Source organism: Bos javanicus, chromosome 6 (genome assembly GCF_032452875.1).
Source record: "Bos javanicus breed banteng chromosome 6, ARS-OSU_banteng_1.0, whole genome shotgun sequence".
NCBI lineage: Eukaryota > Metazoa > Chordata > Mammalia > Artiodactyla > Bovidae > Bos > Bos javanicus.
In genome coordinates, this window is record NC_083873.1 from 84,857,590 (window position 1) to 84,908,060 (window position 50,471).

The 50,471-nt window shown below is 37.9% G+C and overlaps 1 protein-coding gene and 1 pseudogene across 2 annotated transcripts in view; both read right to left on the reverse strand.

The window, feature by feature from the left end:
• Positions 1–350: 350 nt before the first annotated feature.
• LOC133249167 (UDP-glucuronosyltransferase 2B18-like) lies at positions 351–29,680 on the reverse strand (annotated as a pseudogene).
• A 14,789-nt stretch (positions 29,681–44,469) lies between these two features.
• LOC133249626 (UDP-glucuronosyltransferase 2B17-like) overlaps positions 44,470–50,471 on the reverse strand; it is a 19,991-nt gene continuing 13,989 nt past the window's right edge. The window contains exons 3-6 of one of the 2 annotated variants that reach the window (XM_061420349.1): positions 50,412–50,471; positions 48,652–48,739; positions 46,297–46,516; positions 44,470–46,195 (exon numbers count right to left, since the gene is read on the reverse strand). The exon at positions 50,412–50,471 is cut by the window's right edge and continues 72 nt beyond it. In XM_061420349.1, the coding sequence (XP_061276333.1) occupies positions 45,916–46,195; positions 46,297–46,516; positions 48,652–48,739; positions 50,412–50,471 (648 nt within the window). In that variant the 3' untranslated portion in view covers positions 44,470–45,915. The remainder of the gene's footprint in view (positions 46,196–46,296; positions 46,517–48,651; positions 48,740–50,411) is intronic. The other variant, XM_061420350.1, reaches the window with a different exon arrangement.

Sequence of the window (50,471 nt, forward strand, 5' to 3'; positions counted from 1 at the left end):
TTATAATGGTTTTAGATAAGAAGTGATGCTGAGGCACACTGATGCACAGTAATAACAAAGAAGTTTTAGAGGTCTTAAAAATGAAACAAAATTGTGAATTTTTAAACACAATTCCAATTATTGAACAGTTTCTGTAGCAAGTTAAATCTACACTATTCTGCACCAAAGTAAAGACAAAATACTTTGAATATCTGCAAAGTAATATGGATATTATAAATAGACTTCTCATTGTTCTTGTGTCTATTCACAACATGTAAAACACTATCATATTCAAAGATATTTCTTTTCAGTATAAGTTTTGAGTTAAAATAATAATGTTCAATATATACCCATATAGTTTCATGTTTATTTTATTTTTCACCAACTTTTCTCTTGGCATAACTTATTTCAACTCTTATACAGAAAATCCCTTGAAAACAAACTTTAATCTGAGATGCTGAATTGTGAAAAGTCATTTTGTCACAGGAGGAGAGGATCCTTATCATAACTTTCTTGTTGGATGAGTTCCATCCATGGAGTAAACTTGCTACAGTTCTCAGATACAGATACTCCCTTTTCTCCTTCTTTCCTGTTTTAGCAAACTTCCATAAACAAACCAGACAACACTTTGTGATGACAAATACAACAGTTGCCACACAGGCCAGCAGGAACCCAATCATGTCCAGAGAGTGGGAATAGTACCAGGTGAGGTCGTGGGTGACTGGCCTCAGGTACTTGGCTCCTTTGTGGCATGTGGCAAACTCAATCCAGAAGACTGTTCAGTTCAGGGGCCTTATAGGCTGATCATGGTGAATTCTTGATAGCCTCATAGCATTTTCTTTCTATCTAAAGAAGTACAAAGATACAAACTTTGAAAGGAAGCTACTTTGCTTAAGTATACCAATGACATTGATGGTTTTCAAAGAGTCATACAAATTATTCAAAGTAAATGTCATACAGTTACAGAAAAGTGAAAGTGAAAGTTGTTCAGTCCTGTCCAACTGTTTGTGACCTATGGACTGTACAGTCTATGGAATTCTCCAGACCAGAAAACTGAAGTGAGTAGCCTTTCCCTTCTCCAGGGAATCTTCCCAACCCAGGGATTAAATCCAGGTACTCTGGCATTGCAGGCAGATTCTTTACCAGCTGAGCCACAAGGGAAGCTGCAATTACAGAAGTAGTAGTCTATTTTTAGCTAGGTCCTCATTGAAAGTTTTCCTTTTAAGTTGAAATTTTATAATTGACAGTTATTTAAAAATTGAAAATGGAAGGTCAGGTGGGAAACTTCAATCTTTTCTACCATAGGAATTGATAAGAGCCATTCTAAACACTGTACGTTGGATAGTGGAAAGGCAAGTTCAGGATGATGTTCTTCTGGTAGTAAAATAGAACAGAGTAATAGTGTAATAAAAAATGAAATGACTCCTAACCAGTCCAGGTGCTTTGACTCTTCTCCATTCCACCATCTTTTTTCTACCAGTGGACAAAATTATTTTTTGGAGATACCTATTAAGTTATTACATCTCTCTACTCAAAATTTCCATCTTATCACATTTAGAATAAAACCCAAATCTGTTCTCTGGTCCATAGTATCCTACATGCCCAGACCTCTGGTAATCTCTTCCTTGATCACTTTTTTCAGGCACTCTGTTGTAGGCACATTGGCCTTCTAGCTGTTTCTTGATGTTGCAAATGTTTTCTTACCTTAGCACCTTTGAACTTGCAGTCCCTTTTGTTCTTCTGGAACATTCTTCTCCACAATACCCTGGAGCATGTTTCAGGTTTTTGATCGAAGATTTTGTCTCAGTATTATGTTCAGAGTGGCAGAGTATCTTTTCTTGATCACATTAAGATAGTAGTCAATGGCAATTCTTCCATTGTTTTTGTTTGTTTCTTCATTTGTTTATTTTGCTATTTACTCTGTAGACATTTTAAAATTTGTTATATTTTCTAAAATAAACCCTTAAGTATGAAGCAGGCATGAAAGCTGCACAATTTCAGTTAAACAGCTCAAAACTCAAATAAGCTAGAAAATCATCACCAAGTGAAACACAAATATAACTCCTACCCAGATCAGGCTGTAGAGTATTATAAACTCCTGATAGGCATTCCTTCCTGGTGGAAGCTTCCAGTCACTTCTCTCTTCCCCAGATTAAGTACTAGCCTGACCTCTAACACGGTACAATGATTTAACTTGTGTACATATTGGAATCACATGGTATGTAGTTATTTGTGTCTGACTCGTGTAGATGTTGGTTGATTCCACTGTTCTATAGTATTCCTTTGTTTGACAGTACCATAAATTATTTATTCATTCTTTGATCATTGGGCATTTGGATTGCTAACAGCTTTCAGTCATTACTAGTTATGTGGTTGTAATTATGCTGATATATGTATTTTGGTTTATATATTTATAAACATTTATTAGTTATATATCTAAGAGTGGAATTGCTGAGAGAAGGCTGAATGCATGTTTAGGTCTCTAATATTACCAAACAGTTTTCTGAAGTGGTTTATTAATTTGTGTTCTCATCAGCAGTATGGAAAGTTTCCTATTTCTCCACATACTTGTCAATGCTTGGTTGTGATAATTCTCAAATTTTAGCTTTTATTTTGAAGGAAAAATGAGGTTTAATTTATATTTTCTTGATTTCTAATGAAGGGGATAAAGCTGCATATATTTTGCCAGGAAGTGTAATCATTTGTATTGCTTTTTTAAAAATATATCTACTGTAAGATTAAAGTAATTTCTATTTTTAGTTTGTAAAATATTTCTTTTGATATCATGTATGGATGTTGACTTTTATCAATTATTTAATCATTGGACTGGTCATAATATTTTTCTTTTATGTTGACAATTTATTGAATTATATTCATTTTCATATATTTAAACAAACTTTCAATCCATAAGCCCATTTTGATCAAGATGTACTGTACTTTTTAATTGGCATTCTAGTTCTGTATTTGATTTGTGGAAGGATTTGTGTTAAAAAATATTTTTTCCTGTAATGTCATTGCCTTGTTTTGATAGTAAGGATTATGGCCTCATCAAATGACCTGAAAAGACCTAATATGTTTGACATTATCTAGAAAAGTTTGTAGAAGATCTATATATTTCTTTCTTAAGTATTTGGACATATTTGATGATGAAGGCATCTGAGCTGGAAATTTCCTTTGTGGGAAATTTTAACAGTTTTAACAGATTCAATAAAGTATGGAAATATTTAATTATTAAATATATATTCTACCAATTTTCATAAAAAATTGTGTTTCAGAGGACACTGGCAAGAGAAAAGTAACTTACTGATGGAGAGTATATTTGTAAAACATATATCTGAAAGAGACTTGTGTATACAACACATAAGAGTTCTAATAGCTCAATAATAAAAAAGACAACCAAGTTAAAAAGTGGATAAAGGACTGGAAGAGACACGTCTCTAAAATGATACAAATGGCCAATAAAAACATGAAAATATTTGCCGCATAGTAGCCGTAGTTCACTTCAGTTCAGTCCCTCAGGCATGTCCGACTCTTTGCCACCCCATGAATCGCAGCACGCCAGGCCTCCCTGTCCATCACAAACTCCCAGAGTTCACTCAAATTCATGTTCATCAAGTCGATGATGCCATCCAGCCATCTCATCCTCTGTCGTCCCCTTCTCCTCCAGCCCCCAATCCCTCCCAGCATCAGAGTCTTTTCCAATGAGTCAACTCTTCACACGAGGTGGCCAAAGTGTTGGAGTTTCAGCTTTAGCATCAGTCCTTCCAAAGAACGCCCAGGGCTAATCTCCTTCAGAATGGACTGGTTGGATCTCCTTGCAGTCCAAGGGACTCTCAAGGGTCTTCTCCAACACCACAGTTCAAAAGCATCAATTCTTTGGTGCTCAGCTTTCTTCACAGTCCAAATCTCACATCCATACATGACCACCGGAAAAACCATACCCTTGACCAGATGGACCTTTGTTGGCAAAGTAATGTCTCTGCTTTTGAATATGCTATCGAGGTTGGTCATAACTTTCCTTCCAAGGAGTAATCGTCTTTTAATTTCATGGCTGCAATCACAATCTGCAGTGATTTTGGAGCCCCAAAAATAAAGTCTGACACTGTTTCCACTGTTTTCCCATCTATTTCCCATGAAGTGATGGGATCAGATGCCATGATCTTCGTTGGCTGAATGTTGAGCTTTAAGACAACTTTTTCACACACCTCTTTCACTTTCATCAAGAGGCTTTTTAGTTCCTCTTCACTTTCTGCCATATTAGTGGTGTCATCTGCATATCTGAGGTTATTGATATTTCTTCCAGCAATCTTGATTCCAGCTGTGCTTCTTCCAGCCCAGCGTTTCTCATGATGTACTCTGCATAGAAGTTAAATAAGCAGGGTGACAATATACAGCCTTGACGTACTCCTTTTCCTATTTGGAACCAGTCTATTGTTCCATGTCCAGTTCTAACTGTTGCTTCCTGACCTGCATATGTTTCTCAAGAGGCAGATAGGTGGTCTGGTATTCCCATCTCTTTCAGACTTTTCCACAGTTTATTGTGATCCTCATAGTCAATAAAGCAGAAATAGATGTTTTTCTGGAACTCTCTTGCTTTTTCCATGATCCAGCGGATGTTGGCAATTTGATCTCTGGTTCCTCTGCCTTTTCTAAAACCAGCTTGAACATCAGGAAGTTCACGGTTCACGTATCACTGAAGCCTGGCTTGGAGAATTTTGAGCATTACTTTACTAGCATGCGAGATGAGTGCAATTGTGCAGTAGTTTGAGCATTCTATGGCATTGCCTTTCTTTGGGATTAGAATGAAAACTGACCTTTACTAGTCCTGTGGCCACTGCTGAGTTTTCCAAATTTGCTGGCATATTGAGTGCAGCACTTTCACAGCATCATCTTTCAGGATTTGAAATAGCTCAAGTGGAATTCCATCACCACTACTAGCTTTGTTCGTGGTGATGCTTCCTAAGGCCCACTTGACTTCACATTCCAGGATATCTGGCTCTAGGTGAGTGATCACACCATCGTGATTGTCTTGGTTGGGAAGCTCTGTTTTGTACAGTTCTTCTGTGTATTCTTTCCATCTGTTCTTAATATCTTCTGCTTCTGTTAGGTCCATACCATTTTGTCTTTTATCGAGCCCATCTTTGCATGAAATGTTCCCTTGGTATCTCTAATTTTCTTGAAGAGCTCTCTAGTCTTTCCCATTCTGTTGTTTTCCTCTATTTCTTTGCATTGATCGCTGAGGAATCTTATCAATAAGATAAGATCTCTTATTTCTTATCTCTTCTTGCTATTCTTTGGAACTCTGCATTCAGATGCTTATATCTTTCCTCTTCTCCTTTGCTTTTTGCTTCTCTTCTTCTCACAGCTATTTGTAAAGCCTCCCCAGACAACCATTTTACTTTTTTGCATTTCTTTTCCATGGGGATGGTCTTGATCCCTGTCTCCTGTACAGTGTCACGAACCTCAGACCATATGTTCTAAGGAAAATGTAAGTCAAGACTGCAGAGAGACCATATTCATTATCATGCCTAAAATAAAAATTATAATAGATAATAGCATGTGTTGACAATGATATGGAGGATTAGAACCCTCATACACTGTTGGTGAAAATGTAGAATGTGACCACTTTGGAAAACAGTTTGGTAGTTTCTTATAAATATAAAATTATCCTATGACCCAGTGTATGATATCTAGATAGCTACCAAAAAGCCATAAAAAGCTATGTTCACACAAACATGTATAACAGTGTTTGTAGCTTCTTTTCATTATAGACAAAAGTGAAAAAAAAAAAAAAAGAAATGTCCATCAATTGATGAATGTATTAATTAGACTGTGATATGGTATGGATATATTATAGAATATTATTCAATAATAAAAATACTGGTACATGCTGCAATATAGATCTAACTAATTTTTTTTGCTAAATAAAGAAGTCAGTTATAAAAAAATAAACACACACATATTGTATGATGCTATTGGAGTAAAATGTCCAGAATAAGCAAAACTATAGAGACAAGAAGATTAGAAATTCTTAGTATTTTTAGAGTTTCAGAAATTCTAAGCATTGAATTGAAATAATTCCTTTCTCAATTTTCAGTCTTCTATGGATGTGCTGTGTATGCTCAGTTGCTCAGTTGTGTCTTAACTCTTTGTGACCCTTTGGACCTTAGCCTATGAGTCTCTTCCACCTGTGGGATTTTTCAGACAAAAATACTAGAGTGGGTTGCTATTTCCTCCTCCAGGGGATCTTCCCAACCCAGAGATCAAACACATGTCTTCCGTATCTCCTGCATTGCAGGCAGATTCTTTACCACTGAGCCGTCAGGGAACCCTTGTATGGATTCTGTCATACAGTAAAAAATACATACTTGTTACAATATGCTATATAGCTTTCAGATTTTTTTTTTTTTGTCATGGAAATTATTACCCTGATTAGTTGCTCATTTGGAGAAGAAAATGATACCCCACTCCAGTATTCTTGCCTGGGAATCCCATGGACAGAGGAGCCTGGTGGGCTACAGTCTATGGGGTCGCAAAGAGTCAGATACCACTTAGAGTCTAAACAGCAGCAGTTGCTCATTAAATTGATAGGATTAAAATAAACTTTGAAACAACTGGTTGAATGTAAAAGTAAAATTCAGATTGGTTATATAATTTTAAGTATTTTAAAATTAGCCTCTTAATAAGGGAAAGGAACTCATATTCACTGTTGAAAAGAGAACTTCTCGATCTATACATACTACCAAGTTAAAGAAATGTTATCCGCACGAACGGTCATAAATTACAGTCCTCAATGCATTGAGCAAATCTGTACTTCACATTGTGTTCAAGTCTAGTAGATGTTCCCTTGGCCTCCATGTGAGCAATATTATCGGGTTGGTCAAAAAACGGGGAGTCCCACCATGGTAAATCACATTGTAAATGGCTCAGAGATGCCATTGCCACCACCATGAGCGATAAAAGCTTTGGTTTTTGGGTGACCTAAGAAAGAGATGAATGAGAACAATAAATTCTGAGTCCCATGGTTAGAAACAGAAATTGACAGTGTAAATCAATAAAGAAGGCAATGCTTTCTGCTGAGGATTGCTATGCTCATGGGATCATGCAAACATTTGTGAATTTCCAAAGGAAGTCTGTCTGAGGAAATGAGAGAAAGCTATACATTAGAGGGGATGTTAGTGCAGAGTTGCTTTGTCCAGTGGACAAGTGTGGACTGAATCTTGATTCAAAGAACACCATGTTCAAAATCTTGGCAGTGAAGAAACATTGTTTCTTCCTTGTAGGAATAGAGGGAATGATTCATTCTGATAATGTATGGAGAATCTCAGGGGGCATTTGGCAATCGAGGAAAAATGATGAATGTGCTGTTTACAAAGTCATCTTATATCTGCTACACTTTGACTTTTAGGCAATGTGAGTTACTGAAAGTTCAAGGAAAAGTATGAATGTTTCCTATATCATTTTAGATAAAAGCACTACAATAGTAGTAGAGCTGAGATAAAAGAGTGGGAAGACAAGATGACCAGTCAAGAAGCTATTCAAAATTTATAGGTGAAAGATAATTGTTATCTGGTGTTGATGTTTTACCTTGCTGTTCCACTATTGTCCCTGAGATTTTCTCTTAATTAGAACTTAGTATTTTTTTTTTTTTTTTGCCACCTTCTTACCCAGAAGATCATAATATGGGGTCCACTTAAAAAGTTGAGCACTGTTTCTTAACATATCTGGTTTCTTCCCACTGAATCTCCACACAACCTACTATGACCAATAAAAGGCTCAACTCCACTAATAAGGTCACAGGCTCAGAACATTTTAGAAATGAAAATCTAGTAAGAAGTCATCTTGCCCCACTTCTTTCAATGAATAGATGTGGACATTTCTGCTCAGGAATGTTGAATAATGTTAAATAATAGTTCAAAAAAAATCAAAGCAGCAAAAATCTTGGACCTTGTTGATCAACTATCATTTTGTTTACTACAATATGCTATGACCAGTTCTAAAGACTTGAGGGAAATTAGCTTGTAAATAATGTAATTTAATAGTTAAAAGCATTCAAGAATCAATCAGAACTATAGTGTACACAAAAAGCTGACTGAAATTTCTGCAACTTCATTTCATGTGACTATCTTATATAACAAACTTGTGGTTTGAATCTAGAAAATACTTTGCTTGCTCAGTAATTTCTGAGACAAATTGGTGAAGATTTGCTTATGGTTACTTTCTCCATGAAGCATTTTTAGAAATGGTTGACTTCTATTTTATTTTGAGAGCAATATTATACTTTCTTCTATGTCGTATAATGAGATAAAATTTCTTCAACTAGTAGAGAGAATATAAACTATTTTACACTGCATATTGGAAAATCACTTCCTATAATCTTGGAAGTGCAAAATTATTAAGACGTTATTTCATTTTTTTTCCTCCAAAGGTATCAATATTGGAATTATCCATGAACATATTTTGTACAAAGCTAGGGATTGCAGAATAATAAAAGAAATAATTCTTTTTAAAAAAGAGTGCCACATTAATTTTCACTGATCATTATAAACTGAAATAAGCAAATTACCAGTTTGTGCTGTCAAGAGACTAATTGTATTTTTTTACAATTAGTTCAGTTCAGTTCAGTTCAGTCGCTCAGTCGTGTCCAACTCTTTGCGACCCCATGAATCCAAGCACGCCAGGCCTCCCTGTCCATCACCAACTCCCGGAGTTCACTCAGACTCACGTCCATCGAGTCAGTGATGCCATCCAGACATCTGATCCTCTGTCGTCCCCTTCTCCTCCTGTCCCCAGTCCCTCCCAGCATCAGAGTCTTTTCCAATGAGTCAACTCTTCGCATGAGGTGACCAAAGTACTGGAGTTTCAGCTTTAGCATCATTCTTTCCAAAGAAATCCCAGAGCTGATCTCCTTCAGAATGGACTGGTTGGATCTCCTTGCAGTCCAAGGGATTCTCAAGAGTCTTCTCCAACACCACAGTTCAAAAGCATCAATTCTTCGGTGCTCAGCCTTCTTCACAGTCCAAGTCTCACATCCATACATGACCACAGGAAAAACCATACCCTTGACTAGACAGACTTTGTTGGCAAAGTAATGTCTCTGCTTTTTATTCTGCCATCTAAGTTGGTCATAGCTTTTCTTCCAAGGAACAGGCAACTTTTAATTTCATGGCTGAAGTCACCATCTGCAGTGATTTTGGAGCCCAAAACATAAAGTCTCTCACTGTTTCCGTTGTTTCCCCATCTATTTGCCATGAAGTGATAGGACTGGATGCCATGATCTTCGTTTTCTGAATGTTCAGCTTTAAGCCAACGTTTTACTCTCCTCTTTCATTTTCATCAAGAGGCTTTTTAGTTCCTCTTCACTTTCTGCCATAAGGATGGTGTCATCTGCATATCTGAGGTTATTGATATTTCTCCCAGCAATTTTGATTCCAGTTTGTGCTTCTTCCAGCCCAGTGTTTCTCATGATGTACTCTGCATAGAAGTTAAATAAGCAGGGTGACAATATACAGCCTTGGTTTACTCCTTTTCCTATTTGGAACCAGTCTGTTGTTCCATGTCCTGTTCTAACTGTTGCTTCCTGACCTGCATACAGATTTCTCAAGAGGCAGGTCAGGTGGTCTGGTATTCCCATCTCTTTCAGACTTTTCCACAGTTTATTGTGATCCTCATAGTCAATAAAGCAGAAATAGATGTTTTTCTGGAACTCTCTTGCTTTTTCCATGATCCAGCGGATGTTGGCAATTTGATCTCTGGTTCCTCTGCCTTTTCTAAAACCAGCTTGAACATCAGGAAGTTCACGGTTCACATATTGCTGAAGCCTGACTTGGAGAATTTTGAGCATTACTTTACTAGCATGTGAGATGAGTGCAATTGTGTGGTAGTTTGAACATTCTTTGGCATTGCCTTTCTTTGGGATTAGAATGAAAACTGACCTTTTCCAGTCCTGTGGCCACTGCTGAGTTTTCCAAATTTGCTGGCATATTGAATGCAGCACTTTCACATCATCATCTTTCAGGATTTGGAATAGCTCAACTGCAATTCCATCACCTCCAGTAGCTTTTTACAATAGAAAATACTAATTTAGAATGTATCAGCGGTGCTAAGCAATCAAAGAAATCACTGATGCTGAAATTCTCATTTCTCAATAGGATGAAATAACCCTAAATCCTAGATTAGTGGTTTGTTCAGTCACTCAGTCATGTCCGACTCTTTGCGACCCCATTGACTGAGAACGGCAGGCCTCCCTGTCCCTCATCAACTCCCAGAGCCTATTCAAACTCATGTCCATTGTGTAGGGGATACCATCCAGCCATCTCATCCTCTGTCTTCCCCTTCTCCTCCCGCCTTCAATTTTTTGCAGCATCAGGGTCTTTTCCAATGAAACAGTTCTTCGTGTCAAGTCGCCAAAGTATTGGAGTTTCAACTTCAGCATCAGTCCTTCCAATGAATATTCAGGACTATTTCGTTTGGTATTGACTGGTTGGATCTCCTTGCAGTCCAAGGGATTCTTAAGAGTCTTCTCCAACACCACAGTTCAAAAGACTAATTCTTCAGCATTCAGTTTTCTTTATAGTCCAACACTCACATCCATACATGACTACTGTAAAAAACCTAGCTTTGACTAGACAGACCTGTGTTGGTAAAGTAATATCTCTACTTTTTAATATGCCGTCTAGGTTGGTCATAGCTTTTCTTCCAAGGAACAGGCAACTTTTAATTTCATGGCTGAAGTCACCATCTGCAGTGATTTTGGAGCCCAAAACATAAAGTCTCTCACTGTTTCCATTGTTTCCCCATCTATTTGCCATGAAGTGATAGGACTGGATGCCATGATCTTCGTTTTCTGAATGTTCAGCTTTAAGCCAACGTTTTACTCTCCTCTTTCATTTTCATCAAGAGGCTTTTTAGTTCCTCTTCACTTTCTGCCATAAGGATGGTGTCATCTGCATATCTGAGGTTATTGATATTTCTCCCGGCAATTTTGATTCCAGCTTGTGCTTCTTCCAGCCCAGAGTTTCTCATGATGTACTCTGCATATAAGTTAAATAAGCTGGGTAACAATATACAGCCTTGACATACTCCTTTCCTGATTTGGAACCATTCTGTCATTCCATGTCAAGTTCTGTTTCTTCTTGACCTGCATACAGATTTCTCAGGAGGCAGGTCAGGTGGTCTGGTATTTCCATTTATTTAAGAATTTTCCACAGTTTGTTGTGATCCCCACAGTCAAAGGCTGTGACATAGTCAATAAAACAAAAGTAGATGTTTTCTGGAACTCTCTTGCTTTTTTGATGATCCAGAAGATGTTGACATTTGATCTCTGGTTCCTCTGCCTTTTCTAAATCCAGCTTGAACATCTGGAACTTCACAGTTCACATACTATTGAAGCTTGGCTGGAGAAACTTGAGCATTACTTTTCTAGCATGTGAGATGAGTGCAATTATTTGGTAATTTGAACATTTTGGGGGATTGCCATTCTTTGGGATAGGAATAAAAACTGACTTTTTCCAGTCCTGTGGCCACTGCTGAGTTTTCCAAATTTGCTGGCATATTGAGTGCAGCACTTTCACAGCATCATCTTTTAGGATTTGAAATAGGTCAACTAGAATTTCATCACCTCCACTATCTTTGTTCATAGTGATGCTTCCTAAGATCCACTTGACTTCCATTCCAGGATGTCTGGCTCTAGGTGAGTGATCACACCATTGTGATTATCTGGGTCATGAAGATTTTTTTGTATAGTTAGTGGGGGTAAGGCTCTTTTTTGTTTGTTTGTTTAAGGTAGGTATTAAATTACTTGTTGAGGCTGTCATCCTGATGCCAGTTTCTCACAGATGAAAATAGAAAGGGTTATTTGGGGTAGTTTAGGGCAAGTAGTACTGATGGATTTATACTGCCATAAATAACTACAGGACTTTAGTAGGAAACGTCTTTCTAATTTTTTCTCTGCTAACACTGATTCTTCCATGCTTCCCAGTTTTTAACCTCTCCTCCTCCCCCCCACCTCTGAGAAAGTAGTTGTTAATCCAGTCAGTCAGAACAGTATGTTGATTAGGTCAAACTGCTAATGGGCAGTACTGCTGTTGCTACTGCTGCTAAGTTGCTTCAGTTGTGTCCGACTCTTTGCGACCCCATAGACGGCATCCCACCAGGCTCCCCCGTCCCTGGGATTCTCCAGGCAAGAACACTGGAGTGGGTTGCCATTTCCTTCTCCAATGCGTGAAAGTGATAAGTGAAAGTGAAGTCTCTCAGTCGTATCCGACTCTTCGCGACCCCATGGACTGCAGCCTACCAGCCTCCTCCATCCATAAGATTTTCCAGGCAAGAGTACTGGAGTGGGATGCCATCACCTTCTCCAATGGTCAGGGCTAAGAGACTTTGAACTGGAGCCCATGCTCCTTCCTGTCATCTTTTTCTGTTTTAACAGAAAAAAACCCTGGATCCCAGGCTTCTCTCTTGATCTTTTCCTCAACGACTGGTTTTAAGACACATGCTATTTTCATCTTGGGAAAAGAGAGAGCAGGAGTAGGAGGAAGGGTTTGAATTTTTGTGCTTCAACTCAGTCTTTTTCAAAATTCTATTTTAAATATCGAATATCGAGTGCAGCTACGAATTGAACTGCAACAGGATAATTCTCAGCTACTCAGAACTCCCACTGTACACCCAGGAAGTCCTCTGGGAAACATTGTGATTTGTGGGGCAAGATTTGGATGTTTTTGTGTTCTTACTAATTAACTTAATAGCACTAGAATACCAAACATAATCTCTAAGATAGAAATGTCTCTCAGAACAAAGTAAAACTTGAATCGGAACATTAAGCACATATGTCCCCCTTGTTCCATTTTAAAATTCAACTTCCAAAGAAAAATGAGATATACCAATTCATTTTGGTCTAACCATGTTATGATATTCTCTGTTTCTGTCCCCTTTGCAAAAAAAACATTCTAATGGACCCACTCCAGACTTTAGATTCATTCAAGTAGTTGTTCAGTACAAAGGCAATTTAACAGACCTTCTGTGGAATCTGGGCAAGGGTCGATGCAATCATGTTAGCCCTTCCTTCTGGAAGGTTTTCAACCATTGACCCCAGACTCAGTAATACAAAGCCATCTTCTCCAGAGCTTTGGACAAACTCTTTGATTTCCTGAAAGGAAAAATAGTTTGTTGTATTCTGAAGGGGAATCAGCAGAGACAGGGTTTTTGTTTCATTCATTCTTTCTTTAGTTTGTTTGAAGAACATGAATACATACATTTCTAAAGAGAGAGAATTGTTAGAATAGCATCATCTTCTAATATGCTATACTATTAAAACCATTTAGAAAGAGATGTGATATGCAATTTATTTCTTTTAACCAACATATTATCAATTGACTACTAACAAGAATGGTGATTTATTTATCACTTACTAACACAGGATGTCACTAAAATGAAAGTCTCCAGGGAAAAACATTTCACATTGTGAAAACACATTGATTTTCTTCAGTGAGTTTTGAAAACAATGTAATTTTTATTCCATGTCTCAAACAATAACAGGACCAGGAATTTTTTTTCTCATTCTCTGTAAAATATTGCTAAGACCTGAAACAATGGCTTAGTAACTTGTCCCAGGATGACAGGATTATACAAGCACACAATTAAAATAGTATGCTTATTAAAACATATGGCTTGCTCACCAGGACAAGATTCAGGACCTTACTATGTCCACAAATCCAAAGTTATGACTTCAACTTTGCTAAATTTCAAACTGTCCCTTACATTACTAAGTTCTCCTTAATATCACCAACCAGAACTCAACACCTTAGAATTAACTTTCTCTGATTTCCTTTTACTGAAAATTGATGAAACTCAGTCCAAGTGCTGTCTTGTTTCCTATAATAAGTTAAACAATCCTATCCTAGCGAAATCAAGTTATTATTATTTTTTTCCTTTTTCTTTCTTGGTTTGTTTTGGAGAAGTTGACAAAAGATAGGCATTTAAAAGGACCTGAACTCCTAACAGAATTCCTCAAATAAAATGAAAAACAGTCTGTAGCTCAGCTTCATGAATTTGTATGTCATTCTTTGTCCAATGTATTTGTTACTAAATTGATCTACTTTTCTTCTTGGCAGTTTTCAGGACAGGACTTCTGATATATAGGCTTTCCTGATTATAAGGCTAAGTATGATAATATAAGGGTGATGGGTTTTCCCTGGTGGCTCAGATGGTAAAGAATCTACCTTCAAGGCAGGAGACAGACCCAGGTTCAATTCCTGGATAGGGAAGATCCCCTAGAAAAGGGAATGGCAACCTACTCCCATATTCTTACCTGAAGAATTCCATGGACAGAGGGACCTGGTTGGCTCTAGTCCATGGGATGGCAAAGAGTTGTACACAACTGAGCAACTAATACTTTTGCTTTTCACTTTTTCATGATAATATAAACAGAGTAAGAGGTTGCATATAATTGCTTGTCAAAAGAAAAAAACGCTCTAGTTAAATCATCTCTATATAAATAAATAAGAACTCTCAATTTATTAACCATAATTTATTATTTATTTATTGGTGTTTCAAATTCCCAATATCCACAGTTCCCTAAATTTAAGCCTCAGCTAAGACTCTGATCTATTAAACTTCTCATGATATTATAGTAATTGTCTGAAAGAGAGAAAGACTGCTAAAATTATTTTTTTCTTGTCTTAAAATGTTATTTCTGTTTTCTTCCTAGCTCATGCTCTGATAACATTGGGCAGGCTACATTAATTTCATCTCTGTTAAGGAAATAGCTTTTCAAAATTTCCATAGCTTATTTCACCCTATTTTTATTCAAAACCTAATGAAATTGCAATATCATATATTATCACTATTTTTATATGGGATGTTTAAATGTTGAGTATAAATTTGATTTTATTTCTGATCTTGGCCTAGACATTTTAAGGATATTGATGCTATGATATACAGTGAATGTGACAGATTTTGCCTGTAAGCTATTTATTTTTGGTGGGTTTTACACCATGAGAGGGTGACTACTTGGGTAAAACATCTGATCCAGCTATCTAGAACTAATTATGGTTCATGACATAAAGTTACAGAAAACTTTCATCTACATTTTTAAATGTGGATCCTATTGTGAAAATTTTGAACTGTGGTGTTGGAGAAGACTCTTGAGAGTCCCTTGGGTAGCAAGGAGATTAAACCAGTCAGTCCTAAAGGAAATCAGTCCTGAATATTCATTTGAAGGATGGATACTGAAACTGAAGCTCCAATATTTTGGCCAACTGATGCAAAGAACTGACTCATTAGAAAAGACGTGATGCTGTGAAAGATTGAAGACAGGAGAAGGGGATGACAGAGGATAAGATGGTTGGATGTCATAACGATCTCAATGGACATGAGTATGAGCAAGCTCTGGGAGATGGTGAAGTACAGGGAAGGCAGGCATGCAGCAGTCCATGGGGTGGCAAAGAGTCAGACATGACTGAGCTACTGAAAAACTTCAGTGGATCTCCTGACTCAGGAATTAAGCCCACATCTCCTGTAGCTCCTACACTGGCTTGTGTTTTCTTTATCGCTGGACCATAAAGAAGCCTGAACATCAAAGATTTTATGCTTTCTTAAAATGCAAGATGCAGAAAACTAAGATCATGGTATCTGGTCCCATCACTTCATGGCAAATAGATGGGAAAACAATGGAAACAGTGAGAGAATTTATTTTCTTGGTCTCCAAAATCACTGACGATGGTGACTTCAGCTATGATAGTAAAGATGCTTTCTTCTTGGCAGAAACTATGACCAAGTTAGACAACATGTTAAAAAGCAGAGACATTGTCAACAACGGTCCATCTAGCTGAAGCTATGGATTTTCCAGTAGTCATGTATGGATGAGAAAGAAAGCTGAGCACAGAGGAATTGATGCTTTTGAACTGTGGTGTTGGAGAAGCCTCTTGAGAGTCCCTTGGACTGCAAGGAGATCCAACCAGTCCATCCTAAAGGAAATCAGTCCTTAATATTCATTGGAAAGACTGATGCCGAAGCTGAAACTCCAATACTTTGGCTACCTGATGCAAAGAACTGACTCATTAGAAAAGACCCTGATGCTGGGCAAGATTGAAGGCAGGAGGAGAAGGGGATGACGAGGATGAGATGGTTGGATTGTATCACGATTTCAATGGATATGAGTTTGAGCAATTTCAGGGAGTTGATGATGGACAGGGAGGACTGGCATGCTGTAGTCCATGGGATCACAAAGAGTTGGACATGACTGAGCTGAACTGGACTGAACTGGATTGTGGCACTGGAGTAGATTCTTTAGAGTTCCTTGGATAGTAAGGCGATCCAACCAATCAATTCTAATGGAAATCAATCCTTAATATTCATTGGATGGACTGATGCTGAAGCTGAAACTCCAATACTTTAGCCACTTGATACAAAGAGCTGACTTGTTAAAAAAAGATCCTGATTCTGAGAAAGACTGAAGGCAAGAGATGTAACGACAGAGGAGGAGATGGTTTGATGGCATCACTACCTCAGCGGACATGAGTTTGAGCAAGCTCCAGGAGATGGTGAAGGACAAGTGCCGGGGTCCAGCCCCGGCTGATCCAGGGTATCTGAAGGAGAGATGGCGTCGGTGACCTATTTATTTAAATATTCATCAAAGATATAAAGAGTAATAGAATGAGGATATCTCAGTGAGGAAATTCAGTGGAGAAAGTGGCTGAAATAAAAATAGCTCAGTAGGAAAATTCAGTGAAGAAAAGAGGCTGAATAAAATTCCAAAGCAGGGAATTTACATCACCTACGAAGGCCGCAGGCGTCCTCCAGTTCTCCCGAAGGAGAGGAGACACTAAGGCCTCCCCGGTCAGATCTTAGAAGCCCAGGCAAAATTAGTAGGCTTGACGAGCTTCCCTGCCTCAGAGGAAAAATTCAGCCAGAAGGTGAAAGAAAGAACGACATGGGGAGACCAAGCTTCGGTGAACAAGGCCTGCACTTTATTTTCCAAAGTAGTTTTTATACCTTAAGTTATGCATAGAGGATAATGGGGGAAGGGGTAGAGTCATGAAGTAAGCCAGGCTTTCTTCCTGCAAACTTATCATATGCAAAAGTTTAGGTGATTTGCATCATCTTCTGGCCCGGAGGTCTGTTAACATTTTAAGAAACTTATTTTTCTCTAAAGGTATTATTCTAAAGTCAGGCACCACCCTCCAAAAGCATTAGATAAAATTGCATTCCTATAGGGCAAAGGTGTGGTGGGCTGTAACAAGAAAAAGAATTAATTCAAGGGTCCAAGGTTACAAACATTGAGGCTACTACTTACTTTTCTATACACCCATTATATCAATCAATACACTGCCAAGGACACAGTAGGTAAGGGATATGGAGACTTAGCAGCAAACATTGGCCCAACAAGTGAAAAACCCTTCACCAATACAATTTCCAATCAATCTTTTAACTACTCAAAGGAATCTGTGTTAAGACGGTTTAGGACCTCTGCCTCTCACAGTTGGGAGGCTCTGAACAATCACATGTGGCCGGAAAAACCTATTCAGGCAGGCTAGAGGATTTCCAAAGGAGTTTGTATGTTGAAACACTGTCACACCCAGGAATTATTAACTGGAGCTGTAAGCTAACTCTTTTTTCGGAGAGAGGTAGTGGGGCACAGCCCCCCGTAAAGTCAGAGGTGTAGGTGAGAGCACAAAGCAGAAAGTAGGCAGACTCTGGTTTGGGGGGTAGATGCTCAAGAATTTCCAGGGGGACTCCTGAGGCTCAATCCTGCCTTTGCGTATGCCAAGCCTCCTTCCTCATGACCTTTGCTATGGGCGGAGCTCGCTCCCAGCAGACAAGGAATCCTGGCATGCTGCAGTTGATGGGGTCGAAAAGAGTTGGACATGACTGTGCAACTGAACAGCAACAACATTGTGTAGGTTAATACTAAACCAGAAACTTCTTCCTTGGTATTTACCTTACTATATTTGTTTCCAAACCTGGTGTGAGATCAGGCAGCTTAAAAAGTGAAAGTTGAAAGTTAGTCTCTCAGTCATGTCTGATTCTTTTTGACCCCATGTACTGTAGATTGCCCAGCTCCTCTGTCCATGGAGTTCTCCAGGCAAGAATACTGGGATGAATTTCCATTTCCTTCTCCAGGGGATCTTCCCTACCCTGGCATAAAACCCAGGTCTCCTGCATTGTAGGCAGATTCTTTACCAACTGTGGTATTAAAGAAATCAGGAAGTTTACATGATTGAAATAGAACTATACCTATGAAATTAGGCATTGTGTCATGAGTGCTAAGTAACTTCACTAGATTCCAACTCTTTGCACACCCATGGACTATAGTCTGCCCAGTTTCTCTGTCCATGGGATTCTCCAGGCAAGAATACTGGAATTGTTTACCATGCCCTCCTCCAGGGGATCTTCCCAATCCAGGGATCCAATCTGCGACTCTTACATCTCCTGCATTGGCAGGCCAGTACTTTACCACTAGCACCAATTCCTTAGAAAGATTTATTTTCATGAATTGTATTATCAGAATGCAATGATTTCTGGTCTGTTTTGAGTTGTGAAGTTCTTTCACCTCAGATAAGATCAGGAAAAAATACTGAAGTGCATTCACAAAGGTTTTGGAAAAAATACCATGAGTTTAACAGTACACACACACACACACACACACATCAGAAGGAATCCCTCCAGTGTAGATACTGGTGAGACTGCTTAAAACTTCAAATACTATTTTAATATTTTCTTCTGTTTTTGATTTCTGAGGTAAATTTCTTTGGCCAAAAGTTCACTAAAAAAATTAAGTCATGGTAGCCAATAGTTATGAATCACTATGTTTCTGGCACTGTGTAAGAGCTTCATGTACATGTGATCTGCTGCTAAGTCGCTTCAGTCATGTCCAACTCTGTGCGGCCCCATAGACGGCAGCCTATCAGGCTCCCCTGTCCCTGGGACATGTGATCTAAGTCATTCTAATTGTGTCTGATTCTTTGCGACACTACGGACTGTAATCTGCCAGATTCCTCTGCTCATAGGATTCTCCAGGCAAAAATACTAGAGTGAGTTGCCATGCCCTTCTGCAGCAGATCTTCACAACCCAGGGATTAAACCTGAGGTTCTTTACCACTAGCGCCACCTGGGAAGCCCAAGGGCTTTATGTATCTGGTAGATTATTTTTATTCTCAGTAGTTATGGCCTATAAAGTAGACCAAACGTTTCTTCCTTTATTCTCATGCATCCATATTTTATAGGAAAAGTACTATGGCAGAATCTTGTTTTTATATATTTATTACCTAGCATAGTACCATAGTACCATATATTAAAGCACCCGATTCCATCAATTCAGTCACTCAGTTCCATAGTCTTTGAATACTCTCATATATTTCCAATTTTAATATGGCATTATCATACTTTGATTCTTTTAGATATTCCATTGCAATTTACTTTAATAAAATATGAGAGATCACTCCCACATCACCTCAATCTTATGTATCTTTTAATTTGTACTTTATTATAAGTAATTGTTTAACATTCATATTTTTCTGGTTGACCAGTCTATAAGATCCCCAAGGACTACCATTGTGTCTCTCTCTTCTACCCCTCCTTCTTCTGTAAGAGTATAGAATTTGGCATTTGGCAGACAAAGAATACACATTTGTTGAAAAAATATCATTTCTCATGTGTTGGAAGACTTTTTCATAGTGGCTATATCCATATAATCTTGCACTTCTCTCATACTTTTTATGACTGTTATATATCCCAGAATATTCAGTAATAGTGAAACATGAAACACACAGTAAATGAAAGAATGGTGTGAAGACATTTTATATAGTGCCCATGTCATTTCCTGGAGAAGGCAATGGCACCCCATTCCAGTACTCTTGCCTGGAAAATCCCATGGGAGGAGGAGCCTGATGGGCTGCCGTCTATGGGGTCGCACAGAGTCGGACACAACTGAAGCGACTTAGCAGCAGCAGCAGCAGCATGTCATTTCCATAAGACAGTATTTGGGCTGGGAATGGAAAAAACTCTCTTCAGGATCAAAATTTTACCTTATGCAGGGGTTTGGCAGGTTTTCAGTGGAGTCTTCCAACAAAATCAAAATTTGGTAAGACTGATTGGGGAAATTCAAAATCCCAATAGCTTATTATCAACCAAAATCAGTTTTACCCATCAATTCATACAATGTAGTGCATCTTCCTGAAAAAGAAAATAGGTAAAGGAATATATGGTAACTTGTGAATATATATCCATTTTTTCTTAGAAGAGAGACCAATAAAGTTTCAGTTCTGTATTGGCCAAGATGAACAAATAATGCCAGCATTTTACAATTTGAACAAACATATGTAGAGAAAAAAGAGAGGGAAAAACACATGTAAGTGAGAAACTTACATAGCTCATAATATCTTCTTCCCTTGGCACCTTTGAATCTTTCTAGGTTCATGTAACTATTAAAGATTAACTCTTGTATCACATGTTACAAGTTCACTCAGTTCAGTTCAGTTCAGTTCAGTCACTCAGTCGTGTCTGACTCTTTGCGACCCCATGAATCACAGCACGCCAGGCCTCCCTGTTCATCACCAACTCCCGGAATTCACTCAGACTCATGTCCATCGAGTCAGTGATGCCATCCAGACATCTCATCCTCTGTCGTCCCCTTCTCCTCCTGTTCACTAATAGATTTTAATTCTAAGTCAATTTCCCTCTGTAATTATTTACATATGTGACGAATATTGCAATCTAAATGATCTTGTTTATCACTGTATAGCATTAGATTTGTATCACTTTCATGATATTTTTGCATTTTTACCTAATGTTCTGACCTTTTAAACATTTTTAAACTAACTGAGGATCCCATCTTCCAGGGAGAACCCAGCATTGTGTGATTGCTATGAACCCATTGGCAGGGGAAGCTTCTGGTGCTAATAGGTTAGAGGGAGGATTCTAAAATGGTGCTTGCCAGGGTTGGTGTCAGAATTATGGAATGAGATTCCAAAAATGGCTACCACCAGAGCCATATCCCCAGGTGTAGTCCCAGCTGCACAATGCCTCCCCAGGAGATGCTCCAAGATCAGCAAGTGGTTCTTGCCCAGGTGTCTTTCAAACTACTGATTTCACTGGCACTCAAACTAAGTGAGATTTTGTGTACACCCTTTGAGAACAGTCTTTGTTTACAGTCTCCTGTTTTCTTGAATGTAAGCCCCTCTGGTTTTCAAAGCCAGATATTCTGGGGTATATCTTATGAAAATAGGGAGCTTGATGTGGGGGCTAAAACCCCTGTCTCCTGGAGGAGGACCTCTATGGTTCTGATATTCCTTCTGTTTGTAGGTGGCCAACTTCAGGTTATGGGTCCCAGTTAGACTGTATCTCTGCTCCTCCTACTTATCTTGTTGTGGTGCCTTCTTTATATCTGTAGTTGTGGAAAGTCTTTTCTGATAGTCTTCAGGTTGTTCTCAAAGATAATTGCTTTGTGAGTAGTTGTATTTTAGTGTGTCCATGGGAGGAGATAAGTCTAGGGTCTTTCTACTTCACCAACTTGATCTCAGTCACATAGATACTGTTTTCTAAAGATTGTTAATGACTTTCCACATTAAATATGGACCAACAGCATGAAGAATTTGCACTTCTCACACTTGTTTCAATCTGGTCTTCAGGTCACCTAGTCAGCCACCAGAGGATCCTGATTACTCATGAGAACTTTTCAGAGGATAGATAAAGGTAAGAAGAGACCCTCCAGTGGTTTAAGAAGCCTCCTTAATGATGCAGATCTCACCAGGAATCAATAGCCTCCCCTCCTATAGCTACAGTCTCAACCTTTTCTGTATGTTTTGAAGAAGAAACTTATTGTGGCACTAAATTCTTGAACCATCTGTGATCAAGAAAGTGTATGATGATCGAGATGCACTAAATGAAATGATGGCTTTCACATCCATCTTTATGTTATTTATTTTTCCTGTCCTAAAAATTTTGAAACATTCTGACTGTATAGATTACTACAATCTAATGGCAATGGAAGGCTGCTTGATAACTGCCTAAAAAGGAAAAAAGGATGGGCAGCTAAGGAACTATCTTATGATTCAGTCTGTCAAGTGTGTTCCTCTGTCTAAGTTTGTGTCTTTCGTCTCCAGAAAAAGTATAAATATTGGAAAAACTAAAAATAAATATTAAAAAGCACATCAGAATGAGTGATAAGGGAGATTCACCTGCTAAAGACTGATAAAAATATTCCTTTTTAGTATTTATAACTTGGTTAAAGGATCTCCTTTGTTAATTTCTATTCTTAGAATAAATCAGCAATGCTGTGAAGGCTCCTTGTTCAAAGAATGACATAAAAATTCTGGAAAGCCAGGCTAGAAAACCTGCCTTGGTTGCAAAAGTCTATTTGCACCAGTCACTTGCACTTCTGTCCCCGTACTTACCTAAAATTTCTCTAAGCTTTTTTATGGCTTTGGATTATTTGCTTAGTATATATTCACACATACATTCCATTCACAGCCCAGCATCCTATTGTGACTTTTTGCTATTTTTTGCCATGTCTTCCTTCACTTTGATGTGCATGTGCTTATTATGTTACCTCACTTACAAGCTGCTTTTCTATGACCTATGATTCCTGATTAACTTTTATCTTAGAAACTTTAATCTCTGAATTATTTATTTTAGAAACATTGGTCTTTGGATTATTTGCTTAGTCTTTTATTTTAGATAGGCCTAATCATCCTCCCACTTCATTCACCAACCAGCTTTCTACACTGACTGTTTGGCATGTGATGCCCTTTATCACTTCACATTAACTCGCATGACCCTGCTATGGAACCTCGTCTAAGAGTTTATATTCTATGACCTGTGATTCTTGATTAATTTTTAGCAGATTTGTTCCTAGACTTTGGCCTTGGTTCTGTTCTTCAAGCCTCTACCTCCTATCAGTTCAGTTCAGTTCAGTTCAGTAGCTCAGTCGTGTCCGACTCTTTGAGACCCCATGAATCGCAGCAGGCCAGGCCTCCCTGTCCATCACCAACTCCCGGAGTTCGCTCAGACTCACGTCCATCGAGTCAGTGATGCCATCCAGCCATCTCATCCTCTGCCATCCCCTTCTCCTCCTGCCCCCAATCCCTACCAGCACCAGAGTCTTTGCTAATGAGTCAACTCTTCACATGAGGTGGCCAAAGTACTAGAGTTTCAACTTGAGCATCATTCCTTCCAAAGAAATCCCAGGGCTGATCTCCTTCAGAATGGACTGGTTGGATCTCCTTGCAGTCCAAGGGACTCTCAAGAGTCTTCTCCAACACCACAGTTCAAAAGCATCAATTCTTCGGCACTCAGCTTTCTTCACAGTCCAACTCTCACATCCATACATGACCACTGGAAAAACCATAGCCTTGACTAGACGGACCTTTGTTGGCAAAGTAATGTCTCTGCTTTTGAATATGCTATCTAGGTTGGTCATAACTTTTCTTCCAAGGAATAAGCGTCTTTTAATTTCATGGCTGCAGTCACCATCTGCAGTGATTTTGGAGCCCAGAAAAATAAAGTCTGACACTGTTTCCACTGTTTCCTCATCTATTTCCCATGAAATGATGGGACTGGATGCCATGATCTTCGTTTTATGAAAGTTGAGCTTTAAGCCAACTTTTTCACTCTCCTCTTTCACCTTCTTCAAGAGGCTTTTTAGTTCCTCTTCACTTTCTGCCATAAGGGTGGTGTCATCTGCATATCTGAGGTTCTTGATATTTCTCCCAGCAATCTTGATTCCAGCTTGTGCTTCTTCCAGCCCAGCGTTTCTCATGATGTACTCTTCATATAAGTTAAATAAACAGAGTGACAATATACAGCCTTGACATACTGTTTTTCCTATTTGGAACCAGTCTGTTGTTCCATGTCCCATTCTAACTATTGCTTCCTGACCTGCATACAGGTTTCTCAAGAGGCAAGTCAGGTGGTCTGGTATTCCCATCTCTTTCAGACTTTTCCACAGTTTATTGTGATCCACACAGTCAAAGGCTTTGGCATAGTCAATAAAGCAGAAATAGGTGTTTTTCTGGAACTCTCTTGCTTTTGCCATGATCCAGCAGATGTTGGCAATTTGGTCTCTGGTTCTTCTGCCTTTTCTAAAACCAGCTTGAACATCTGGAAGTTCACAGTTCAGGTATTGCTGAAGCCTGGCTTGGAGAATTTGAGCATTACTTTACTAGTGTGTGAGATGAGTGCAATTGTGTGGTAGTTTGAGCATTCTTTGGCATTGCCTTTCTTTGGGATTGGAATGAAAACTGACCTTTTCCAGTCTTGTGGCCACTGCTGAGTTTTCCAAATTTGCTGGCATATTGAGTGCAGCACTTTCACAGCATCATCTTTCAGGATTTGGAATAGCTCAACTGGAATTCCATCACCTCCACTAGCTTTGTTCATAGTGATACTTTCTAAGGCCCACATGACTTCACATTCCAGGATATCTGGCTCTAGGTGAGTGATCACACCATCGTGATTATCTGGGTCATGAAGATCTTTTTTGTACAGTTCTTCTGTGTATTCTTGCCACCTGTTCTTAATATCTTCTGCTTCTGTTAGGTCCATACCATTTCTGTCCTTTATCGAGCCCATCTTTGCATGAAATGTACCCTTCGTATCTCTAATTTTCTTCAGGAGATCTCTAGACTTTCCCACTTTATTGTTTTCCTCTATTTCTTTGCATTGATCGCTAAGGAAGGCTTTCTTATCTCTTCTTGCTATTCTTTTGAACTCTGCATTCAGGTGCTTATATCTTTCCTTTTCTCCTTTGCTTTTCACTTCTCTTCCTTTCACAGCTATTTGTAAGGCCTCCCCATTCAATATATATGTAATCTTAATCTTAAATATTGCATATACAATATATATGTAATCTTAAATTATGCTTGTAAATCTTCTTAGCCATTGAGAGCAATAAAGAATTTCTGCCAAGGACGGTTTCCAAAATTTTTACAGTAAAAATCCAAACACAAATATATATATATATATATATATATATATATATATATATATATATATATTTGAGTAAAAGGTAGTGAGGGAACATCTCTCTTGGCAAAGAGAAGTTTGGTTAGTTTAGTGATATGGAGAACGTCTTTTATGAAGACCACCACAATGAAGAGAAACTAATCTTCTCTATTTTGTAGCACACTTGATGCTTACCATAATATTTCTCCAAATCATAGATGGAGTTTTGAAATTAGAGTCTCCTATTTTTCTTTCATATAATGCAATATGCAAAGTGATTACTCTGGGGCCAGACTGCTATGTTTTAATCCCATCTCTGTCACTTCCTCCCCATGAAAACTTGAATAGGTTACCTTACTTAAGTTTCTATATGTATAAAATGAGAATAATATTGCATATGAATAAGATCTCTATGCCTCTATCCTATGAATTAATAAATATGATGGTCTTAGATTTCCTGGAAGAGAGTAAATTCTCAAAAAATATTTACTAATTTCCTTCTGCTCCCCAAATTAGTAAACAACAGCAATGAAGAGGAAGCTCAATACATATTTGTTGTTGAATGGATACACTCACAGAATCAAGATTAGAAGTCAGATATGAAAAATCTATTGGACTGTCACCCTTTGCTTAATTTTTCAAACTGCAGGTGCTATAGAATCAGAAAGCAAACATCGATAATCAAATATTAACCCCCGATGTTTTTTTATATTCTAATATTAATCCCTGATGTTTTAGGTTTCCATAGTCAATTCAGTCACTCAATCCTAACTGACTCTTTGCAATCCCATGGACTGCAGCATGCCAGGTTTCTTCCCTGTCCATCACCAACTCCCAGAGATTCCGCTACCTCATCTCCAAGATTTGGTGATTCCATCCAGTCATCTATCTCATCCTCTCATCCCCTTCTCCTCCTACCTTCAATCTTTTCTAGCATTAGGGTTTTTTTCCAATGAGTCAGTTCTTCATATTAGATGGTCAAAGTACTGGAGCTTCAATTTCAGCATCAGTTCTTCCAATAAATATTCAGGACTGATTTTCTTTAGGATTGACTAGTTCGATCTCTTTGCAGTTCAAGGGACTCTCAAGAGTCTCTCCAGCACCACAGTTCAAGAGCATCAATTCTTTGGTGCTCAACCTTCATTGTGCTCCAACTCTCACATCCGTACACGACTAATGGAAAAACCATAGTTTTGACTACACTGACCTTTGTCAGCACAGTAATGTCTCTGCTTTTTAATATGTCTAGGCTTATTTTAATATGCTGTCTAGGTTTGTAATAGCTTGTCTTCCAAGGAGCATGTGTTTTTTAATTTCATGGAGCAGTCACCATTTTCAATGATTTTGGAGCCCATGAAAATAAAGTCTGAAAAAGGAAATGGCAAACCAGTATTTTTGCCTTGAGAACCTCAGAAACAGCATGAAAAGGCAAAAACATATGACACTGAAAAGTGAACTCCCTAGGTTGGTAGGTGCCCAATATGCTAATGGATAAAGTGGAGTGGAAAAATAACTCCAGAAAGAATGAAGAGCCTGAGCCAAAGTGAAAACAAAACCCAGTTGTGGATGTGACTGCTGATGGAAGTAAAGTCTGATGCTGTAAAGAATATTGCCTAGGAACCTGGAATGTTAGGTCCATGAGTCAAGGTAAATTGGAAGTGGTCAAACAGGTGGTAGCAAGAGTGATCATTGAAATTTTAAGAATCAGTGTACTAAAGTGGACCAGAATGAGTGAATTTAATTCATCAGGTGAACATTATATCTATTGTGGGCAAGAATCCCTTAGAAGAAATGGAAAAGCCCTCATAGTCAACGAAAGAGTCCGAAATGCAGTACTTGGATGCAATCTCAAAAACGACAGAATGATCTCTTTGTTTCCAAAGCAAACCATTCAATATCACAGTAATCCAAGAATAGCCCCAACCACTAATGCCAAAGAAGCTGAGTTTGAATGGTTCTATGAAGACCCACTAGACCTTCTAGAAGTAACACCAAAAAAGATGTCCGTTTCATTATAGGGAGCTGGAATGCAAAAGTAGGAAGTCAAGAGATACCTGGAGTAACAGGCAAGTTTGACCTTGGAGTACAAAATGAAGCAGGGCAAAGACTAACAGAGTTTTGCCAGAGAACACACTGGTCATAGCAAATACCCTCTTCCAACAACACAAGAGAAGATTCTACATATGGACATCATCAGATGGTCAATACTGAAACAGATTGATTATATTTTTTTTGCAGCCAAAGTTGGAGGCACTCTATACAGTCAGCAAAGACAGGATTGGTAGATGACTGTGGCTCACATTATTAACTCCTTATTGCCAAATTCAGCCTTAAATTGAAGAAAATAGGGGAAAACACTAGACCATTCAGGTGTGACCTAAATCAAATCCCTTACAATTATACAGTGGTAGTGACAAATAGATTCAAGGGATTAGATCTGATAGACAAAGTGCTTGAAGAACCATGGACAGAGGTTCATAACATTGTACAGGAGGCTGAGATCAAAACCATATCCCAAAAAGAAATGCAAAAAGGCAAAATGGTTGTCTGAGGAGGCCTTACAAATAGCTGAGAAAAGAATAGAAGCTAAAGGCAAATGAAAAAAGGCAAGATATATCCATCTGAATGCTGAGTTCCAAAGAAGAGCAAGGAGGGATAAGAAAGCCTTATTAAGTGATCTATCCCAAGGAATAGAGGAAAGCATTAAATGGGAAAGACTAGAAGTTTACTTAATAAATGACATTTAATCCGTTGAGAGAGAAGGAATAATACTAGATAACTCTCGGAGAAACTCATCCACAACTACACAATTTTTCTTCTTAATAGAGAGACTAGATGATGGAGATGTTAGAGAGATTAAAATAATAGAAGATTTGAATCTAGAGTGAGATGTCAGGAACTTTGATTCTGAAAGCTAAAAGGAACATCTGTTCAGTTCAGTTCAGTCGCTCAGTTGTGTCCGACTCTTTTTGACATAGAAATGTGGTGGATTCATGTTGATGTATGGCAAAACCAGTACAATATTGTAAAGTAATTAACCTCCAATTAAAATAAATTTATATTAAAAATAAATGTTTAATTTTAAAGACAAATAAACACAAAGTTTATACAAAATATCAGATTGCTTTGTGTGTGTGTATATACATATATATATATATATATATATATATATATATATATATATATATTTTACTGATCCAGGTTTAAAAAGATATTTCCTCATGGCTAACCTTCATTTGATTTTAAAGATATTTAATGAAGTTTCTTACTATAGCATATTTAAAATGGCTATTACTCTTTGTAACTCTTCCTATTAAGAGGTGGAGGCAATTTCTTCACCCTTTGAATTTGGGTTTGCCTCCTGACCTGTTTTACTAATAGAAGGTAGCAGAAGTCATTTTGTGTGACTTTCAAGTCTAGACCTAAAACTTTCATACAACCTATTCTAGAATTCTGCTACCATCTAAAAAGGTCCAGGGTTTTCTGTTGGAGAGGTCACCTGGAGGAAACAATCAAAGTATCCTGCTAATTTGCCAAACCCCAGCCATGTGAGTAACACTTTCTTGGACTGTTCCACCTCTGCCAAGCCTGGTAACTAACAGTAGCATAAAGATTAAGCCCAGGCAAAACCCATTGAAGAGACATTTTCCTAAGCCCAGCCCAAATTTCTGATTCATAGGGTCATGAGCAAACTGCATGGTTTCTCTTTTAAACTGTGAGTTTTAGGATAGTTGCTTTTACAGCAATAGATAAAAGACATTATAATTTATGAAAAGTGCAATGCATACATAGCTTTCAAAATAAATAAGCCTCAAGAATATTAACATATGGGACTATTACTGTCAAATAGAGGAACATTTCCAATGTCACAGAGTTCTAGACTACTTTGCACATTCTCCTGAATAGTTGATACCTTTTGACTAAGAAGTTGTTATATTTCCATTTTGACACTAAACATAAGAAAATACAAATTATACCACCCTAACCCACACAAAGAAGATAAGATTTCTTTTCATCTACTGGAGGGAAAATGTAATAAACCAGGCTTACTTAATACTTCACTGTAAAATTTATCCCACTTCTTCTTGTTAAAAGTCTCAAGTGAAGAGTCAAAATATAGATCATAAACTATATTTGCCACTCTCTCCATAAATGTCATTTTGTCACTTATTTAAACTATGATAATAGGTATGTAGGAAGGAGGTCATATAAGCCCTCCACAGAGTTTTTCATACGTATTGCCAGTGGTAAATCGAAGACTGTGGACCAAAGGTAGGGTAGGTAGTTTAGCCAGCAGCACGGCACAAGGAGAAATTGCATCTCTAAGAATAACATCACATCTGGACTCTCTCAGTTTTTTCATAAGTTTTTTTGTTTAAAACTGCATCTGCACAGAGCTTTTGAACAGTATCAGAATATTTGTGATATGTTTTTTGCATCTTTAAATCCTATACCCACAATGTACTCTCTAGTAATTCATATGCCCACATCTTGATCTATTTCATGAAACACAAATCAGGCTCATTCTTAGTGAAGGATGTAGGATAAGACACAAATTTAAGGGTAGATGGTTTACTGGGATTCACCAGGATGGAAGCTGAAGATGCTAGCACAGTCACTTCATGATCCCTCTGAGCAAGTTCATCCAAAATTGTTTTAAATTGATCCAGTCACTCTATTCCATTGGCTATACCAGAACCTTTTCACAGAAGTCACAGCTGAAATAAAAAGAAAGCACAAGAAAAGCCCATCTCTTAGACATCTTCATAAAATCCAAACCTTCTTCATAAGCTTCCTTAACTTCAGAGGTAGCTCTCCTTTATATCCGGGACAGAATCAATTAAGTAGTTAAAATATAACTGCCACTTGGTAAGGTCACAATGACTATGAGCTAAAGATTCTTTCCAAGAGTCTGCCTTAGCAATTTCTCTGCAAGCTAATCTCCAGTTCAGAGGCTTTGGAAAGCAAATATTTAAAAGCATACATGATTTTGTGCTTCTGTGTACAATAAATCCCAGAATCACTGTAAATGCTCTGGCTCTAGGATAAGAGGAAATTACCTAGGATGTAGGAAATTTGCAGATAAGAAAGCAGCATGTGTCAACACAGATACATTCTGATTTATTTGAGCATTCCAAGCATTTCTTTCTGCATATTTTTACATCTATTTTATTAGCTCCATTTCATTTAGCTCACTTTTGTTCTTTTGAGTGAAGTTATTCCTTCCTTTTTTCCTCTTTATATGAACATGAGCATCCTTTGAGTATAACTTCAGTCAGTTTAGTATAGCTTTAGTCACTTTCCTTTGAGAATATTGCTTCTGAATTATGATCATTTCCTTTTCTGAACATTTGTGTCCTTCCTTCTATTCCTCTAACTTCTTTAGCACTTCCTCAAAACTTACTCTTCAAAAGAATTTCTTCCCTAAGTACCTTCTTCTGAACTTCATTTTGTATCTTACTTTTGTAATTGAGATATACGATATTAAAAAAATCTTACCAGAAATTCCTATCAAATTAGAAGCAGGAAGGAGAAGATGCATGTAATGTAAATAATCTATTGACCTGAAATTAGATGAGAATCTCTCTTAAGAAGGATTTGGATATAGGTTCTAAGCAAAACATTCATTCTGCGAGTGATATAAGCTTTGATATCTTGGACACTGAGAAAAGAGATAAAGGAAAAATATAGATTTGAAAATCTAGAAAAGGAAAGGGAAATGGATCTCCATGTCCATGATGGAGGCATTACTTTTAGTCATGACAATTTTGGTTATGAAGCCTCTTGTAAGTCCCTTTAGAACACAGAACAAATCTCCCTGGGAGAATAAAGAAGTGATATTCACAAAGTGGTGTTGGTGCAGAGAGTACTGACTATTGTTTTGTCAAGTATAAAAGGTATGTACGGGGAATCTAGGTTTAGAGAGCAATGTGAAAAATCATGAAAGCCTGAAGGAACACATTTTCCTCAGAGTATGAGAAGAAATTTACTGTGGTTATATAAATATTTGCTCTGTAAGCTGTGAGGAGCCTTGGAAAGTTTCAAGTCCTGGCGAGATATTTCCTTATTTCATTCCTGAAAATTTCTTATGGCAGGTTGTGAGAATGTAGATATGAGATGAAAGAACCCTACAAAAAGGGGGTTGGCTAATCTGGAAAGTCTTAAAATTTCCAGAGGAGAGGTAATTAGCACTTGAAAGAACGTGAAATTTAAAGTGCTAGTTACTCAGCCATGTCCAACTCTCTGTGACCCCATGGACTGTGGCCCACCAGGCTCCTCTGTCTATGGAATTCTCCAGACAAGAGTACTGGAGTGGCTTGCCATTTCCTCCTCCAGGGAATCTTCCTGACCCAGGGATAAAACCCTGCTTGGAGTCAGTGTTTGAGTTGCAAATCAAATGATTTCTTGTTGAATTATTATTTCTCAGATTGATTTTATTTTAGCTTTCAGTATTTGTGTCCATGAGCTATAACAAGAAGATCATTTCAGTGATCCATTTACAAAATGAGTATTGGGTTATAAGGTGTTCTGTTTCTTATCACCATGTCTCTATAGAACCTGTTAATATAAAGAAATATTTTCCTTCCACGATGGGAAAGACAGAATCATAGAATTTAACTTTGTATTAGTTTATTAGTTCTTTTTTTAAAATTACTGGTGTAACAACTTACTATGCACTCAGAGCTTTAAACTTTACAAATTTACTTCTTAGATCAGAAGTCTGATGGACTAAACTCCAGGTGCTGGCACAGCTAATCATGTCTTTCTGGAGGCTTAGGGGAAGAATCTGTTTCTTTTTCTTTCTCAGATTCAGGAGGCTGCCTGCATTCCCTGGTGCATTTCTCCCCTAGTTCCTGCTTTCCAACCCCTTCCTCCATTCCAAACTCAGCATCAGCAGATTCATTTCTTCTCATCTTGCTATGTTTCTGGTTCTCTGAACCTAGATAAAGTTTTCTGCCTTTAAGAAAATTTGGATATGACTAGATTGGCTAGACCTGGATAATGCAAGCTATTCTCTTCATCTCAAAGTTTTTAATTATAATAGCATCTACAAAGTTCACTAAAATTCACCATGTGTGTTGGCATTTTCACAGTCTGGGGATTAGGAGTTAGATGTCTTTTTTGGTCATTATTCTGCTAACCACAGTCTATCCTCTGGGCCCCAGAGTTTCATATTCATCACATATGTAAAATATATACACCTCATCCTTTAGTTTGTAAAAGTCTCAACACATTACAGTATGATCTCAAAATCCTAAATCTCATCCTTTATATCATCTCAGTCAGGTATGGGAGAAGCTCTGAATATGATCCATTTTAGAGCATAATCCCTTTGGGTCTAAGGAACAAGTTATCTGCTCCCCAAATATAATGATGACAGATCTAGCATAACACTATAGACACTGTGCTTCAAAGGAGGAGGAAATGGGGATAAAGTGAAACTTCCACTACTCCCTCTGGTTTGAATGATTCACACCTTCAGTGTCTCCAAAGAGTCTTTTGTGTGACTGAATACTCTGATCTTTGATCTTTCTGAAGTATTAGCAAAAAATTTGATAGCCACACACTTGGCTTTTTCTTCAGAGCATTTTTGTTTTGTTTTACAGTCAATCTCTTAATACTAGTTTCCTTAGCAATCTGGACAGACTGAATTTCACAAGTCATCAAGTCCAGGTTACTTTTTGTTTAACACTTCTTTCATCACTTTAATGTCTCTACTGTCACATTTTACTATAAACAGCAAAAGAAATCAGTCAGTATCTTGAAGCTTTGTTTGGAAATCTCAGCTAGATGTACAAGCTTGTCACTTACAAATCCTTCATTACATGTAGTCATAGTACACACTTTCTTTAAGCTTTCTGATACTATATGACAAGATTTACCTTTCATCCAGTTTCTAATCATATGCTTTTCATTTCCTTTTGAGCATTCACTGGCAACAAATTTAATGTCAATATTTATATTAACAGCTTGCTTTTTTTGATTTAGGTATTCTCTAAGCCAGTTTATTTATTTATTTATTTTTACTATGATCCTTGTTATGTTTTTTGGAGTACATATTGCAGAGACTTGCTTATATGTCCTGCCCATAAGATATTTCTCAGGCAATTTATGTCCTTCTATGTTGTGAACTCAATAATATATTGCCAATGGCTTGGGAGTAAGAAAACAATTAATTCTTCTTAGAGAAGCAATATAACTAACATTTTATTATATAGTAGTGGGAAAACCAATTTCCTAGTACATCATAGACAGAAATCATTGACCTGCATCTAATGTGTTTTGTCCCTGAGGGTCTAGTCAGTAGTTGTGATATAGAAATAAAGAAGCCCATAGGAATGACAGAAATAATAATGTTATTATTCACATCATCACAAGAAGGAGCATCCATATTATAGTCAGTTTATCATTATTAGAGAAAATGTGAAAATTATAAGGATGTTCTCTTAGGTGATATAATCTTAATTTATAATCTATAAAACATCATCAGTTCAGTTCAGTCGCTCAGTCGTGTCCGACTCTTTGCAACCCCATAAATCGCAGCACGCCAGGCTTCCCTGTCCATCACCAACTCCCGGAGTTCACTCAGACTCACGTCCATCGAGTCAGTGATGCCATCCAGCCGTCTCATCCTCTGTCATCCCCTTCTCCTCTTGCCCCCAATCCCTCCTAGCATCAGTTTTTTTCAATGAGTCAACTCTTCGGATGAAGTGGCCAAAGTACTGGAGTTTCAGCTTTAACATCATTCCTTCCAAAGAACACCCAGCACTGATTTCCTTTAGAATGGACTAATCGGATCTCCTTGCAGTTCAAGGGACTCTCAAGAGTCTTCTCCAACACCACAGTTCAAAAGCATAAATTCTTTGGCACTCAGCTTTCTTCACAGTCCAACTCTCACATCCATACATGACCACTGGAAAAACCATAGCCTTGTAAACATCTATAAACATCTAAAAAATCTGTAAAACATAATAAATCTAACTAAAGCCTGATTATGCATCCAAATCCATAGAGTAAAATCCCAGAGAATCTGAAATTACTGGAATATATACATTTTAAAGACAAATTGCTATGTAATACATGCCAGGCCAATTCTAAAATAACATTCTGTGTAGGTTGTTTGGAAGGAATTCAGATCAAGAAAGAACCTGACCTGTAGTTCCAAAAAAAAAATTTTTTTTTGAGAAAACTCAGACTGATCTTACATTTTTAAAGAAGATTTTAAATAAAGGGGCTTATTTATATTTTTCTAGGATAGATCTGACTTTGCCACTTTTCCCCCAAATTTATACTCATCCACTCCTACCCTAGCTGAGAAGTTTAGAATTGTTTATCTGATTATTTGGAAGCAATTAGATTGATTGAGTCACATTATGAATGGGCAAGTGAGGTGGTCCAGTGGCTAAGACTCCATACTCCCAAAGCAAGGGGCTTGGGTTTGATCCCTGGTCAGGGAACTAGATCTCACATGCTGCAGCAACTAAAGAGTTCACATGCTGTAACTAAAGATCCTGCATGTCACAACTTAAAAAAAAAAATCCTGCATGCAGCAACTATGGTTAAATAAATAAGTTATTGGGAGGAGGAGCTAAGATGGCAGAGGACTAGGATGGGGAGAACCCTTTCTCCCCCACAAATTCATCAAAAGAACATTTAAACGCCAAATAAATTCCACAAAACAACTTCTGAATGTATGCAGAGGACATCAGGCACCCAGAGAAGCAGCCCAAGTCTTTGAAAGGAGGTAGGAAAAAATATAAAAGACAAAAAAAGAGACAAAAGAGGGAGGGATGGAGTTCCATCCCGGGAAGGGAGTCTTAAAAACAGAGAAGTTTCCAAACACCAGGAAACCTTCTCACTGCCAAATCTGTGCCGAGCCTTGGAAGCACAGAGGGCAACATAACAGGGAGGAAAAATAAATAAACAATTAAAACCCGCAGATTGTGAGCCCTACGGTAACTCCCCCAGCAGAGAAGCAGCACAAATGCCTGCACATGCCACTAGCAAGCGGGGGCTGGGCAGGGAGGCGTGGTACTGGCTGCATCGCTTAGAGTAAGGATCTGGCCTGAATACCCTGAGCGCTATCTGAGTGAAATAATTTGGGCTAGCAAACCAGACTGTGGGATATCTACCACGCGAAAAGCCAGCACTAACCTAAGATACCGCTGGGCCTGTGCACGGAACAAAGGACTGAACAGAGATAGCTGGCTGCAGACCATCCCCCTCCAGTGACAGGCAGCCAGAGTCAGAAGCGGGTAATCGCAGCCCCAGAGAGACATTATCTATAAAAATGTAAGCAGGCATCTTTGCTAACTAAAACTTCTTGGGGGTCTGGACGGTTAATATCTGCCTGAGAAGATGTGCGGGTTGTACACCTAGACAACCAAGCCGCGGGGAGGAGATAAGTTGCAGCAATCGCGCTCGCCAAACAACCTGAGCTGCTCGGACCTGGAAAGGACACAAAACGCAGGCCCAACGGAGTCTGCGCCTCTGAGGACCACCCGAGTGCCTGAACCTGAGCGGCTTGGACCTGGGAGGTGCAGGCAGCCCAGGGCCAGCCACGGATGGTTCCCGGCAGAGCAACCTAGAGCCTGAGCAGTGTGGGCAGGGAGGCTACATGCACCGTGAGCGGGGGCAGACCCAGTGAGGCTGAGGCACTGCGAGCACACGCCAGTGTTATTTGTTTGCAGTGTCCCTCCCTCCCCACAGTGCGACTGAACAAGTGAGCCTAAAAAAAAAAAAAAAAAAAAAAAGTGTCCACCACCGTCCCATTTGTGTCAGGGCGGAAACCAGACACTGAAGAGACCAGCAAACAGAAGAAGCTACAACAGAGGGAACCGCCTTGGAAGCTATAGGCAATAGATTAAAACCCTGTGGTTAGTACCTAATACATAGGAAGGGGCCTATAAATCTTGAGAAATATGTCGGACCAAGGAACTAGCCAAAAATGAACTGAACCCACAATACTCACAACAAAACCAGAGAAAGTCCTAGATATATTTTTACTATTTTTACGATCATTATTTTTTTTTCTTTTAATTTTTTAAAAAAATTTTAAGTCCTCTATTATTCCTTAATTTTCACTTTTATAACCTATTACTTTGCAAAAAAAAAAAAACCCTATTTTTTAAAGCAAACTTCATATATACATTTTTTATAATTTTTTGACCTTTTTTTTTCTTCTTTTCTTTAGCTTTGTATTTTTGAAATTCCAAACTCTAGATTTTTAACTTTAGCTTTTTGCCATTTGTTATCAATTTTGTACCTATAGTTTTTTGGGTTTTTTTTTTATAATTTCTGTGACTTTTTTTCTTTTTTTTCTGTTTCTTTCTCTTCTTCTTTTATATAACATTGTATATCTGAAATTCCAAACTCTACTCTAGATTTTTAATTTATGCTTTTTGGTATTTGTTATCAATTTTGTACCTGTATTTTCTTTATAATTTTTGCAACTTTGTTTGTTTTTGTTTTTGTTTTTCTCTTTCTTTTTCTTCTTCTTTTTTTTAACATTGTATTTTTGAAATTCCAAACTCTACTCTAGATTTTTAACTTTTGCTTTTTGGTATTAATTATCAATTTTGTACCTATATTTTCTTTATAATTTTCACGACCTTTTTTTTTTCTCTCTCTTTCTTTTCCTTCTTCTTTTCTTTAGCATCGTATTTTTGAAATTCCAAACTCTACTCTAGATTTTTAATTTTTGCTTTTATGTATTTGTTACCAATTCTGTACCTTTAAGAACCCAATCTTCAGTTCCCATTTTTCACTAGGGAGCGAGATAAATGGCTTGACTGCTCTCTCTCCCTTTGGACTCTCCTTTTTCTCCACCAGGTCGCCTGTGTCTCCTCCCTAACCCCTATCTACTCTACCCAATTCTGTGAATTTCTGTGTGTTCCAGACAGTGGAGAACACTTAGGGAACTGATTACTGGCTGGATCTGTCTCTCTCCGTTTCATTCCCCCCTTTTATCCTCCTGGCCACCTCTGTCTCCTTCCTCCTTCTTCTCTTCTCTGTATAACTCCGTGAACATCTCTGAGTGGTCCAGTTGTGGAGTGCACATAAGGAAGTGATTACTGGCTAGCCCACTCTCTCCTCTATTGATTCCACGTCATTTCATTCGGGCCACCTCTAACTCCCTCCTCCCTCTTCTCTTCTCCATGTAATGCTGTGAACCTCTCTGGGTGACCCTTACAGTAGAGAAACTTTTCATCTTTAATGTAGATGTTTTATCAATGGTGCTGTATAGAAGGAGGAGTATTGACACTACTGTAAAAATAAGACCGATAACTGGAAGCAGGAGGCTTAAGTCCAAACCCTGACTCCAGGGAACTCCTGACTCCAAGGAACATTAATTGACAGGAGCTCATCAAACGCCTCCATACCTACACTGAAACCAAGCACCACACAAGGACCAACAAGTTCCAGGGCAAGACATACCAAGCAAATTCTCCAGCAACACAGGAACACAGCCCTGAGCTCCAAGATACAGGCTGCCCAAAGTCACCCCAAAACCATAGACATCTCATAACTCATTACTGGACACTTCATTGCACTCCAGAGAGAAGAAATACAGCTCCACCCACCAGAACACCGACACAAGCTTCCCTAACCAGGAAACCTTGACAAGCCACCTGTACAAACCCACACACAATGAGGAAATGCCACAATAAAGAGAACTCCACAAACTGCCAGAATACAGAAAGGACACCCCAAACTCAGCAATTTAAACAAGATGAAGAGACAGAGGAATACTCAGCAGATAAAGGAACAGAATAAATGCCCACCAAACCAAACAAAAGAGGAAGAGATAGGGAATCTACCTGATAAAGAATTCCAAATAATGATAGTGAAATTGATCTAAAATCTTGAAATCAAAATGGAATCACAGATAAATAGCCTGGAGACAAGGATTGAGAAGATGCAAGAAAGGTTTAACAAGGACCTAGAAGAAATAAAAAAAAGTCAATATTTAATGAATAATGCAATAAATGAAATTAAAAACACTCTGGAGGCAACAAATAGTAGAATAACAGAGTCAGAAGATAGGATTAGTGAATTAGAAGATAGAATGGTAGAAATAAATGAATCAGAGAGGATAAAAGAAAAATGAATTAAAAGAATTGAGGACAATCTCAGAGACCTCCAGGACAATATTAAATGCTACAACATTTGAATCATAGGGGTCCCAGAAGAAGAAGACAAAAAGAAAGACCATGAGAAAATACTTGAGGAGATAATAGTTGAAAACTTCCCTAAAATGGGGAAGGAAATAATCACCCAAGTCCAAGAAACCCAGAGAGTCCCAAACAGGATAAACCCAAGACGAAACACCCCAAGACACATATTAATCAAATTAACAAAGATCAAACACAAAGAACAAATATTAAAAGCAGCAAGGGAAAAACAACAAATAACACACAAGGGAATTCCCATAAGGATAACAGCTGATCTTTCAATAGAAACTTTTCAAGCCAGGAGGGAATGGCAAGACATACTTAAAATGGTGAAAGAAAATAACCTACAGCCCAGATTATTGTACCCAGCAAGGATCTCATTCAAATATGAAGGAGAAATCGAAAGCTTCACAGACAAGCAAAAGTTGAGAGAATTCAGCACCACCAAACCAGCTCTCCAACAAATACTAAAGGATATTCTCTAGATAGGAAACACAAAAACAGTGTATAAGTTCGAACCCAAAACAATAAAGTAAATGGCAACGGGATCATACTTATCAGTAATTACCTTAAACATAAATGGGTTGAATACCACAACCAAAAGACAAAGACTGGCTGAATGGATGCAAAAATAAGACCCCTACATATGTTGTCTACAAGAGACCCACCTCAAAACAGGGGACACATACAGACTGAAAGTGAAGGGCTGGAAAAAGGTTTTCCATGCAAATAGGGACCAAAAGAAAGCAGGAGTAGCAATACTCATATCAGATAAAATAGACTTTAAAACAAAGGCTGTGAAAAGAGACAAAGATGGTCACTACATAATGATCAAAGGATCAATCCAAGAAGAAGATATAACAGTTATAAATATATATGCACCCAACACAGGAGCACCGCAATATGTAAGACAAATGCTAACAAGTATGAAAGGAGAAATTAACAATAACACAATAATAGTGGGAGACTTTAATATCCCACTCACACCTATGGATAGATCAACTAAACAGAAAATTAACAAGGAAACACAAACTTTAAATGATACAATAGACCAGTTAGACCTAATTGATATCTATAGGACATTTCATCCCAAAACAATGAATTTCACCTTTTTCTCAAGCGCACATGGAACCTTCTCCAGGATAGATCACATCCTGGGCCATAAAGCTAGCCTTGGTAAATTCAAAAAAATAGAAATCATTCCAAGCATCTTTTCTGACCACAATGCTGTAAGATAAGATCTCAATTACAGGAGAAAAACTATTAAAAATTCCAACATATGGAGGCTGAACAACACGCTGCTGAATAACCAACAAATCACAGAAGAAATCAAAAAAGAAATCAAAATTTGCATAGAAACGAATGAAAATGAAAACACAACAACCCAAAACCTGTGGGACATGGTAAAAGCAGTCCTAAGGGGAAAGTTCATAGCAATACAGGCATACTTCAAGAAACAAGAAAAAAGTCAAATAAATAACCTAACTCTGCACCTAAAGCAACTAGAAAAGGAAGAAATGAAGAACTCCAGGGTTAGTAGAAGGAAAGAAATCTTAAAAATTAGGACAGAAATAAATGCAAAAGAAACAAAAGAGACCATAGCAAAAATCAACAAAGCCAAAACCTGGTTCTTTTAAAGGATAAATAAAATTGACAAACCATTAGCCAGATTCAACAAGAAACAAAGGGAGAAAAAACAAGTCAATAAAATTAGAAATGAAAACGGAGAGATCACAACAGACAACACAGAAATACAAAGGATCATAAGAGACTACTATCAACAATTATATGCCAATAAAATGGACAACGTGGAAGAAATGGACAAATTCTTAGAAAAGTACAACTTTCCAAAACTCGACCAGGAAAAAATAGAAAATCTTAACAGACCCATCACAAGCACAGAAATTTAAACTGTAATCAAAACTCTTCCAGCAAACAAAAGTCCAGGGCCAGACGGCCTCACAGCTGAATTCTACCAAAAATTTAGAGAAGAGCTAACACCTATCCTGCTCAAACTCTTCCAGAAAATTGCAGAGCAAGATAAACTTCCAAACTCATTCCATGAGGCCACCATCACCCTAATACCAAAACCTGACAAAGATCCCACAAAAAAAGAAAACTACAGGCCAATATCACTGATGAACATAGATGCAAAAATCCTTAACAAAATTCTAGCAATCAGAACCCAACAACACATTAAAAAGATCATACACCATGACCAAGTGGGCTTTATCCCAGGGATGCAAGGATTCTTCAATATCCGCAAATCAATCAATGTAATACACCACATTAACAAATTGAAAAATAAAAACCATATGATTATCTCAATAGATGCAGAGAAAGTCTTTCACAAAATTCAACATCCATTTATGATAAAAACTCTCCAGAAAGCAGGAATAGAAGGAAAATACCTCAACATAATAAAAGCTATATATGACAAACCCACAGCAAACATTATCCTCAATGGTGAAAAATTGAAAGCATTTCCTCTAAAGTCAGGAACAAGACAAGGGTGCCCACTTTCACCATTACTATTCAACATAGTTTTGGAAGTTTTGGCCACAGCAATCAGAGCAGAAAAAGAAATAAAAGGAATCCAAATTGGAAAAGAAGAAGTAAAACTCTCACTATTTGCAGATGACATGATCCTCTACATAGAAAACCCTAAAGACTCCACCAGAAAATTACTAGAACTAATCAATGACTATAGTAAAGCTGCAGGATATAAAATCAACACACAGAAATCCCTTGCATTCCTATACACTAATAATGAGGAAACAGAAAGAGAAATTAAGGAAACAATTCCATTCACCATTGCAACGGAAAGAATAAAATACTTAGGAATATATCTACCTAAAGAAACTAAAGACCTATGTATAGAAAACTATAAAACACTGGTGAAAGAAATCAAAGAGGACACTAATAGATGGAGAAATAGACCATGTTCATGGATTGGAAGAACCAATATAGTGAAAATGAGTATACTACCCAAAGCAATTTATAGATTCAATGCAATCCCTATCAAGCTACCAACAGTATTCTTCACAGAGCTAGAACACATAATTTCACAATTTGTATGGAAATACAAAAAACCTCGAATACCCAAAGCGATCTTGAGAAAGAAGAATGGAACTGGAGGAATCAACCTACCTGACTTCAGGCTCTACTACAAAGCCACAGTTATCAAGACAGTATGGTACTGGCACAAAGACAGAAATATAGATCAATGGAACAAAATAGAAAGCCCAGAGATAAATCCACACACATATGGACACCTTATCTTTGACAAAGGAGGCAAGAATATACAATGGATTACAGACAATCTCTTTAACAAGTGGTGCTGGGAAAACTGGTCAACCACTTGTAAAAGAATGAAACTAGAACACTTTCTAACACCATACACAAAAATAAACTCAAAATGGATTAAAGATCTAAACGTAAGACCAGAAACTATAAAACTCCTAGAGGAGAAGATAGGCAAAACACTCTCCGACATACATCACAGCAGGATCCTCTATGACCAACCTCCCAGAATATTGGAAATAAAAGCAAAAATAAACAAATGGGACCTAATTAAAATTAAAAGCTTCTGCACAACTAAGGAAACTATTAGCAAGGTTAAAAGGCAGCCTTCAGAATGGGAGAAAATAATAGCAAATGAAGCAACTGACAAACAACTAATCTCAAAAATATACAAGCAACTCCTACAGCTCAACTCCAGAAAAATAAATGACCCAATCAAAAAATGGGCCAAAGAACTAAATAGACATTTCTCCAAAGAAGACATACAGATGGCTAACAAACACATGAAAAGATGCTCAACATCACTCATTATCAGAGAAATGCAAATCAAAACCACTATGAGGTACCATTTCACACCAGTGAGAATGGCTGCAATCCAAAAGTCTACAAGCAATAAATGCTGGAGAGGGTGTGGAGAAAAGGGAACTCTCTTACACTGTTGGTGGGAATGCAAACTAGTACAGCATCTATGGAGAACAGTGTGGAGATTCCTTAAAAACCTGGAAATAGAACTGCCTTATGATCCAGCAATCCCACTGCTGGGCATACACACTGAGGAAACCAGAAGGGAAAGAGACACGTGTACCCCAATGTTCATCGCAGCACTGTTTATAACCAGGACATGGAAGCAACCTAGATGTCCATCAGCAGATGAATGGATAAGAAAGCTGTGGTACATATACACAATGGAGTATTAATCAGCCATTAAAAAGAATACATTTGAATCAGTTCTAATGAAGTGGATGAAACTGGAGCCTATTATACAGAGTGAAGTAAGCCAGAAAGAAAAACACCAATACAGTATACTAACGCATATATATGGAATTTAGAAAGATGGTAACAATAACCCTGTGTATGAGACAGCAAAAGAGACACTGATGTATAGCACAGTCTTATGGACTCTGTGGGAGAGGGAGAGGGTGGGAAGATTTGGGAGAATGGCATTGAAACACGTATAATATCATGTATGAAATGAGTCGCCAGTCCAGGTTTGATGCACAATACTGGATGCTTGGGGCTGGTGCACTGGGACGACCCAGAGGGAGGGTATGGGGAGGGAGGAGGGAGGAGGGTTCAGGATGGGGAACACAGGTATACCTGTGGTGGATTCATTTTGATATTTGGCAAAACTAATACAATATTGTAAAGTTTAAAAATAAAATAAAATTAAAAAAAAATAAGTTATTGAATGAATGGGCAAGTGAAGAGACAGTAATTTCAGGAAACTATGGCTTAACATTTCTATTGCCTCTTCTCACTTAAAACCAGAGAGGAACTAGCCATCTTTAGACTGACTTTTGGTCTCTAATCTCTGTTCCACAAACAGTTTAAGTGGACTCATAGTGGCCCATGCCATGTGTCTGAGGTGACACACCAAGTATGCTATTCTCCATTTTATATGGTACTCAGTTAAAAAAAGGGAATATGAGCAGGGGCACAGTTGAAAATCATTTGGAACCTGGAATCAGAGCTTGTCAACTCTGCACTGAGTAGCAAGTGGTTGGAATGAGAGCAGGACTCCCTCTGGTGGTGCTTGCAAGCTTCACATTTTATTAGAAACCATTTTGATAAATGGGTTTCTCAGGTGGCACTAGTGATAAAGAACCCACCTGCCAATGCAGGTGACAAAAGAGACATGGGTTCAGTCTCTGGGTCAGGAAGATCCCCTGGAGGAGGGCACGGCGACCCACTCCAGTATTCTTGCCTGGAGAATCCCATGGACAGAGGAGCGTGGCAGGCTGCAGTCCATAGAGTAGTAAAAAGTCGGACACTATTGAGGCAACATAGCACAGAGCACATTGAGATGAAGTCTGGTTGATGGATGAGTCTAGGTATTCTTTTGCTCCTGGTCATAATACTAAAATCTCCTTCTTAATTTATATTCATATAAATTTCTCAACACAGTGCAAAATTTGCAAAATTTAAGCAATTTTATAAAAATATGGAGCTGACTGAAAAGACTGAAAGTCACTCAGTAGTGCCTGAGTCTTTGAACCACATGGACTATACAGTCCATGGAATTCTACAAGTCAGAATATTGGAGTAGGTAGCCCTTCCCTTTTTCAGGGGATCTTCCCAACCCCAGGATCGAACCCAGGTGTCCCGCATTCAGGCAGTTTCTTTACCAGCTGAGCCACCAGGGAAGCCCAAAAGATACTTGATTACACATACATTTTGAAATTTTACCTCCTTTTGCAGTGTTGAATGGAAAAAAATATGCATAACCTAAAAGCTGAGAGTTAGGTTTTATTTGATGGGAATATTAGGACTTGAGCCAAGAGGCAGCATCTCTGGTGACCCCGGAGAGAGCTGACTCCAAGGAGGTAGCATCACCAATTCAATGGACATGAATTTGAGCAAACTTTGGGAGTAGTGGAGGACAGAGGAGCCTGGCATGCTTCAGTCTGTAGGGTTGCAGAGTTGGACACAACTTAGTGAATGAACAGCATCAACAATGATTGTAACAGGTATGAGGTGGGATTTTGATTTGTATTTCCTGATGCTTGGTGACATGAAGTCTCTTTTCATGTACCTGTTGGCCATTTGCACGTCTTCTTTGGGAAAATTCAGTACCTCCAGTCATTTAAAAAAATTGATATTGAGTAATGAGTATATTTGTATATTAAGGCCTTATCAGATATGTACTTTTCAAAAATATTTTCCAATTTTGTAGGTTCCTTTTCAGAAGTTTTTGAGCTTGGTACAACCCCACCTGTTGAGCTTTGCATTGGTTCCTTGTATTTTTGGTGTCATATCCCAATATTTGTTTCTCAGACCCTTGTCAAAGAACTTTTCCTCCTGTTTTAAGATAGCAGCTTTATGGTTTCAGGTCTCATGTTTAAATCTTTAGTCTATTTCTTAGTCTACACTTTATCAAGGGCTGAGTATGGGAATGAAAGCAACCAGGCAACTATTTTTTTTTAAACTTTTTACTTTATATTGGGGTATAGATGATTAACAATGTTGCAATAATTTTAGGTGACCAGAGAAGGGACTTAGCCTTACATATACATGTATTCATTTCCCACATAACATTAAGCAGAGTTCCATGTGCTATACAGTAGATCTTGTTGGTTATCCAACAAGATTTTAATATAGCAGTGTGTACATGTCAATCCCAAACTCCCTAAACTATCCCTCCCCCAATCCTTCCCCTTGACAACTATAAGTTCATTTTATAAGTCTGTGAGTATCTTTCTGTTTTGTAAGTTTGTTTGTAACATTTCTTTTCAGATTTCATATATAATGGATGCCTTATGATATTTCTGCTTCTCTGTTTGACTTATTTTACTGAGGATGACAATCTCTAGATTCATCCATGTTGCTGCAAATGACATTATTTTATTCTTTTTAATGACAGAGTGATATTCCATTGTATATATGTACCTAATCTTTATCCATTCCTCTATCGATGGGCATTTAATTGTTTCCATACCTTGGCTATTGTAAACAGTGTTACAATGACAGTGCATGTATCCTTTTGGATCATGCTTTCCTCTGGATACATGCTAAGGAGTAGACTGCAGGGTCATATGGTAGCTTTAATTTTAGATTTTTAAGGAAATTTCATAAGATTCTCCACAGTGGTTGTACCAATTTAAATTCCCAATAAGGTGACTAATTTTAAAGATGATGAAAAATAGAGAATTAGGTCATGGAATCAAAAATTTTCAGAAATATCTCAGTTGTATAATATGAAGCAGGTAGCAGTTGCTATATTCCTAATTCCATAAATATTCCACTGTTAAATGAGCTAAAATGGATGAAGGCAAATGACTTGCCATGGCTTTAGGTAAAAAGTGATGCTGAGGCTGGACGGATAGTAAAATCCAAGTGTTACTGGACTCAAACATAAAACAAAGGGATGCATGTTTTGATACAATTCCAATTATTGAATAGCTTCTATAGCAAGATAAAACTATAACATTCTGCACCAAAATAGAGTAAAAATTCTGAATATCTACAAAATAATATGGATACTATGAATAGACTTGTTATTGTTCTTGTAGCTATGCACAACATGTGAAACAGTTAAATTCAATCTTTCAGTATAGCTTTTGAATTAAAATAATAAATTTCAATATATACCTTATAGCTTTATTCTCACTGAAGATTTCACCAGTTTTATTCCTGGCACGACTTATTTCTAATTTGCAAACTGGTATAAAATCACTTGAAAACAATTTTGATCTGACATGCTAAATTGTGAATTGTTGTTTTGTCACAGGGGAAGCTCATCATAACTCTTTTGTGCTGGAATAAACTGGAGGAGTTCCATCTAGGGGCATAAGGCCTTTAGCTACTCCCTTTTTTGCTTCTTTCCTGTTTTAGCAAACTTGCGGTAACAAAGGAGAAAGCATTTTGTGGTGACAAATACAACAGTTGCCACACAGGCTAGCAGGAACCCAATCACATCCAGAGAGTGGTACTGGAACCAGGTGAGGTTGTGGGCAGCTGGCCTCAGGTGCTTGGCTCCTTTGTGGCGCATGACAAACTCAATCCAGAAGACTGCTCGGTCCAGGGGCTTTATAGGCTGATTGCGTTGAATGGTGGATAACCACATAGCCTTCTCTTTGTAGCTAAAGGAAAAGCAAAGAAACATCAATTTATAAAATGACCTAGCTTGTGGGGCAATTGTTGTATTTGTTATCACCAAATGTAGTGAAACAAATATACTCACGCAGGATTGTTAATGACTTCCTTCAATGCATTGAGCAGATCTCTTGATGACATTGTTTCCAAGTCCACTCTGACAGCTGCTCCCTTGGCTTTCACTCGGGCAATGTTATCAGGTTGATCAGCAAACAAAGGAAGGCCCACCATAGGGATCCCATGGTAGATGGCCTCATAAATGCCATTGGTACCACCATGAGTTATAAAGGCTTTGGTTTTTGGGTGACCTAGAATTGAGTGAATTTCAGTAAAATTATTAATTAAAAGTCTTAAAAATAAAATGAGAAATGAGCATTATAAAGCAACTGAAATAAGCAGTGTCTTTTAGATAACATATGAAACTGTATTTAAATTGCTTAGAAATCCCTAAGTCTGCTGGAGAGGTAAGTGAAGACTTCATAAGGAGAGATGTCACTTGAACTTCACAAATGAATCCAAGATTGGTAGGTGAAAAACCTGAAAGGGAATTCTGGGTAAAAAAAAACATTTTTGCAACAAAAACAGGGAGGGCATGTCAGAAATATAATCTCTAAAACAATAATGAAGCCATTTAGTCTGATAGGAAGTGTGTCAAGGAAACAAGAAGGGTAAATGGTAGTGGCAGTGGAACCAGAGGAAGGAAAAGCTACAATTTATCTTGAAATGTGTGACCACTTGATGTAAAAGATATGGATGTTTTATGATAGAAAATGGAATGCCACAGGTAATAAAAAGAGGAACTCTTATTTTTAAGTATCATTTAAAACATCCCTAAGGAGCGCTCAAAATTCTCCAAGGCAGGCTTCAGCAATGCGTGAACTGTGAACTTCCAGATTATTAAGCTGGTTTTAGAAAAGGCAGAGGAACCAGAGATCAAATTGCCAACATCTGCTGGATCATCGAAAAAGCAAGAGAATTCCAGAAAAACATCTATTTCTGCTTTATTGACTATGCCATAGCCTTGGACTGTGTGGATCACAATAAACTGTGGAAAATTCTGAAAGAGATGGGAATACCAGACCACCTGATATGCCTCTTGAGAAACCTGTATGCAGGTCAGGAAGGAACATTTAAAACTGGATATGGAACAACAGACTGGTTCCAAATAGGAAAAGAAGTACATCAAGGCTGTATATTGTCACCCTGCTTATTTAACTTATATGTAGAGTACATCATGAGAAACACTGGGCTGGATGAAGCACAAGTTGGAATTAAGATTGCCAAGAGAAATACCAAATACCTCATATATGCAGATGACACCACCCTTATGGCAGAAAGTGAAGAAGAATTAAAGAGTCTCTTGATGAAAGTGAAAGAGGAGAGTGAAAAAGATGGCTTAAAGCTCAACATTCAGGAAAGTAAGATCATGACATCTGGTCCCATCACTTCATGGGAAATAGATGGGGAAATAGTGGAAACAGTGTCAGACTTTATTTTGGGGGGCTCCAAAATCACTGCAGATGGTGATTGCAGCCATGAAATTAAAAGATGCTTACTCTGTGGAAGGAAAGTTATGACCAACCTAGGTAGCATGTTAAAAAGCAGAGACATTACTTTGTCAACAAAGGTCTGTCTAGTCAAGGCTATGGTTTTTCCAGTGGTCATGTATGGATGTGAGAGTTGGACTATGAAGAAAGCTGAGTGCTGAAGAATTGATGTTTTTGAACTGTGGTACTGGAGAAGACTCTTCAGTGTCCCTTGGACTGCAAGGAGATCCAACCAGTCCATCCTAAAGGAGATCAGTCTTGAATATTCGTTGGAAGGGCTGATGTTGAGGCCGAGACTCCCATACTTTGGCTGCCTGATGCGAGGAGCTGACTTATTGGAAAAGATTCTGATGCTGGGAAAGATAGAGGGCAGGAGGAGAAGGGGACCATAGAGGATGAGACGGTTGGATGGCATCACCGACTCAATGGACATGAGTTTGGGTAAACTCCAGGAGTTTGTGATGGACAGGAAGGCCTGGCATACTGCGGTTCATGGGGTCACAAAGTGTCGGACATGACTGAGTGACTGAACTGAACTGAACGGAAGGAATGGAAAAGATAGGTGTAAGGAGGGAATTCAGAGACAGAACAGTGCACAGAGTTACTTAAAATTTCACAGTGAAAAGTAATTATAGCCAAAGTAAACATATCTTGCTTCTGGATGTGAAGGACGTGACCATGTATAACACAATGCTGTTAAATTTTCTCCTTTGTTTCCGCCCCCGCCCCCGCCCCCCCCTCCCCCCCCCCCCACCTCTGGGGTTGGAAATAACAATGAAGGAATAAAGTTTTCTTACTTAAACTCAAAGGAATGTTGGATGTTTGTTTCCTATTGAAGTAGTATCACTCTGCTTACCTGTTACTCATGTTTTCAATATTTTTCTGCCAAGTCTTACCAAGAAGGTCATTTTGGGGGATCCACATATACAGACGGGTATTGGGCCCTAGGGTATCTGGTTTCTTGCCATCATATCTCCATAGAACCTGTTAAGGTAAAGGAAATACCTTATTCCATGAATTAAACCTCAGAGTCATAGTGTTAAAATTTTAAGCAAATAAAATTTAAATGCCTCTGTATAACAGATAAATAAATCTGAACATAAGGCCTTAATTGATAATAACTGCTAATATACTACTTAATAGCAACACCCACAGTTGATGTGCTCATTTTTAGGTTCATTCTGAGATGGAATGCAATCATGTCACATATGATGACATAGACAAATAGGTTTTCAATGACAAATTCAAATATTTAAGAAATTTTTAGATGATCTTATTTCTAGTGCAGAAAGACTATGGCAAATTACTAATAAACCACATATTTTTGTTTTAGTTTGTATTCTAAATCTCATTTTCAAATGTATTCACCAATTTCTTTTTAACTGTTATGGAAGTGCTTACTTATATCCAAATGTTAATACAATTTATTTTATTAGAATTTTACAATTTTTGATTGCAAAGAACAAAATGCACACAAAGTGCAAATTAAGAGAAATGCTCTGCTTATTTATAGTTTATTAATAATAAGTTAATTAGGGCTGTCTAGAAAATATAACTTCATTCATATTACAAATTGTTAAACACTACTTCCAAAAAGAATGACAACTGGAATTTTTTTTTTACATAAATCCAGATTATTGGAGAAAGAAATGGCAACTGACTCCAATAATCCCACCTGGAGTATCCCATGGACAGAAGCAAGGCGGGCTACAGTCCATGGGATCATAAGAGTCAGACACGACATTGACTAAACCACCACCACCAGATTATTACCAGTATTATCATACTAGGCTTGGAAATGTTTTACCTTTAGAAAAAAAGAGTCGGTTGGTAATTTGTAAGGGACAGCAAGGCTGTTGAAAAAGTTTCAAAACTGTGTCACTAAAGTTATTCAACTGACCCTGAATGCTTCAACAATGAAGCAGAAAGCACCAACAGCATTGATTAATACGGTCTCTAGGTATCGTAGCAAAGTAAGGACCAGTTTTGTAATTCCAAGCTATTCTCATAATAGATTATAATTTATTAGTGTTTAACTTTTATTTGCTCTGTGAATGTAAAGTAACTTAGTTTTTCAGCAAAAAATTAGCATAAACAATTAAGAGAAGCCAACCTTTCTCTGACTAGCAACCTAGAAAGCAAACTGATTAGATCTGTTCCAAAACTTAGGGAATGTAAAAGGGACCAGGAATTCCTGGCAAGCACAAACTGCAAGAATCACTCCAAACTTTTATCAATATTGCTTAATATTATTGAGAGGCTACATATACCATGAAAATTCAACTCCTAAGAACATCTGTGTGTCGTGTCTTCAGGAGTCCTTCAGGAAAATGGGCAAATAACAAGACATAATTTAGTGATTTCTTTTCCTGTCCACACTACCATTACAATACCAAAATTCATACTGCATCTCTTAAATATTTTTCTTTGTGATTACAGTGTTAATCCAAATTTAATGTCAGTTGAAGACATTCTATGTACTGTTCTACCATCTACCATATATATTTTGTCTCTCTCTATATATATATATATAATCAGATAATTTGGAGATATCTTAATAGTTTGTCCTTCTTGCATAATATATCTGTAATCAGGTTTTTTACAGAATTTAATAGTTTCCTTAAGTACTCATCCACTATTAAGTTACTTTACGTACTTTTTGTGGAATCTGGGCAAGAGCTGATGCAATTACATTGACTTTTTCTTCTGTTATGTT